At 37.4% G+C, this 72,089-nt stretch overlaps 2 protein-coding genes across 5 annotated transcripts; one reads left to right on the top strand and one right to left on the bottom strand.

Annotated features, from left to right (window-relative positions):
- The first annotated feature begins 30,927 nt into the window (after positions 1–30,927).
- On the top strand, positions 30,928–39,624 carry LOC131152930 (F-box/kelch-repeat protein At1g57790). 2 transcript variants are annotated; one of them, XM_058104902.1, is made up of 3 exons: positions 30,928–31,133; positions 31,767–32,868; positions 39,053–39,624. In XM_058104902.1, exons 1-2 carry the CDS (start codon positions 31,102–31,104, stop codon positions 32,866–32,868), a joined length of 1,134 nt encoding a protein of 377 aa, XP_057960885.1. In that variant the 5' UTR covers positions 30,928–31,101; the 3' UTR covers positions 39,053–39,624. The 2 variants fall into 2 exon arrangements, with proteins under 2 accessions (XP_057960885.1, XP_057960880.1); XM_058104897.1 differs by having other exon boundaries at positions 39,040–39,624.
- A 2,693-nt stretch (positions 39,625–42,317) lies between these two features.
- LOC131152913 (heterogeneous nuclear ribonucleoprotein Q) lies at positions 42,318–57,281 on the bottom strand. 3 transcript variants are annotated; one of them, XM_058104887.1, is made up of 9 exons: positions 57,066–57,281; positions 55,258–55,744; positions 55,067–55,183; positions 54,674–54,814; positions 54,328–54,501; positions 53,490–53,697; positions 53,221–53,396; positions 44,399–44,484; positions 42,318–42,656 (listed from the first exon to the last, which is right to left on the bottom strand). In XM_058104887.1, exons 2-9 carry the CDS (start codon positions 55,708–55,710, stop codon positions 42,524–42,526), a joined length of 1,488 nt encoding a protein of 495 aa, XP_057960870.1. In that variant the 5' UTR covers positions 55,711–55,744; positions 57,066–57,281; the 3' UTR covers positions 42,318–42,523. The 3 variants fall into 3 exon arrangements, with proteins under 3 accessions (XP_057960870.1, XP_057960862.1, XP_057960853.1); XM_058104879.1 differs by having other exon boundaries at positions 55,258–55,719; positions 57,066–57,210; XM_058104870.1 differs by having other exon boundaries at positions 55,258–56,080; positions 57,066–57,162.
- Between the last annotated feature and the right edge of the window lie 14,808 nt (positions 57,282–72,089).

Below are 72,089 nucleotides of genomic sequence, written 5' to 3'. Positions count from 1 at the left end.
GCTACGCCGACTGGGAGTGTAACGATCTGTGGTAAGATGTTAGGAAACTGTCCAATTGTAATTCAAGAGAGACTGCTACCAGCGAATCTTGTAGTATACGACATGTTTGGTTTTGACGTCATACTGGGATGGATTGACTATTCTCAAATTTTGCGGTGATTGACTGTCGTAGGAAGTTATTAGTGTTCATACCTCCTGGGGAGCAAGAGTATAAGTTCGTGGGATCGTGTGTGCGTGCGACGCCACAGGTTCTATCAGCATTATAGGCGAGGAGGTTACTCTTGGATGGTTGTCAAGGGTATTCAGCTTGCGTGAAGGAACCACCGCGGAAAGAGTTGAGGCTCGAGGATATTCAAGTGGTCAATGAGTTTCCGAATGTGTTTCCTGAAGATTTATCCGGTTTGCCTCCGGATCGCGAGGTGGAGTTTGCGATAGAGTTGTTGCCAAGCAAGGCACCTGTTATAAAAACCCCAAAAAGAGATATAAAATATTAGTGGATTGATTTCAAAAAAATAAAAATAAAAATAAAATAATTAAAAATAATAATATTAATTAATTAATTAAACGAATTTAAAAAAAAAAAGAAAAAGAAAAAAAAAGTAATTAAAATTAATTTTTATTTTTTTTAATAAAATATATTATTATTATTAATATTAATTAAATATATTTATTATTATTATTATTATTATTATTATTATTATTATTATTATTATTATTATTATTATTATATATATATATGTTAACCACCTGAAGCTTCTTGAAGCTTCAGGTGGATTCCTAAAGTTTAATTCACGCGCCCCCAGTATAATTTTCATACTATTCTTCTTCTTCTTCTTCTTCTTTTCTTTTATTTTCTCTTCCCTGCAACTCTCTGTAATCTCTCTCTCTCCTCACGTTCTCTCTTCCTCTCTCCTCGATTTCGTGACGGATTTTCGCCCGATCGAAAATTCAAAGATACCACTGGACTCCATTCGCCGCTACCGTCATTTCTACCGGAGCGGATCGATGGTAGGAGCGGCATAAGAGTATTCCCTGGGGTAAGCCATTTTCTCATTTTTCTTTAATTTCTTGCAAAATATAAGCCCAATTGATGAACGGACGCCACCACGAGAATCTAGGGATGATTCTCTACAAGTCTAGTGGGACGGAATTCTCGTGGGCGTGTCGAGCCAAAACCCCAAATTTGGGGTGCGGCAATTATTAAGGGGCTTATTTTTAATTAATTAGCATTAATTTAGAAATGCTAAAATATTAAGCATCTAGGACTGAAGTAGGATTTCTGAAATTTAGGGCTCAGGTGAGTGCCGCGGGTGTAATTTTGGGACCCGCAGGCAAAATTTGAAAAATTAAGTATGGATATTAAATAATAGTTTAAATATTAATTTGAGGTATATGGAGCCTAAGGAAGGCTAGATGAGTATTATTTTGGAGAAATAGATTAATTAATCTGGGGAAAATGTAAATTGCAGGAATTAGATTTCGGGCGCCAAGGGCGTGAAATTTTGGGTCATAAGGAATTTCTCAATAGTCAGGTAAGGGAATAAACTAAAGCAGTAATTTTTCCATACAAATTATTATTGATTATGAGTAAATTTATTTTCAGAAAAGCATATGTTATATTGTGTATTACAAATGAAATGTACGATTGGGAAAATACTCCTATGATGATTAAAATATATATGTATGTATGAGATGTAAGGAATTCACGATTTTAGAATATGAAGTATGACTTTTAACAGCATATGTGTGGCATGAATATTATTTTATGTGAAATGTATTATGATGTGAAAGATTTTACGAACCAAGCATGATTTCAGGTATTATGAAAATATGAGTTATGTTGTGATGGTTTTGACGATTATGTAATAAATGATGTATTTTCAGTATATATATACCTGAAACGATTTTGGCGCGAGGCCATATATTTATGTTATCGGCACGAGGCCGTATCTATGTTTTTGGCTTGAGGCCATATATTTATATTATCGGCACGAGGCCGTATTTATGTTATTGGCGCGAGGCCATGTATTTATGTTATCGGCACGAGGCCGTATTTATATTATTGGCGCGAGGCCATATTTACTATGATTTTGGCGCGAGGCCATATGTATGATTTCGGCGCGAGGCCGTATCTATGTTTTTGGCACGAGGCCGTAATGATGTTACGTGTGATCATGTATTATATGTTTTCACAACCAGGATGTTAGTTTAGTTCAGACCAGGAGCTCGGTACCGTAGCTATGGGTTCATTTTGGCACGAGGCCTTATTAGTGCTACCATCCCACGAGGGGATGGGAGATGGATAGTCGATGTGGCTTTCAGTAAAGTGTGGACGTCCACCTGGCAGTCCGGACCAGGGTGTGGCGGGCTCATCGTACTTACAGACATATTTGATTCGGCAGTGGTCGGCCAGCCATTGTCGAGTCCCGCCTTCGGGCTGCACAACCCGTCATGGGGGGTAATACATGACACCAGCTAGCTAGTCATCCTGGGTTTGTTTTCAATACTACAGTTATAACAGATGATTTTATGTATGATATGATTTATTAACAGATGTGAAAATATATGTTTACCCAGTACGATATGATTATGTTATAGAGTTATGAAATGTACTGTATATGTACAAATGCATTAAATATTCATGTTGTCACACAACTGTATTTAGTTTATTTTCCCTTACTAAGAAGTGTCTCACCCCCAAACTTAATTAATTTTTCATGAGCTTCTGAGAGACTGGCGGGTCAGGGCCGCCGTTGAGCTAGTGAGATTACCCTGTGAAAAGGGTAAGATTTTGTAATAGCGGCAGAATTATTTTGTGTTTGACCCTAGAGATATTTGGACGTATGTGAGGATGTATAGAATGCTCTGGTATTATGTTTTATGATTGGATGTTTGAGATTTTATGTTTACTGCTGCTAGGTTTTTCGCTGTGTTGGATAGGTGTCCCCGCTACCCACGGGTTCGGGTTGACCATTTTATTTATTATGTGATATTTTATGTTAAGAAATTGAGGGACGTTACACCTGTCACGCCCCGAACCCGGAAATGGGACCCAGGGGTGAATTTAAGTAACCTAACCTATCTCTGTATCAATTAAAACATACATGATACAACATACAAAGAGGGTCCGACCCCGTAGGGTGAATGGATGCCCTACGTACATACATACCAATGTCCATACTCATCAAAATACGCAGCGAAATACGGTCTTTCTTTACATAAACTGTACCATACTAGAGTCTATACCATACAAGGATACACATCCCTACAAATACCATACATACTACGGGCGTCTACAAAATCCATCACGACAACCCATCTACACAAACTCATACCTATCAGGCACTAGTAGTAGCTAAACGATAGCCCTCACTTTCGAACCCTAGGATGCTAGTTTCGGCTACCCGAAGGACCTAAAAAACATTTATATATATTTGGGGTGAGACACCTCTTAGTAAGGGAGAAAACATGTTATATCAGTGTGTGGCATACCAGTGTCATTTTACATACTTCATAACACTATACATACGATACGGTTGAAACAATTCGTACAGTTTCAAAACAGTTCCATACATTTCCATACAGTTCCAATATTTTCACAAAAACCATTCCAGTTCATACGATACCCAATTACATACATACATACATACATACATACATACATACAGTCAGTGTCGTCACACTAGTTCGCAAATACACCAGGTCTGTAACACCCCGACCCCGAGGGGCCTGGGATATTAACTTTTTACTACTAATTTACAGCGGAAGCAAATAAACTCAATTTTATTCAAACCAGAGCGCTAATTATTCATGTTACAATCACTTATTTCAAAAGAAGGAAAATTACACAAACGTAAATATCTGAAATCATACTATATTTCTAATTAATCTTTATTTTTCTAATCCCCACCCGCATGCTTGTTAAGCCTGATTTCCGACATGTCCTTCAGAGTTATCTGAAATAAAATATGATTGGGGTGAGACGACACTCAGTAAGTAAATAAGATTATTATTAGTGTGTGGCTAAAATGAGCTTTTAAAGAATTTCGTAAAACAATATTTAATAATATAGCTTCAAGACTGCTTTTAGAATAAATATAAATTTAAAAATTTCTGCATAAAACTTTTGTCATCAATTTCAACAGTAAATTTTTATAATCATATATTATAACTGCTAAATTAAACTTTTAACTTTAAAACTGTAAAAACATTTAATGATAAACATACATATACTTTTCCTTATACGTTTTCCTTAGATCGTCATTTAAGCACCAGAATGATCCTTTTCACGTAAACTTATACTTTTCCTTCAAATCATCAGTAACTTGTATACGTAATTAAATATGTATAAACATATATTATAAAAACCACCCTTAGGCCTGTTTGCCGTAAGTCATGTTTACCCCCATGACTGGGTTGTGCGGTCCGAAGACTAGACTTAGCTGGCTGGCCGACCAAACTAAATCAACGTACGTAAACTTTAAGTGAGATTTTCCTTGGACTTAAACCAGGTGTGCACTCAGGAGAAATCCACTAACATAAATAACCACTCTGTAAACAGTGTGGGTGCACTCTGATCCGTATAAACTTTAAGCTGCGGTACCGAGCATCTGTAACTTTGAACTTTCGTTGCCATAAGGGGTTTGAAAATCATCTTATTATCATTTATGCAATTTAAAATAATATCGTGAAAATCTCATCTTTACTCATATTTACATAAAAAAAATGTAACGTAAAAATAAACTCATGCCACACAATTTTTGTGTTAAAAATATATATATAATTTTATTTTTGAATAGAAAGAAATGCTGAAAATTTACCCGAGGGGATTGGAACATTTCTTAACCCAAAAATAGATGCAAGTATATTAAAGATAGAACTGGTATAATTAAATATGCGTGAAAATAAACTCATGAAAATTTTGTGGAACTAATTGACATAATTAAAATTTACGTACAAAATAAACTCGGGTATGAATTTAAAATAAAAAGAAACTAACATAATCAAAATTTACTTACAAATAAACTCGGGTATAAATTTTGAATAAAAATACTAACATAATCAAATTTACTTACAAATAAACTCGGGTATAAATTTTGAATAAAAATACTAACATAATCAAATTTACTTACAAATAAACTCGGGTATAAATTTTGAATAAAAATACTAACATAATCAAATTTACTTACCTTCTTCTTTTACCGTGTGCTACGAACACAATAATTATCTTTAAGAAATGAGATCGGAAAAAGTGGGTGATTAAGAATTTATTCAAAAATTCTCTCTCCACCATAAATTCTTTCACTCACTAATCCTTCTCTTCCTTGGAAAATTGTTGTGAAAATGAAGGTTGAGAGCTCCCTATTTATAGGAAAATTTTGGGGAAGAAATAGAATTTATAAAAGTGTGGGGAGATAGGTGAAATTATAATTTTAAAAATTAAAGAATGGGCAAGGTATGGGTTGAGTGGAGGCTATTTGGGAGTGCTTGCCACCATTCCCACTAAATAAATTTTTAATTAATTACTTTCCTAATTAATTAATCCATTACCTAACTAATTATTTTATTATTTTATTATTTTTCTTAATCATTATTATCATTATTATTATCATTGTTATTAATTTTAAACTTGAGTGGAGGCCATTTGGGAGTGCTTGCCACCATTCTCACTAAATAAATTTTTAATTAATTACTTACCTTATTAATTAATCCATTACCTAACTAATTATTTTATTATTTTATTATTTTTCTTAATCATTATTATTATCATTGTTATTAATTTTAAACTATATTTAGTATTTATTTTATTTTATTTTATTTTTGAACAAGAATTAAATTTAAATTTTAAAAACTCATGTGGGCCCCACATGGTCATGTGGGCCCCACATGGTCTTGTGGGCCCCATGTAGTCTTGTGGGCCCCACACAATTTCGAGACCCAAATGGATCGTACGTAATTCCAATAACTCTTATACGATTTTATGCATCCTGCATAGTTTTGAGACTTGTGAAAACCTTCATACGGTTTCGGGACTCATGTGGGCCCCACACAGTCTTGTGGGCCCCGCATAGGATACCTATATTATTATTATTTTATCATATATTTCTTCAAATTATATCAGTTAAAACATTGTTTTATGTACTCATTTACGTATATAAACAGTGTCTTGTGGCTCCGGGACTCATGTGGACCCCACATAGTCTTGTGGGCCCCACATATGATACCTATATTATTATCATCTTATTATGTATTTCTACAAATTATGTCTGTCAAAACACTATTTTATGTATATATACTTGTTTACGTATACAAACAGTATCTATCCTGTTTATCCTATGAAATTCCATTTTGACCAGGCCGACCTCCAGGGAGCGACTGAGCCGCAATGGTCTCTGAGCACTCGCTAAGACAAGGTCTTTCTTAGGCATCAAACATGGAATCAAGGATCCTACAGAAAAACACTTCTGTATTGATATTAACTTAATGACTATTTTTATTATTTTATTATTATTGTACTTTAATCATATATATATATATATATATATATTTTTGGGTCATCACAATCTCCCTTCCTTATAAAAATTTCGTCCTCGAAATTTGCTAATTTAAAATGAGTACTGTATAATTGGTTTGCGCTATTAGAAAGAGTAAATTGATTAACGATTTAACTAAATCTTAGAATAGATTGAGGGTCAATTTAATGAAGTATTTTATTTTGAGAATTGAAATGTGAATCGTTGGTCTAATAGAGGTTGAAATGGAAAAGAAATTCAGAAGATGTGGAAAAAGATAATTATATATATGTATATATATCATACATGTCCTATAAATAAATAAAAAAATAATAATATACGAGATCTGGCCTTTAGAGCCTTAGATCAACGTCAACATCTATCGCAGTACTAGTGGTGTCACTGCTAACCGCCTGGGTTCTTTCTTGGTAGAATTGACCTCTTATAATGTCGCCGGCTTGGGTCGGAAAAAGGGAGAGGACGCCCATTTGTTCGGCGAAGGAGGAAGAGCTGCTCTCTTCCCGAGTTATTGGTGGCCCGTATATAAGTCTCATTGCGAATCGGATTTCCTTGAAGTGTCGAAGTAGGCCAGCATTATCCGAAACCCTTAGTGTGGTGACTGTGATATTGCCATTGTAAGGGATATGGCTCATTGGTGAGATATTAGTTGTAAGTTTCACAGGCGGAATATTCTCGATAGGGAAGAGGGTTGGAAGAATGGCAGGGGCACTGCTCGGGTCGGTAGTGGCGGAGGAGGTAATATGGAGAATTGATGGGGCAGTTGTTGAGATAGTGGCTTCTCCAACTGATCCCCGCCTACGCCTACGGTTCTCAAACCAAAAGCGTATATTTTTCGGCTCGATTGGACCATACTGTCGGAGTTGTGCTACAAGCAAGATAGTCTGCTCCACTGAAGGGAGTTCCCCTTGACTGCTGTGGAAGGCCTCCTCTAAAATCTCCAGCTGTGCCCTACTGGGTCTCCATCTTTGGTTCGACGATCTAGTGCTGCTCTCAGCAACTTCGGGAGTTGGGTGATTTGGCAACATTTTTGAGTAATGAGACAACCAAGAGAAAAGTTGGGAAGAACTAATCTCTTCAAACCGAAATGTGGTTGCTCAAGATGGTAGAAAACTGTGATGCTTAGAGTTTGAGGAGGGCGTACCCTTTTTATAAGGGAATGGCCGCGTGTTGTGGAAATCGAGAGAGAGTGACGTGTGTCACGGATATCGAGCAACGCATTTTGCACAAATCGAGAGAGAACGATAAGTGTCACGAGAATCAAGAGAGGGCGACGCGTGTCATGGATATCAATCAACGCATTTTGCACAAATCAAGGGATAACGATGTGTGTCGTGAGAACCGAGAGGGGGTGACGCGTGTCACAGATATCGATTAACGCGTTTTGCACAAATCGAGGGATAGCGACATGTGTCGCGGAAATTGAGCGAGTGACACGTATTGCAAAATTTGCAAACTCTTGGTTCTTTTTATGTTTTTACATCTTTATTAATGCTTTAACTATAATTAATTTCATCCTTAGATCACCACTTGGGTAGGTGGCCTAGTGGTAAGGAACCGGCCGTGCATCCATGTGATCGCGGGTTCGAGTCCCCACTACGCCCAAGTGGTCTCATGCCCTGACCTTGCTTCGGGGGTAAGTGAGCTATAGCCGATGATTTCCACCCATGAGGCCCCTTTTTTTTTTTTTTTTTTATAACTACAAGAGTACCCCTTTTATATATATATTCCATTAACATTAGTATTATTATTATTATTATTATTATTATTATTATTATTATTATTATTAGATCAAATATATGTTGGGCATGTTTTGCCAATTGATGATTTGACATTGGTTAGTTATTTGAAAGAAATTAGTAAATTTTTATATTGCTTTCATTAAAAAATATACATGTATATTTTTTTTTATATAGAAAATTTTAAGTTGTATTAACTTTTATAAATTTATACAAAATTAAAGGTTTCATCAAAATTTGTACTCCTAAATTAAACTTGGATACTTGATGGAAATTGAATATGTAATGAAAAAAAAAAAATAGATATATTTAACTTACACATGCTAAGGGATTATATATATATATTGAATTTAACTATATATAATATTTAAATTATATTTAATTCATTATAAATTAATACAAAATTAAAATTAAAGATTTTGCCAAAATATATTTTCCTAAATTAAGTTTGAATGTACTGTTGATAACTAAATATGTGATGAAAAAAAAAATACATATTCATATCCAACTTATACATGCAAAGAAATTTTGGGTAAATTCAGATTTCATAATAGACCGTTTGTTTATATCTATTTGTATGTGTAGCACTTCTAAATTCAGTAGGGTCTAATGGGTTATTTCTTATATATTTAGTGAAAATAACAACAGTGAAAATAATTAAATCTCACATATTATTATTATATTTATATATATAAAAATTTAAATTATTAATGCATTTGACAATTAATTATAAATCATTAATATGGGTACATATTTCTACAAACATAAATAATATATTTAAATTAATTAACGTGTCTTCAATAATACTACTATTTTTCTTAGAGAATTTATAATTATTACCTGTCCTTGGGAGCCTTCACGTAAATCTCATTTCCTCCAATGCTACTATCTTTAGGATCTATTCTTAAATAATGATCAAATGTTATTTTAAAATCATAAATCTATTATTAACGTATAATAATATAACAAACTACAATAAATATTCTAAAATACCCAATCCTACCCAAATCATATTTTATACCTATGCTCTGATAAAATTTATATATTAGATTATACAGAACCTATATCCTATGCTCTGGTAAAATTATTTCTTTAAAGTCTACAGAACCAATAACCTATTGCTCTGATACCAAATGTAACACCCCGACCCCGAGGGGCCTGGGATATTAACTTTTTACTACTAATTTACAGCGGAAGCAAATAAACTCAATTTTATTCAAACCAGAGCGCTAATTATTCATGTTACAATCACTTATTTCAAAAGAAGGAAAATTACACAAACGTAAATATCTGAAATCATACTATATTTCTAATTAATCTTTATTTTTCTAATCCCCACCCGCATGCTTGCTAACCCTGATTTCCGACATGTCCTTCAGAGTTATCTGAAATAAAATATGATTGGGGTGAGACGACGCTCAGTAAGTAAATAAGATTATTATTAGTGTGTGGCTAAAATGAGCTTTTAAAGAATTTCGTAAAACAATATTTAATAATATAGCTTCAAGACTGCTTTTAGAATAAATATAAATTTAAAAATTTCTGCATAAAACTTTTGTCATCAATTTCAACAGTAAATTTTTATAATCATATATTATAACTGCTAAATTAAACTTTTAACTTTAAAACTGTAAAAACATTTAATGATAAACATACATATACTTTTCCTTATACGTTTTCCTTAGATCGTCATTTAAGCACCAGAATGATCCTTTTCACGTAAACTTATACTTTTCCTTCAAATCATCAGTAACTTGTATACGTAATTAAATATGTATAAACATATATTATAAAAACCACCCTTAGGCCTGTTTGCCGTAAGTCATGTTTACCCCCATGACTGGGTTGTGCGGTCCGAAGACTAGACTTAGCTGGCTGGCCGACCAAACTAAATCAACGTACGTAAACTTTAAGTGAGATTTTCCTTGGACTTAAACCAGGTGTGCACTCAGGAGAAATCCACTAACATAAATAACCACTCTGTAAACAGTGTGGGTGCACTCTGATCCGTATAAACTTTAAGCTGCGGTACCGAGCATCTGTAACTTTGAACTTTCGTTGCCATAAGGGGTTTGAAAATCATCTTATTATCATTTATGCAATTTAAAATAATATCGTGAAAATCTCATCTTTACTCATATTTACATAAAAAAATGTAACGTAAAAATAAACTCATGCCACACAATTTTTGTGTTAAAAATATATATATAATTTTATTTTTGAATAGAAAGAAATGCTGAAAATTTACCCGAGGGGATTGGAACATTTCTTAACCCAAAAATAGATGCAAGTATATTAAAGATAGAACTGGTATAATTAAATATGCGTGAAAATAAACTCATGAAAATTTTGTGGAACTAATTGACATAATTAAAATTTACGTACAAAATAAACTCGGGTATGAATTTAAAATAAAAAGAAACTAACATAATCAAAATTTACTTACAAATAAACTCGGGTATAAATTTTGAATAAAAATACTAACATAATCAAATTTACTTACAAATAAACTCGGGTATAAATTTTGAATAAAAATACTAACATAATCAAATTTACTTACAAATAAACTCGGGTATAAATTTTGAATAAAATACTAACATAATCAAATTTACTTACAAATAAACTCGGGTATAAATTTTAAATAAAAATACTAACATAATCAAATTTACTTACCTTCTTCTTTTACCGTGTGCTACGAACACAATAATTATCTTTAAGAAATGAGATCGGAAAAAGTGGGTGATTAAGAATTTATTCAAAAATTCTCTCTCCACCACAAATTCTTTCACTCACTAATCCTTCTCTTCCTTGGAAAATTGTTGTGAAAAATGAAGGTTGAGAGCTCCCTATTTATAGGAAAATTTTGGGGAAGAAATAGAATTTATAAAAGTGTGGGGAGATAGGTGAAATTATAATTTTAAAAATTAAAGAATGACAAGGATGGGCAAGGTATGGGTTGAGTGGAGGCTATTTGGGAGTGCTTGCCACCATTCCCACTAAATAAATTTTTAATTAATTACTTTCCTAATTAATTAATCCATTACCTAACTAATTATTTTATTATTTTATTATTTTTCTTAATCATTATTATCATTATTATTATCATTGTTATTAATTTTAAACTTGAGTGGAGGCCATTTGGGAGTGCTTGCCACCATTCTCACTAAATAAATTTTTAATTAATTACTTACCTTATTAATTAATCCATTACCTAACTAATTATTTTATTATTTTATTATTTTTCTTAATCATTATTATTATCATTGTTATTAATTTTAAACTATATTTAGTATTTATTTTATTTTATTTTATTTTTGAACAAGAATTAAATTTAAATTTTAAAAACTCATGGGGCCCACAAGACCATGTGGGGCCCACATGGTCTTGTGGGCCCCATGTAGTCTTGTGGGCCCCACACAATTTCGAGACCCAAATGGATCGTACGTAATTCCAATAACTCTTATACGATTTTATGCATCCTGCATAGTTTTGAGACTTGTGAAAACCTTCATACGGTTTCGGGACTCATGTGGGCCCCACACAGTCTTGTGGGCCCCGCATAGGATACCTATATTATTATTATTTTATCATATATTTCTTCAAATTATATCAGTTAAAACATTGTTTTATGTACTCATTTACGTATATAAACAGTGTCTTGTGGCTCCGGGACTCATGTGGACCCCACATAGTCTTGTGGGCCCCACATATGATACCTATATTATTATCATCTTATTATGTATTTCTACAAATTATGTCTGTCAAAACACTATTTTATGTATATATACTTGTTTACGTATACAAACAGTATCTATCCTGTTTATCCTATGAAATTCCATTTTGACCAGGCCGACCTCCAGGGAGCGACTGAGCCGCAATGGTCTCTGAGCACTCGCTAAGACAAGGTCTTTCTTAGGCATCAAACATGGAATCAAGGATCCTACAGAAAAACACTTCTGTATTGATATTAACTTAATGACTATTTTTATTATTTTATTATTATTGTACTTTAATCATATATATATATATATATATATATATTTTTGGGTCATCACAAGGTCACCTCGTCTCACAGCGATTACATTGCTACATACGCAACTACGCTGCGACGATCAAGGCCCAATGGTGAATCCATTGCTACATACGCAACTACACAAGGCCACCTAGTCTCACAGCGGTTATGTTTCTACACATGCAACTATGAAGATCTACGACTCAGGCCCAATAGTGAATCCATTGCTACATACGCAACTACACAAGGTCACCTAGTCTCACCCCAATTACATTGCCATGTGACAACTATGCTGCGACAACCTAGGCCCACTGTGAATCCATTGCTACAAATGGTGTAGATCACACCTTCGGTGACCAGCCGAACCATACTGGTGATATTTCACACCCTGGATATAGAGCCAGCCACTCTCGCCATACGCTAATTAGCCACCACTAACCGATTTCACAAAACCTAGAATCATTTTGGGAACTCATGTCCCTATACATTTCAGCGTACAGTAATAAACCACCACATAGCTGTTTCACAAATATCTGGAACAAATACATACATTCATATGTACCACACTTATTTGGTTTACGGAAAATCATATCATTTACAATTCCAAGTATACATTTTATGTAAATATGGATTACGGTCACCTCAATAATACAGTTTAAACAAGACAAATGGTTTTTCAAACAAAGTAGAGATGATACTCAAAATCCTCGATTTTTCAGAAAAACTATAACCCGAAAATCCCGCATTTTTACCTGATAGATTTCCCTAAATAAGTAGTCAAAACATACATACGATCGTAGCCTACAAGCTTATCGATCCTGATTTCAAAAATGGATTGATATACACAGAATCCCCGTACCTTAACCCGAAATCCAACTACGAACTCTACGGTTCTCAAAACTACGAACCAAGACTCCGAAATCTGCAAACCACAGTACAAAACATAGTTACAATCTGTACTCCTACACATATACTGAATCAGAAATGAAAACCGAGCCTTACCTCGATTTTGGCCCGAAACCCGAAATCCTTCGAAATGAGATTCCGATCCAGTAGAAACGTAGAGAATCCTTCACTGATCCTCGTAGTAATTGTGGATTTGTGAATCCGGTGACAAACGGTGAAGGAATCGAAGAGAGAGAGCTTTGAAATCTAGAGAGAGAGAAATCCAAAACTTAGCAATGAAACAAGCCCAAAATATCCTTAGAAAGACCTTTGACCCGAGAGGCTTCGTCGACGAAGTGGTACCTTCGTCGACGAAAAGTCAGGGATTTTGTTGAGGAATCAGAGATTTCGTCGACGAAGCCTGATATTTCCAATTTCCTGAATCCCCTCGGCTTTTTCTCGTTGACGAACCTCTGAATTTCGTCGACGAAAAGTCTTTTGCCTTCATCGACGAATTATGGCCTCGTTGACGAAGTCTGCAGAATTCCATTTCCATCCCTCTTTTACATAATTAACCCGTTATCACGATTCGAGTTCTTACAATCTCCCCTCCTTACAAAAATTTCATCCTCAAAATTTACAATCTCTCTTTACAAACACATTCGTACCACTACATACATACTTACTCTGAGGTGAAACGATGACTATCTATATGCAGTCCCTCTACGATACATATATACACACCCTAGAGAAGACGGCAGCCATTTATACGCAATCCCGTTACAATACATACATGCATACTCTAGAGAATACGGCGGCCAATTATACGCAGCCCCGTTACAATACATACATACATTCTCTAGAGAATACGGCGGCCATTTATACGCAGCCCCGTTACAATACATACATATATGCCCTCACTTATGGCGGAGGAATACCATGGTCACATACATACACGGTCTGAGGAGCTCACAATACTACAGGATTCTCCCTAAAACTAACCACTAGATACAATAGGATAACAGAGGTTTACATACATACTCATACCACCTTGCTATCTGAATACTACTCAAACAACTGTGGATACTTCCGGCGTATTTCCGCCTCTAGTTCCCGAGAAGCTTCCTCAACCTCATGGCTCCGCCACAATACCTTCACTAACGGTATCTCTTTGGTACGAAGCTTCTGAACTTTATGGTCCAGAACCTAAATAGGTATCTCCTCATATGCTAAAGTATCCACAAGTCCCAAAGACTCGTAATTGATAACATGTGACAGATCCAACACGTACCTCCTCAACATGGATACGCGAAATACATCGTGGACCCTTGAGAGTGCTAGGGGTAGTGCAACTCTGTAGGCTACTGGACCCACTCGCTCAAGTACCTCGAATGGTTCGATATACCTTGGGCTCAACTTGCCCTTCCTTCCGAATCTCATCACTCCTTTCATCGGAGCGATTCTAAGGAATACTTTACCCCCTACCTCGAATTCCAACTCACAGCGGCGAACATCCGCGTAACTCTTCTACCGACTCTGAGCCGATCTAATCCTCTCCCGGATTAATCCTATCTTCTCAGACGCCAGCTATACAAGTTCAAATCCTAAAACCTGACGTTCACCGACCTTATCCCAATACAAAGGAGATCAACACCTCCGACCATACAAAGCCTCGAACGGTGCCATCCCTATACTAGCCTGGAAGCTGTTGTTATAGGCAAACTCCACTAGTGGCAGAAACTAAATCCAACTACCACCGAAGTCCAATACACAAGCCCATAACATATCTTCTAATATATGTATCGTCCTCTCCGACTGTCCATCAATCTGAGGGTGGAACGTTGTACTAAAAGTAAGCTTCGTCCCCAACGCTTCCTGTAAGCTCTTCCAAAATCGAGAAGTAAACCTCGGATCTCGATCTGAAATAATGGACACCGATACTCCGTGCATTCTTACAATCTCATACACGTACATAACAGCTAGCCTACTCAAAGGATAGCTAACCTTCATCAGTACAAAGTGAGCAGATTTCATCAACCTGTCCACAATTACCCAAATAGTATTCTGCCCGTGAAGTGCTTGCGGCAATTCGATAACAAAGTCAATGGAAATATGCTCCCACTTCAACACCAGAATAGGCAAAGGCTGCAACGGCCCTGCCGGCCTCTGATGTTCAAGTTTTACCTGCTGACACGTCAGACACTGCTCTACAAACCGAGCAATATCCCTCTTTATACCACTCCACTAGAAGGACTCGCGCAAATCCCGATACATCTTTGTACTACCCGGATGTGCCGTATACAAAGAACTATGCGCTTCCTCCAGAATCATCCTTCTGATCTCATCGTCATTTGGAACACACTGTCTGGTCCCAAACTTCAACACACCTCTGTCAAAAATGTTAAAATCCGCAGTCGAACCCTGCTGCACTTTCTCCACAATCTCTGCTAACTCTGCATCACTAGCCTGCGCAATTTCAATACGCTCAAACAAGGTCGGTTGGATTACCAAGCTAGCAATGAAAACCTGATGATCACCAGACACCAATTCTACCCCAAAGCTTTCCAGATCTCGTCTAACATGATGCTGAGCTACAACTACAGTTATTACTGCATGTTCTAACTTTCGACTCAACGCATCTGCTATCACATTAGCCTTTCCTGGGTGATAGCTGATCGTACAATCATAGTCCTTAATCAATTCTAACCACCGCCTCTGTCTCATATTCAACTCCTTCTGCGTGAAAAAGTACCTGAGGCTTTTGTGGTCAGTGAAAATCTCACACTAAACACCGTACAAGTAGTGTCGCCAGATCTTTAAGGCATAAACAACAGCAGCTAACTCTAAGTCATGCGTAGGGTAATTCTTCCCATATTCCTTAAGTTGTCGAGAAGCATAAGCTACCACCTTACCCTGTTGCATAAGCACACATCCCAAACCCTTCAGGGACGCGTCGCTATAAATCACAAAACTTCCACTCCCCGAAGGAATGGTCAACACTGGAGTAGTAACCAGCTGGTGCTTCAACTCGAGAAAACACTACTCACAATCACTAGTCCAGTCAAACTTCACTTCCTTCTTAGTCAATCGTGTCAGAGGTCCAGACAATTTAGAAAATCCCTCTACGAACCGACGATAGTAACCTGCCAGTCCCAGAAAACTTTGAACCTCCTGCACACTCTTCGGTCTAGCCCAGTCGACCACAGCTTCGATCTTGCTAGGATCAACAGAGATACCGCCCTCAGACACCACATGGCCTAAGAATGCAACCTGATTCAACCAGAAAAAACACTTCTTTAGCTTAGCATACAGCTTCTTCTTTCACAGAATTTACAACACTAACCTCAAATGCTCCACATGCTCTTCCGTACTTCTCAAGTATACTAGAATGCCGTCAATGAATACCACTACAAATCGATCTAGGTACTCATGGAAAACCCTATTCATCAGATCCATGAACACCGCTGGAGCATTGGTTAACCCAAATGGTATAACCAAAAATTCATAATGGCCATATCTAGTTCGGAAAGTAGTCTTCGCTACATCCTCTGCTCTAACCCTCACCTGATGATATCCTGACCTCAAGTCAATCTTTGAAAAGACCTGCGTCCCCTGCAACTGGTAAAAAAGATCATCTATACGAGGCAAAGGGTAACGGTTCTTCATCGTCACTTTGTTGATCTCACGGTAATCAATGCACATACGCATCGACCCGTCCTTCTTCTTCACAAATAATACTAGAGCTCCCCAAGGCGAAATACTAGGTCGAATGAATCCCCTGTCCAGTAATTCTTGCAACTGCTCCTTCAACTCCCGAAATTCTGCTGGAGCCATCCAGTACGGAGCTTTAGAGATTGGTGCCTTACCAGGCAGCAACTCAATCGTAAACTCCACCTCACGATCCGGAGGTAAACCGGGTAAGTCATTTGGAAACACATCCGAAAACTCGTTGACCACCCGAATGTCCTTGAGTCTCAACTCATCCCTCGGCGGTTCCTTCACACAAGCTAGGTACCCCTGACAACCATCCAAGAGTAACCTCCTCGCCTGTAAAGCTAACAAAATATGTGGCGTAGAACGCACACACGATCCGGCGAACTCAAAACCCTGTTTCCCAGGAGGTCTGAACACTACCACCTTCTTCCGACAATCAATCACCGCATAGCTAGAAAACAACCAATCCATTCCCAATATGACATCAAAACCTGACATGTCGTATACTACAAGATTTGTTGGTAACAGTCTCTCCTGAATCACAACTGGGCAGTTTCCTAACATCTTACTACAAATCGTTATACTCCCAGTCGGCGTAGTTACAGCCAAACATTCTTCCAAAAGTTGGGTTTCAACCCCACACAATTTCACAAATCTAGCAGATATGAACGAATGGGTTGCCCCCGAATCAAATAACATAATAGCTTTATTTGAAAGCAATAACTTGGTACATGTCACCACGTTCCCAGTGTGTTCCGCATCTGCTGGAGTAAGTGAATATACCCTCGCTGGAGCCGTGGTTGTCTGAAAATTCACCTGAGGCACCTGAATACTTCCACTATTCTGACTTTGTGCAGGCATAAGCCTCCTCGGTTCCTGACAGCTCTTCACCATATGGCCTGTCTCGCCACAGTTATAGCATACACCCCAAAATGGTCGACACTCGCCATCGTGCCATTTATGGAACTTAGCACATGGTGCGGAGGATGGATCCCCCTGAGCATTCGGCTGCTCAGTGTTCTACCGATAACCAGAGCTGTAGTTCTTCTTCTTCTTCCACTATCTCTACTGAGAACCACTCTGAGGACCAGAAGATACTGGCCTCTTCCCCTGAACCTGTACTACCTCATCTCCCCGAAGGTCGGTCTCAACTATGGTGGCTTTATCCACCATGATAGAGAACTCACGGATCTGCAGCATCCCCACCAGACGGCGGATGTCTTTCCTCATACCCCTCTCGAACTTCCAAGCCTTCTTATGCTTATTCGGAACCAAGTATGGCGCAAATTGAGACAACTCGATAAATCTGGCAGCATACTTCTGCACCATCAAAGTACTGTGTACCAGGCCTGAAAACTCATCAGCCTTCGCATCTCAAGTGGAGGCCGAAAAGTATCTCTCAAAAAATACCTCCTTGCAAAGGCCCCACGTTATACTAGATGGACCAGCTCTCTGCCTCTCCAGCATGCTCACTTCCGTCCACCATCACCCTACCTCCCCAGTCAACTAGAAGGTAGCATACAAGACCTTCTACTTCTCAGTGCAGTGGAGGACTTCCAAAATCCTCTCGGTCTTCTCGACCCAGTCCTCTGCCACTATCGGATCAGGTCCTCTTGTAAATATCAGAGAGTTCATGCGTGTGAACCTCTCAATGGTACACCCCACATCAGTAGGAGAACTCTCATGTCTCCTAACACTCCGCCCAATCTCACGGATCACCGATAGCCAAACCACGAGACACAGAAGGAGACTCATCACTCGCCGTCTCCTCGGAGCCACTCTCCAAGTTATTATCCTTGGGCTCCATACTGAAAACAAAATAGGAATCGATTAGAATTCCTATATTGTACATAGTTAACACAATCTTAGGCCTAATCATGTCAACTATTACTCTTACAGGTTTAAGCCTATCCCGTCACACCGACATGAAAGTCGTCAATAGTCTGCCCTGCCTTTACTGGAATCGTCATCCCAAGAAAAACACGGATTACCGCCGACAAATCTAGGTCTAGCAACAGAACAACCCTCAACCAATACTACCCATTTCCTAAACCCTATACTCTGGTATGTACATATCAATACTCCTAACCAAGTTTACAAGACCTAACAACTTGGTTAGCTCTGATACCAAGCTGTCATGCCCCAAACCCGAAAATGAGACCCAGGGGTGAATTTAAGTAACCTAACCTGTCTCTATATCAATTAAAACATACATGATACAACATACAAAGAGGGTCCGACCTCATAGGGTGAACGGATGCCCTACGTACATACATACCAATGTCCATACTCATCAAAATACGCAGCGAAATACGGTCTTTCTTTACATAAACTGTACCATACCAGAGTCTATTCCATACAAGATATACATCCCTACAAATACCATACATACTACGGGCGTCTACAAAATCCATCACAACAACCTGGCTACACAAACTCATACCTATCAAGCACTAACAGTAGCTAAACGACACCCCTTGCTTCCGGATGCTAGGATGCTAGTTTTGGCTACCCAAAGGACTTGAAAAACATTTATATATATTTGGGGTGAGACACCTCTCAATAAGGGAGAAAACAGGTTATATCAGTGTGTGGCATACCAGTGTCATTTTACATACTTCATAATACTATACATACGATATAGTTGAAGCAATTCGTACAGTTTCAAAACAGTTCCATACATTTCCACACAGTTCCAGTATTTTCATAAAAACCATTCCAGTTCATATGATACCCAAATACATACATACATACATACGGTCAGTGTCATCACACTAGTTCGCAACTACACCAGGTCACCTCGTCTCACAGCGATTACATTGCTACATACGCAACTATGTTGCGACGATCAAGGCCCAATGGTGAATCCATTGCTACATACGCAACTACACAAGGTCACCTAGTCTCACAGCGGTTACGTTTCTACACATGCAACTACGAAGATCTACGACTCAGGCCCAATAGTGAATCCATTGCTACACACGCAAATACACAAGGTCACCTAGTCTCACCCCGATTACATTGCCATGTGACAACTATGCTGCGACGACCTAGGCCCACTATGAATCCATTGCTACAAACGGTGTAGATCACACCTTCGGTGATTAGCCGAACCATACTGGTGATATTTCACACCCTGGATATAGAGCCAGCCACTCTCGCCGTATGGTAATTAGTCACCACTAGTCGATTTCACAAAACCTGGAATCATTTTGGAAACTCACATCCCTATACATTTCAGCGTACAGTAATAAACCGCCACATTGCTGTTTCACAAATATCTGGAACAAATACATACATTCATGCGTACTACACTTATTTGGTTTACGGAAAATCATATCATTTACAATTCCAAGTATACAATTTATGCAAATATGGATAACGGTCACCTCAATAATACAGTTTAAACAAGACAAACAATTTTCCAAACAAAGTAGAGATGATACCAGAAATCCCCAATTTTCCCAAAAAATTGTAACCCGAAAATCCCGCATTTTTACCTGATAGATTTCCCCAAATAAGTAGTCAAAACATACATACGATCGTAGCCTACAGGCTTACCGATCCTGATTTCAAAAATGGATTGATATAAACAGAATCCCCTTACCTTAACCCGAAATCGAACTACGAACTCTACGGTCGTCAAAACTACGAACCAAGACTCCGAAATCTACAAACCACAGTACAAAACATACTTACAATCCGTACTCTTACACATATACTAAATCGAAAATAAAAATCGAGCCTTACCTCGATTTTGGCCCGAAACCCAAAATCCTTCAAAACGAGATTTTGATCCGGTAGAAACGTCGAGAATCCTTCACTGATCCTCACAGTAACTGTGGATTTGTGAATCCGACGACAAACGGTGAAGGAATCGGAGAGAGAGAGAGAGAAAGCTTCGAAATCTAAAGAGAGAGAGAGAGAGAAATCCAAAAATTAGCAATGAAGCAAGCCCAAAATATCCTTATAAAGACCTTTGACCCGAGAGGCTTCATCGACGAAGTGGTGCCTTCGTCGATGAAAAGTCAGGGATTTCATCGAGCAATCGGAGATTTCGTCGACGAAGCCTGATATTTCCAATTTCCTCAATCCCCTCGGCTTTTCCTCGTCGACGAACCTCTGAATTTCGTCGACGAAAAGTCTTCTGCCTTCGTCAACGAATTATGGCCTCATAGAAAAAGTCTGCAGAATTCTATTTCCATCCCTCTTTTACATAATTAACACGTTATCACGGTTCGGGTTCTTACAGCACCGATCTCTAAAGCTCTGTACCGGATGGCTCCAGCAGAACTTCGAGAGTTGAATAAGCAATTGTAGGAACCACTAGACCAGGGTTTTATTCGACCGAGTGTTTTGCCTTGGGGAGCTCCGATTTTGTTTGTGAAGAAGAAGGACGGGTTGATGCGTATGTGCATTGATTACTATGAGATCAATAAGGTAACTGTGAAGAACAGTTACCCATTACCTCGTATTGATGATCTCTTTGATCAGCTACAGGGAACACAGGTCTTTTTGAAGATCAATTTACGGTCAGAGTATCATCAAGTGAGGGTTAGATCTAAGGATGTAGCAAAGACTGCTTTCCGAACCAGATATGGTCACTATGAGTTCTTGGTTATGCTGTTTGGTTTGACCAATGCTCCAGCAGTGTTCATGGATCTTATGAATAAGGTTTTCCATGAGTACCTGGACCAATTCGTGGTGGTGTTTATAGATGACATTTCGGTATACTCGAGGAGTCCGGAAAAGCATGAAAACCATTTGAAGTTGGTACTACAGATTCTGCGAGAGAGGAAGTTGGATGTCAAGCTGAAGAAGTGTGAGTTCTGGTTGAATCAGGTTGCACTCTTAGGCCATATGGTGTCTAAGGGCGGTATCTCAGTTGATCCTAGTAAGATTGAAGTTGTGGTTGACTGGACAAGACCGAAGAGTGTGCAGGAGGTTCGAAGTTTTCTAGGACTGGCGGGTTACTATCGTCAGTTCGTAGAGGGTTTCTCTAAATTGTCTGGGCCTCTGACACGATTGACCAGGAAGGGGGTGAAGTTTGACTGAACCAGTGATTCCGAGCAGTGCTTTCAGGAGTTGAAGATCTAGCGACACTACCTGTACGGTGTTTAGTGTGAGATTTTCACTGACCCCAAAAGCCTCAGGTACTTTTTCTCACTGAAGGAGCTGAATATGAGCCAGAGGCGGTGGCTAGAGTTGATCAAGGACTACGACTGCACAATCAGTTATCACACAAGAAAGGCTAATGTGGTAGCAGATGCGTTGAGTCGGAAGTCAGAGCATGCAGCAATATCTATAGTTGTAGCTTAACATTATATCAGACGGGATCTAGAAAGCCTTGGTGTAGAGTTGATGTCTGGTGATCATCAGGCTTTCATTGCTAGCTTGGCGATCCAGCCGACTTTGTTTAAGCGTATTAAAGTCGCGCAGGCTAATGATGCGAAGTTAGCTAGGATTGTGGAGAAAGTGCAGAAGGGATCGGTTGCGTATTTTAACATCTCTGAGAGAGGTGTGTTGAGGTTTGGGACCAGGTTGTGTGTTCCAAACGACGACGAGATCAGAAAGACGATTCTGGAGGAAGTGCATCGTTCTTTGTATACGGTACATCCGGGTAGTACGAAGATGTATCAGGATTTGCGTGAGTCCTTTTGGTGGAGTGGTATGAAGAGGGATATTGCCCGGTTCGTGGAGCAGTGTCTGACATGTCAGCAAGTGAAAGCTAAGCATCAGATGTCGGCGAGGCCATTGCAGCCTTTACCTATTCCGGTGTGGAAATGGGAGCACATTTCCATGGACTTTGTTACCGGATTGCTGCCAGCGCTTCATGGGCAGAATGTTATTTGGGTAATCGTGGATAAGTTGAAAAAATTTACTCACTTTGTACCGATGAAGGTTGGCTACCCTTTGAGTAGGCTAGCGGACCTGTACGTGCAGGAAATAGTCAGAAGGCACGGAGTACCTGTGTCTATCATTTCAGATCGGGATCCGAGGTTTACTTCTTGATTCTGGAAGAGCTTGCAGGAAGCCCTGGGAATGAAGCTTACTTTCAGTACAGCGTTCCCCCCCCCCCCCCAGACTAATGGGCAATCGGAGAGGACAATACAGATCTTGGAGGATATGTTACGGGCTTGTGTATTAGACTTCGGTGGTAGTTGGATCCAATTTTCTACCACTAGTGGAGTTTGCCTATAGCAATAGCTTCCAGGCTAGTATTGGGATGACACCGTTTGAGGCTTTGTATGGTCGGAGGTGTCGATCTCCTCTGTTTTGGGATGAGGTTGGTGAACATCAAGTGTTAGGACCTGAACTCGTACATCAGGCATTTGAGAAGGTGGGTTTGATTCGTGATAAGATTAAATCAGCTCAAAGTAGGCAGAAGAGTTATGCGGATGTTCACCGTCGCGAGTTAGAGTTCGAAGTGGGGGGTAAGATATTTCTGAGAGTCGCTCTAATGAAAGGAGTGATGAGATTTGGGAATAAGGGCAAGCTAAGCCCGAGGTATATCGGACCATTCGAGATTCTAGAACGAATCGGTCCAGTGGCTTACCGGATTGCATTACCCCCTGTGCTCTCGAGGATCCATGATATATTTCACGTATCCATGTTGAGGAGGTACATGTTGGATCCATCGCATGTTATTAGTTACGAGTACTTGGAACTTGGGGATGCTTTGGCATATGAGGAAGTACCAGTTCAGATTCTGTACCGAAAAGTTCAGAATTTGTGTACCAAGGAGATACCATTAGTGAAGGTTTTGTGGCGGAATCACGTGGTTGAGGAAGCTTCTTGGGAATTAGAAACGGAAATATACCAAAAGTATCCACAGTTGTTTTGAGTAGTTGTTAGATAGCAGGGTCGGTATGGGTATGTATGTATGTATGTTGTACTCTGTTATCATAGTAGTATTGGGTGGTTAGTCTCTGGGAGAGTCCCGTATTATTGTAAGCTTCCAAGACCATTTATGTATGTAACCACGGTATTCCTCCGCCATAAGTGAGGGTATGTATGTATGTATGTATGCATGTATTGTAACGGGGCTACGTATAAATGGCCGCTGGTTCTTCTTAGAGTATGTATGTATTTGGTAGTATAATTGAGTTTGTAATGAGAGATTGCGAATTTCGAGGACGAAATTTTGTAAGGAGGGGAGGTTGTAAGAACCCAAACCGTGATATATGGATTAATTATGTAAAAGAAGGGTAAAATGGTAAATTGAACAGACTTCATCGACAAGGCCAGTGTTTGTCGACAAAGTCTCTTCTGTTCTCGTCGATGAAATTCAAAGGTTCGTCGACGAGGAGAAGCTGAGAGATTTCGAGAAACCGAGAATCTCAAGCTCGTCGATGAGGTCGCCGTCTCGTCGACGAGGAGTCTTCAATAGCTCGTCGATAAGGGCGCCATTTCGTCGACGAGGGTGGCTGAGTCAAAGGCCTATAAATATCAGTTCCATTACTTCCAAGTAAAGTAATCTCAAGAATATCCTCTCCCTCTCTCTCTAGAACTTGAAGAACTCTCTCTCTATAGATTTCTTTTCCGCTCGTCGCTTGATTCATAAATCGGATGCTACTACGAGGATCAAGGAAGGATTCTCTATGTTTCTAACGGATCAGAATCTCATTTCGAGTAGTTTCGGGTTTCGGGTGAAAATCGAGGTAAGACTTGATTTTCTTTTCTAATTCGAAATATGTGTAGTAGTATGAGTTGTAAGCATGTATTGTACTGTAGTTTATAGGTTTTGGAGTCTCGGTTCGTAGTTTTGGGGACCGTAGAGTTCATAGTTGGAACTCAAGTTAAGGTAAGGGGATTCAGTTTATATCAGTTTATTTTCAAAATCGGGATCGGAAAGCTTGTAGGCTACGATCTTATGTATGTTTTGGTATCTTATTTGGAAAAATCTATCGCGTAAAATACGAGATTTTCGGGTTATAGTTTTTGGGAAAATTTGGGGATTTTGGGTATCATCTCTGCGTTGTTTGGAAAACCATTTGCTTTGTTTAAAATGTATTATTGAGATGGCTGTTATCCTTATTTGTATAAAACTGTATACTTGAATTGAAAAAATCATATGATTTGCTGTAAACCAAATAAGTGTAGAATGTATGGTTGTATGTAATTATTCCAAGTATTTTGTAAAATAGCTATGTGACAGCTAATTACCGTACGCTGATGAGTATAGAAACATGAGTTTCAAAATGTTTCCAGGTTTTGTGAAATCGGCTAGGGGAGTCTAATTACCGTACACTGAAATAGCTATGTGGCGGCTAATTACCGTACGTTGCGCCATGTACCGGTGGCAAAACCGTGGGCGAGAGTGTCCGGCTCTATATCCGAGGGTGTGAAATATCTCCACATATCCCGGGTGGTCATCGAGGGGTGTGAGCTACACTGTATTGGCAATGTAATCACTGTGAAGCTTTGGGTTTCATGGGGTAGTTGCGCATTAGTGTGAGCCACATCGTATTGGCAATGTAATCGCTGTGAAGTTTCGGGTTTCATAGCGTAGTTGGGTATTAGTGTGACGACACTAACCGTATGTTTTGGGTATCATATGTACTGGAACGGATTTGTGAAAATATTGGAACTGTATGAAATGTTTTGAACTGTATCGTATTGTATGGTGTTATGTTTTACGTAAAATAACACTGGTATGCCACACACTGATATAACCTGCTTTCTTCCTTACTGAGAGGTGTCTCACCCCGATTGTACGTACAAATGTTTTTCAAGTCCATCAGGTAATCGTAATTAGCATCCTAGCATTTGGAAGCGGGGGTGTCGTTAGCTACTGCTAGTGCTTGTTAGGTACGAGTTTTTGTATTTGGGTTGTTAGGATGGTTTTTGTAGACGACCGGAGTATGTTTTGTAATTATGGGAATGTATATCCTAGTGTTGTATAGACTCTGGTATGGTACTGTACATGTATAGAAAGACTGTATTTCGCTGTGTATCTGATGAGTATGGATGTGTATGTTTATGTTTTAAGGGCATCCGTGTACCCTACGGGGCCGGACCCTCATTTGGTATTGTATCATGTATGTTTTAATTGATACAGAGACTGGTTAGGTATTAAATTCACACCTGGGTCCCATCTGCGGGTTCGAGGCGTGACAATTTTATTAGAGTCGCGGGGAAGAAGAAAAAAGGGGGGCAACGCCAAAACAACATTGTTTTCCCTTTATTTTTTTAAAAAAACAGAACCACGAAACGGTGTTGTTTAACTAAAGCACCAGGCACATGCATGCATACACCTGTGCATGGTTCCCACGCAATTTTTTTCATTTTTAGGGAAAACCAAAACAGCATTGTTTTGTGGGCCATGTACAGGTGGTCTTCTCCGCGCCAACCCTTGGTTTTCTTTGAATTTTCATCTTTTTCTCTTTTTTGAAATTATTTTAATTTTTTTGAAATATTATAATATTATACTAATATTTTTTTGAAATTTTTTTATTTTATTAAATAAAGAAAAGTTATGTGGGGTTTACCAAAAATGGCCAAAATTTTCATGAGTATCCAAAAGTGCCAAAAAAATATAGAAAAATCAGAATTTCACCTCGATTTTAGTGTAAGATGCCAAAAATACATTTTGACCCCTCCCTAATATTTTGGACTGCTCCAAATTTCCTGATATAGTCAAATTAGAGAAAATGAGAGCCAAAAAGCCAAAAATGACCAAACTTTTGCCTCAATTTCTATATAGGAGGGAAAATTTACTATTGGACACTCTCCTGCTATTTTAGACTACTATATATCTCCTGGTGTAGCCAAAATTGGTAGAAAAAAAATCATAAAAACCCAAAATGATAGGATTTTGCCTCAATATTTGTGTCCAAAATTAAAATCATTGTCACACCTCTTTTATCATTTTAGGTTGTTCTGGATCGTTCAATACAATAATATTTGACAAAAGTTAGCAGGAAAGTCAAAAAAGAAAGACCGGAGGGCAAATGAGCATCAATAAATGGGAACACCATCCTTTTGATATGTCGCTTCACAAAAAAAAAAAAAAAGTAGAATTATACTCTTTGGTGTTGAAGCTAGTATTTATACTCGAAGAAAGGAGAGAGAACACAACAAAACAGAGTAACAAACAAATGCATATAGGTCTTATTTATAGATGCATCAAAGAAGTTAAGAAATGAAGGTTTGGACCTTGAGTTATGGTCATGCGGGTGATCATAGCGATCCTAGAGTTTTGTGTGTGTGTGTGTGTGTGTGTGTGTGTAGGGGGTGGGGGGGGGGAATTCCTTAGAACATGTCCTAGTCTATCCTTGGTGATGAAAGTAGTAGCTCAAAGCTATCTTTGCTTACATAGATGACTCTTATCCCACATTTACCAAAAAATGCATGTGTATGTCTACATAAATAAATACATTTATATGCATTTAAGATCTTTTACTAAAAAATAAGAATACTTTCACTTTTTTTTTAGTAAATAAAAAACAACTAGCTAAAACTCCACATTGATAATGTTAAAGACATGATAAATTATTGGACATTGGAATGTCCATGATGGGAGCATGTCAAATGATTGGGTTAAAGGAGACACCTCTACTTCACACGTCAAAGCAAACTTGTTTGCATAATTTTAACCTCTACAAACAACTTTAGCCAATTATTAGTTGATAGTTTATGCCACGTTAAAAAATATTACTTCCCTAAACTTGGCAAGAATAATATTTGTATATATTTTCCTTCTAAATAAAGAAACAGATAGTTTAGATTAAATTCAATAGTAAGTCACTGCGCATGCAAACCTCCCAACTTACGAGGAGGAGAATATAACTTTTGACATGTCCCACTCACTCTATTTGTTCCTAATCCCAATAATTTTACGCGTTTTTGCTTCAAACAATTTAACAACTCAAGATAATATCATACCATCAACGTGTGCGAAACATCAATTTTAATAATGTAATGTAACTATAATAATGTGATAGCTTATGAATATTAGATTATTAATGGTGGGCCCATGTCAAGCTATTAGGTGCAAAGAAGAGGACCTTTTCGGATTTACCCCTATATTTATCTATTATTAAAATTTTTAACTCAGCCAACAACTTTTATAGGTTATTAGTTGTTAAAATATTAATATCAATATTTTTTAACTTTCTACTATTGACATCCATATGTAAACAAAAAAAGAAAATTGTTATGTTTGATAGAATATGGTGAGCTTTTTTCTTTTCCTATTCCATGAAGAATAAGAAACAACTTAGGTAAATAACAATGTGAATGATTAATTGCAAAACCACTTAGAAAAATACTTTGATTCATGTCTCCTCTCTACATGCCTCCTCATTCTAGTTGTTTGACACATATACCAATAATTTCTAGCAATGTATGAGATGATATATTATAGGACATTATTCCTCTAAAGACACCCCAACCATCATAATTGGCTTGAGACTTTCATGCTAAAGGTTTCAAATTTGAATCACATGAGAGGTCGGAAAAGAATATAAGATGAAAGATGGGTCATCTCCTTTGTATATCTCATGCCTAATGGACCTTAAATGGAATCAATAATAAAATAAAATAAAAATATGGGACATTACATTCTTTATGGTAGACATATGTCAAATGCCTAGGAACTAAAAACACCCTTCTATCCCTACATTGGTACTCTTCTTCTATTTATAGAATCTTAAGACACAAACAACTTTTAGAATGTTATTAATTATTATATATCTTGTTGAAATCACTTAACCTACCAAGAACGACCAAGAAAATATTATAGGACATTAAATTCTCTATGATAGACACATCAAATGACTGAGAATGAAAAGAATACCTTTCCTTTTCTATGTTAAATGGTGTACCATGTTGTTTACATAATCTCTACAAATGCAAATAGCTTTAGAAATGTAATTCATTATTTATGCACGTGACTCAAACTGCCATTTCACTAAACTTACCAAGAACAGCCAAAAAAATATTATGGGACATTACATTCTCTATGATAGACACACAAAATGCTTGGGAACGAAAAGGTGTTTTCGTCCATATATTGGAAGAAGAAGAAGAAGAAGCTTGCTAAGACCGACTGAAGTGGGGGGGAAAAATCTTGCAAAACCTTGATTTTGATTGTGAAATTTGTTTTATGCTAAATTTAATAAGAATTGTCTATATGGGAGCTTGTACCTTTCGGGTCTCGTGAGAAGGCGGCCAATTTTTAAACGGGTCAACACGAACCCAACCTGTTTAATAAACAGGTTGGGCGGGTTTGGGTTAGGTACCCATCGGGTGGCCCATTTATATTTTCTTTTTTTATTTTTTATTTTTTTTGCTTTTGGCCCTTTGGCCTTTGGGTCATCCACTTTTAAGTTGTTATATATATATATATATATATATATATATATATATAAACAAAATTACTATTTTTTTAATTGAAAAAATTAAGTCAATTTTGACCAAATATTAAAGAAAAAATTAAAATAAATAAATAATATTTTTTAAAATGTGCTTAACGGGTACCCGTTTATTAAATGAGCGGGTTTTGGTTATAGATTAGTCACTCGTTAATAAACGGGTCAACCCAAACCTGAACTCGTTTAACCTCCACCAGTTTGTGACCCACCCAAACCCAATTCGTTAACCCATTTTGTCACCCATATCTAATCATTTGACATAATTTAATGTACATAATTTAACGACCTATATTATTATCACATCATTAATGCATACATGTCAAAAGCTCTATGATAGACATACGTCAAATAACTGGTAACAAAAAATACCTTTTCGTTCTTCCGTTAGTAATATCTCGTTAACAAAATCTTTAGGCATGCAATTAGTTTTTGGAATGTCATCAATTATTACACGCCTGATCGTTCTCTATGATAGACACACGTCAAATGACTAGGAATGAAAAACCTTTAAGTCCTTCTTAGGTATATGCTATGTCGTTTACCGAACATTTAGATGTACAAGTAGCTTTTGAAATGTTCTCAATTATTACATACCTTATTGAAAACACTATTTTACTAACTCACCCATAATGACGTTAATAAAAACCAAAAAATTTAAATTAAAAAAAAAGTAACAATTTTATTGAAGGAGAATAAGAAGAAGAAATTAAGACCAACTTGCTCAATTGAAAGAGAAAAAATTTACCTTACAAAAACTTGGATCAATTATAATTGTGAAATATGCTCTGTTAAATTTGATAAGAATTAATTATACAAAATCTCAATTATAATTATAAAATATGTTCTACTAATTTAATAAGAATTACATTTAAAGAGATGAATATTCGATGTTAGACACATGAGTTAGGTTGCACCTTTTGGATCCTCAGGAGTCCTTTCGCTCTTGAGAATTTACCCTTTCTAATCGTCCGATACGAATTTAATGCACATAATATAACAACTTATATTAGATTCATATTATTTATACATACACGACACTTTTGATACATCAACATTTTGTCAATGCAAAAGACAAGAAGATAATGAATTGTCCACAACAAAGACACGTTAATTGTATTCCGTTACTGAAATAAATTACAAGATATTAATGAATTATCCATGACAGACACAGGTCAAATGAATCACAGACAAATAGACGACTCACTACTTTTACATAGGAACGGCTATTCGCCGAATTATTAAAATACTTTTTAAGTTATTTTTATCAATAAAAATAATATTTAGGCAAACTTATTAGTATGCCAATTTCTTTTAATTTTTTAAAAAACCTATAGATTTAATTTTAAATTTATTTTTTAAAATATTAATAATAAATGCTCTTAAAGAGAGGAAAGTAGAAGCCCCTTGGATTAGTGGAACACTGTTCAGCATCAAACCTTGACTTGCGTAAGCTACATGAGTGCGCATCAGGTGCTACCAGCCACCGTATTTCCATGCCGAATGGACAAACAGACTGTTGCCACATAAGCTAACCGCCAAAAACAAATGCAACCAGAAAATAGGTGGCTCCTTAGAGGCTTACGTGGCGCACAATTATTGGCCAGTTGGTGAAGCGATGGTAACACCTTCCGTAGTAGAGTGCGCACTCTAAAAGACACGTGGTGTGGTTACAAAGTGAGGAGCTCTCGCGCACAGCCTGTAAGGCGTTTTGTTGCTTCCACACCGTTTCTACAAATATCGTCTTCCTCTCTCTCTCTCTGTCTTTCCGCTCAGGTCTCTCTCTGTACTCTCTCTCTCTCTCGCTCTGGCTCTGGAGGAAGTTTCTGTGGTGCTTGGTTCTCGCCATGGCTGGAAAGAGGAGGAGGAAGCTGAAATCGTATGTAAAGTTGCATTGTTTTGTGCATGTTTGTTCTTTGTAGCTAGGGTTTTCAAGAGGAATGATTATAGGGTTTTACTGAGTAGAATGAATTTAGGGTTTTTAGAGGGCTTCTAGAATGTTTATGTTTCGTGTTGAGCTTGAATTCATGAAATTTTATCTGAATTGCGCAATTTGATTAACTTTTTTGAGGGGAAGTGTGGATGGGTTTTATTTTTTGGTCATATGTTCAGATCATGTGTTTTCTTGGGTTGTTAGCCAGTTACCATGTTTCGGGCTTTGAATTGTCGCAATGGGTTAGATTCAAGTAAGTTGCTGGTGTTTTTGCTGTCCATTTTTTCCGGGCATATTAGGGGTTTGTGACAGATAATTGCCTTTTAAGCCCAATTTATATGTTGATTTTTTAGCATGCTAGATTTTTTATGAAGGCTTCGTCTTGGACTTTTAATCTGGCATTTTAGGATTTTGTAGTTGGTTACTGGATTTTATTGCATTTTGAACTCCTTAAATTTTTTTGTTGGACTACTTTAGACTAGTCTTTAAGTTAGTTTGGTTAACATTTTTGGGATTCCTTTGATTGTATGACATTGAGTTTTATTTGAGTGTAACTTATGAGGACTTTATGCTTCATAGGCTGGCAGAAACGATGACGGACAGTAAAGGAGTTGTGACTGGGGAGAAGGAGACGTTGCAGCTACAGTCATGGTCTGACCTTCCAATGGATCTTTTGGAAATGATTGTGTTACGTCTGACTCTAAAGGAGAATATTCGTACTTCTGTTGTTTGCAAGAGATGGCACTCGGTTGCTGTCTCTGTGCGAGTGTTAATTCCGTCCCCTTTTATTATGTACTTTCCCAAATTTGGTGACATGTATGAATTGTATGACCCATCACGGCGCAAGACCTATTCCCTTGAGTTGCCAGAACTGTGTGGTGCTAGGGTCTGTTATACCAAAGATGGTTGGTTATTGCTATACAGACCCAGAACTCACCGTGTGTTCTTCTTTCATCCTTTCACCAGGGAGTTAATCAAACTTCCAAGATTTGAGATGACTTTTCAGATAGTTGCCTTCTCGTCTGCCCCAACATCACCAAGCTGTGTTGTCTTTACAGTTAAGCACATCAGTCCGACAATTGTTGCTATTAGCACTTGTCATCCGGGGGCGACAGAGTGGACGACTGTTAATTACCAAAATCGCTTGCCCTTTGTTTGTAGCATTTGGAATAAGATTGTTTTCTGCAATGAACTCTTCTATTGTCTTAGTCTCACTGGTTGGCTAGGGGTTTTTGACCCTCGACAACGCACTTGGACTGTTCTAGTTGTGCCTCCACCCAAATGCCCTGATAATTTTTTTGCAAAAAATTGGTGGAAGGGAAAATTTTTGGTGGAGCATGAAGGAGAAATTCTGGTCATATACACATGTTGTAATGAAAACCCTTTGATTTTTAAGCTGGATCAGACGAACATGGTCTGGGACGAGATGAAAACCCTTGATGGTGTGACACTGTTTGCAAGTTTCTTGTCATCTCATTCAAGAATCAACCTCCCTGGAATAAAGAGAAATAGTGTCTATTTCCCTAAAGTTCGTTTTTATGGAAAGCGTTGCATATCATACTCTCTTGATGACTGTAGATACTATCCATGTAAGCAGTGTCATGACTGGGGAGAACTAGAACCTTTTGACACCATTTGGATTGAACCGCCCAAAGATCTCTCAGGCATGCTATTGACATAGGTGAGAATTTTTAAATAGTACATTGTATGACTTTCTAATATCTGTGTTATCTCTATTTTGTAACATTTTATTGTATTTGCACTCTGTGAAATGCTGTTGATGCTTTATGTTTAAGTTGTCTCCATGGGTTGCCTGCCTTTTTTGTTTGTTGTGTTCTTTTCATCTTTCATTTATCATAGCCATATGTCTGGTGTAAAAATCTGTGGAAACTAGTCTGCATTAATTCTTTGATGTATTCCTTTTTTCTGTTGTGAACTTGTATCCATAGACTGCAGGAATGTATAAATTCTTCTTATTTTTCAAATTTGATTCACCTTCCTGGTTTATAACCCATGTAATCTTGTAGATGCATAGAATCTTTCACTGACTATTTATGATTTATATCAAACTAGGATTGATAAATGTAAATATGTATGATCATGAATCTCACAATAGCTATAAATGAGTAATTTCTTCAAATTGCTTTTCTTGCTATATTAGATAGCATCTCTCTTAGAAATAAAATAGGTAGCAGAGAGAGGAGTGATAAAAAAATTTGGACCGTTTTTATTGAACTCCAAAGAGAGGCTACATTTATGAGATCCTAGATGGCTCTCTACAGGACAAGAAGTTTTGGTTATATATCCATAGTGTGTATATACCTAGAGAACTCAAATTTTTTGCAACCATTGTACCTAAAAAATGCAATGCCACTGTGACTTTAGAGCTGGGTTGCTTTTAAATACTGGTAATATTAATGAATGAAAATTGAAATGGCTGTTTTATATTTTGTTATATGATTACATAAAATGGGTTCCATTGCAAGTTTGGGGGTCATGTCTTCCCCCCAATCCCCAACAGAAAAGGTGCACACATAAGACGGAAAAAAAAAATGGTTGTCTTTGTAGAATTGCTTCTATCTTTTATGTTTGCAATCTTAGCTTCCTACAGTTGCCATTTTAAAAATCTTCTCGGTTTTGAATCTTATACTGTCTCACTGCCTTTGATCCCATCAACACCCGTGCAGCTTGCAAGAGAAAAATGGGGAGAGACTCTCTCTCTTTCTCTCTCTCTCTCTCTCTCTCTCATGTTTCCTCTTCCACCTTGTTATCTTTTGCAAAGTCTTGAAACAATGTCCATTATTCCTGTTCAAAAATGTTGTGCAAAAGTGGGGTTCCTTTCTTGTAATTCCATATTTGTTCTCCCCCTCCACAATTATCCTTTTTTTTGCAACTCTGTTTTTCTGTTATCTATGTTCGACTTAGAGGCTAGAGCTTTCTCTTTCAATGAGGTGATCATAAGTGCTGCTGCTAGTCACTCCATAGGCATAATTTGTTTCTCCATGTGTTTCAAAGATCTGCATCAAGAACCTTCACTGCCAGCATGAAACACTTAGTATACCAATTAAACTAGGGCCTCTCTTGATTGAAGAGATGTCTACCTGCGAAAAATATTATTTCATTGAACTAGTTTCTGCAAAAACTTCGGTATAATTGAAAACTTCTAGAATTGATTGACAGATGTTCATCTGCCCCTTTGTTGGAGCTGAACCAATTGAAAAACGGAATGAGAATGTGGAAGTGTGTTCAATATTCTTGCCAGCATAGTGACCTTGTAAGTTTTCCAACTTTGGTTTGTTGTTTGGAGGCAATAGATGCCGGTATGAGAAGTTACGTGATAGATATCGATGATAGCAATCACACTGTTCTTGTAGAGAAAGCTAAAGCCTATGTGTTCAATACTGGTTCTAATAAGAATGCTTAAAAGGGCCACCCCGGGGGGAGGGGGGGAGGGAGCAAAACTGAAGGATTATATTTTTTATATATATATATAGTGGGGGAGGGAGCAAAACTGAAGGATTATATATATATATCTGTTTCCATTATTAACTTAACAAAGCACTTGGTGGTGGAACATTTAGATTTTATTTGGAATTGAATTTCAATATTTATGAGAAAGAAAGAGGCCCAACCCTGCCAACAGTGGCCACTATGCACGTGCCCTGGGGGATAGGGGAAGATTAGGGAAGAGGATAGAAGTAGATTGGATACAGGCTTGTACCAAGTTATGCATTTTCTACCTGTGGCACAACTAAAGTTGGATTCTTTTCCCTGTGCATTGTTTAATATTTTTGTCCTTAAGGTGGAGATTGCTGATCCACTAAATGGTCCTCTTGTATTGTGTAGTGTGTGCCTAGTTACATCTGTATCTTAAGTTGCAGGATAATAAAGGTGAAACAAATATATTTGCTAGAATTTAGACCAAAAAAATTCTTGTGGATGAGAATAATCATGGAGATGGTTTGGTCTTGTGTGACAAAGGTTGGCGGCTGCACCACAATGAAAAATTAGTCTTAATGCTGATGCTTAAGAGTAAGACTGAATTTCTATAGGACATGGCTAGACTCTGTAAACAAAAATGTTCATTGAGAGCCTCAACTTGGAGAAGCGACTGATGCATCAGCGTCATGGATGCTGTTTGGAGGTTTGGCCTGCTATGGAAGGACAAAGTTGATGGGCTTGTCAAGAAAGAAGGAGAAGTGAGGAGTTTGTGAATACTGAAACACCTTATGATGATTAACAAAGCTCCTAAATTGATGAATAGTGGAAGTAGGTGAATGTAATTCCATGCTAGTAAAAGATGGAAATTGACAATAGTATGTAGGTTAATTGTTGAACAAGTTGAAGTAAGCTTAAACTTTTAGCTTGGTTTTTAAGCACTTACAAGTAGGTAAGCTATGGCATATTCAACATTTTCTCAAGGACAAGATGTTACATTTGGTATTAGAGTCAAATCTCTTCTAAGATTGTGGCCAGAGGTGAATCTAAATATTGCCTGGGGGACAATTCACTTACTAGAATTCTGAAATTTTCCTCTGTATGTATTGTTGTGTATAGATGTTATATAGGAAAATTTTATAAATTAAGGTTTGCCCTCAATGAAATTAAAAGTACAGGAGCCAAACTTTAATGCATGATAATGAATGTTTTTAAAAATTTGAGGACAAGATACTGATTCCCCTACCCTCCCCCCAACAACCCCCACCCCCACCCCCACCCAAAAAAAAAAAAAAATCCACAGACCTCCTTTAACATTTTTTTAGGGACTATAGATATACCAATTCCCCCTTCTTCCCCCAACATCCCCCCTCCCCCTGAAAGAAAAAATAAAAATAAAGTCCACAGACTTCCTTTGACATTTTATTTTAGGGACTTGCACCCCCTCTGTTAGGTTTCCTTCAAGTAGTCAAATGGCAGAAAACACCGGCCTTCCCTCAAGTTCACGAAAAAAGATGCAAACCTCCTTTTAACATTTGGAAACTTTCACAAACCTCCTTCAACATTTGATTTTAGGGGCATTGATGGAGGACCACCAAAGGAGAACTGTAGATGCTCATATTGTAGTTGTGGCTTTAGATCTTAATATTTTTATATTAGTTTAGAAAATTTTGGTTAGTTTAGAAGTTTAGTTAATTTAGGGTTATTTGTTTCACTTATAATTTTGGGTGTATTAAGTACTTTTTTCTCTTGTATTAGACAGTAGTAAATTTGAACTTAGATTTCAGATTCGTCTCTTTCTCTCTCTCTCTGCCGTCACCTTCTTCTTTCTCCTTACCAGCCCTCCTCCATCTGGGTGGTACCCCTTCTGCTGCTTCTGCATCACCTTACTGCTGTTTCTTCATCTTCCTGCTCTCTTCTTCATTTGCCCTACTCTCTCTCTCTCTCTCTCTTTTTCATTCTGTTAATTTCCTAGATCAGGCACTTACACCATCAAAACAAAATTTGAATTATGCTTCAAGAAGAGAAAAATTGGACAGGTTTGCCCTTTTGTACCCTGACAGAGTTATGGTTCAAGAGGAGGCAAACATGATTAGACTTTCTTTGGGATTGTTATGATTCTCACTCCCTCACTCTCTTTACCAGTTTACCTCAAAATATGTTCATAACCTGTGCATATATGCAAATTAATTCCACATGCTAAAATACACGTATTAGTATTGAGTTGCTTCTAATGTAATGTTAGTACCATAGCATGACATGGTATCATGCTTGCTTGTGGACATGCTTTCCAGTGGAGCTCTACACTGGTGGTCACTCAAAAAGGTCAATTTGAAATACTTTTGAACAGGTAAAATGCTTCTTGGCAGTGTATTTTAGCATATTGGAATGTTATGTGAATATGTTTGCAGGTTATGGACTGATATTTTATTCCATTCAGAATGATAGTTATGTATTATGGGATGTGGTTTGAAATAGCATATTATAATCCTTCATTTTTATTCTGTTCAAAATGAAAAAAAATTGGGCTGTGCAGCATAATTTGCTTGAATAGGTTATTGACAATTTATGTAATTTGCAGTGAAAACAGACTTGACAATTATTGTTCAAGAACATGTTATGAATAAGACAGACCAGAAGCCTATTGTTGGCCCACCAAATGGCATAAATATTAGTCTCTTGCGATTCATAACATCCATGTGGTATATGTTACCCAGCACTAGTGGTGGTTTTTTAAGATAGTTCCTTGAATATTGCATTCCCTTTGAAATTCGAACATCATGTTGGACACTGTTGTTTTAGGTATTCGACATATATATTTTGGGTCAAGGAATATTTTTCTTTCTTGAGGTAGAGAGGGAGGGAAGGAAATCTATGCTCCAAGAAAGCCTAGTTAGATGCTTTTTCTTTAATTATATCTATGGAAAGGCATAGAATGGCAAAATAGTTTTTTTCTTATGTATAATTCAAATTTCAATTAGAGTTGTCACCATGTGACCTTGGTTATTGGTTCAAGGCATGGGAACAACCTATGCAAAAATACAAGGTAAGGTGGCGTACTATAGAGCCATCGTAGTCCGCCCTTCCCCAGACCCTGCATATGGGGGGCTTTGTGCACCAGGCTGCTCTTTTTACTTGTCTGTGAATGTGGAGAGGGTAGTGTGTCCCTAAATATCAAATATCTATTGAGGTTTGGAACTTTTGAATCATTAGGGATGTCTGTCTCTTTTTGGCAAAATTCAGGGGAGGTAAATCTTTTGTTGTTTGGGATGGTGATCTAACTGATGGGAGTATAAGTGCCCTAAAATATAATGTCAAAGGTCTGGAATTTTTGAAATGCCATGGAAGGTCTGCATCCTTTTAGCACCTCATGGGAGGTAATTTGTCTTTTGTCTAAAATTTAAGAGGTTAAAGTAATTTTTATTTTAAGTACAGGTGATTGCATCCACTGAAAACAAGTCTTGGCTCCATTAGAGACTGGCTCGGGGATGAGCCAGTGAGAAACTTGTGGGCCAGTGAGACCCTAAAACTGAAGAAGTGTAGATGTGCTAGCATTATGGACACCAGGCAGAAGTGGACCTGCTGACGGTTGTGTAAGGAGTTGGGATGATCAACTTGTAATGAGCATCTAGGTGAGGAGCTTAACAGTACAGTACCTTCGATCAGGACTTTGTCAAAATGGGGAAGAAGTCGGTGGATCCATAATGAAAGAAGAGTTAAAAAAAAAATAAACAAACAAATTTGAGCGCAAGGTGCTTTTGAATAGTTTAGTTCCTCTATTGATAAAATAGTGGAAGCTAGTGAATTCCATAGGTTTGAGATTTGACGTGGGTATGTATGTCGTTTATAAATAAATTGGAGTAATTTTAAGTTTTTAGCTCAATTTTAAAGGCTTTTTCAACACATCTACAGAAACATCAAGTTGCTATAGTATTGGTTTGTGATTTAACCCTAGATTTGGCCTTGTATAGACCATGAATAGTAGACAAGTATTCACACGGCAAATCCCAAGAAGCTTGCAAGCCATCATTGAGTTGAAGTTACCATCAAAGGTCATTCACACAGACATTACCTGATTGTAGTTGCTATGGGCTTGGGCAGAGCGGTAGTTAGCTTTTAGAAAATAACTAGAATGGATCAAACTAGCTTCAGCTCCAAGTACCATTGGATATTGCGTCCATTCAATGCTTACATGCCAGACTTGTCAGTCTCTTTGAATATTGGTGTCATTTCCCCATACGTAAGAGTAGTCGTGTTGATGAGAACATGGGTGTTTCTTATCTTATACTTTATATTCCTCTATCATATGCTTGCTTGCTTCGTATTCCTTTACAATGTGCTTCGACTCTTACATGCTCTTTAAGATGCTTTGTCTCCTAACCATTTAGTTTTTGCTTTCAATTTCTTTGTTAAGTGATTTTTTACAGGTTGAATACTTTGATGGTCGTGTTGAAAAATCCTCCGTGTTCCCCACATTATCAGGAGCCCTTAAATCAGATTAAGGCTTTTTTGAAGCTTGGATGAGGCAACTACAGTGCTGCGTGCACTGCACTTCTGCAGAAAGTAAGCTTGGTCAAAAGTAAGCATGGCCCTTTTTGCTTGAATGCACCTGTGAAAGAACAAAGGAACTTCGCAACACCTTTTGCTGGTGCAGCATCCATATTTATTAGAATTTAGGTTCCCTGGCAATCCCATTTTGCTACTGGGCATGAGCTTAGCATGCCGGTGATTAGTTGTAAAAGTTGCCAATGTGTCTCAGGATCGACATCTGTTTAGCTATTTTCGTTCTGGTATTCCCCATCTGTTAAAAGTGTTGAATGAAATGTGGTTATGGCGCATGGACAAGAAGAGATGCATGCATTACTTTTAGGTTCATTAGGAGTTAAAATTTATTTAAAATAACAGTGTACTTGTGTATCGCATCTTATTGTGCTGTTGACTTGAATCCTCTCAAGACATTTTTATGGTGGATAAACAAGAAAATAATTCCATTGTCATATATAAGCCAAGAATTTACAGAGTAACTTGGCGGCAAAGATGATGGGTGAGATTGCTTCTGTGGTTTCAGGATATGAGATGATGAATTCGGGTTGTGTTATAATTCAGCCATTTGGAAGGGAAGAGCATGCACAGCCTAGGGCTTGGAACTTGGCCTCCACTACTTGGCGCTTCCTGGCAGTGCTCGGCAGGAATATAGGGGCAGGGCTTGCTCTAATGGTCGTGTTATCACGCCCTCCTTCTTTGCCGAAATTTTAATTTCTTTTTCTTCTTAATTTCCCTTCATTTTCTATTTTGCAAATTGGGCAGGACATTATTCTTTTCTTTCTCTAGAAAGGCTGGGAAGAAAGTGTCCCAAAATTATAAATTAAGATGGTGTAGTGCAATGTTTTAGAAGGCAAAGGCAGAAGGTTGGTGATTGGCGAGGGGTGAGTTTTGGGATACAAGTATTTTGAGAATTTTATTTTTAGATAAAAATATGGAATGAATTATATATATATATATATATATATATAAATGAATTTAAAAAATAAAATAAGAAAATCATAAGTGTAATGTAACAAAATCTAATGTAATTTTCAAATTAGTTGTTAGCTATTCAGAAATCCCTAGCTTAAATCTTTTTATAAAAATATGGAGTTGACATTCTTCCAGTCTTGTGTTTTGTTATAGTGAAGAACCAGATGGTGACAAATGTGTATTTGTTTTTCAAAAAATACAGTGATTATGATGGTTAAAAATATTTATGATTGATTTTTTGTCATAATATATTTAAACTTTGTATATTTTATATTTTATTATTTTAATCATAATTTTTATTTTTAGAGCACACATTCGATTCAGTTTCCAACTAGGTTATTTATCAAATCGAAGTTTCTTATTCATATGCTTATAGTTTTCATTTCTGTAACAAGGGAAGGAATTCATAAAAACTTGGTACCTGATACAATGATAAAAAATTACTCCCATGGTTAGACCATGTCTGAGATTTTACCAAAAGATGGTGCAAACTGAAAGGTCATTAACAACACGAAGGAATGAAAGACTAACCGAAAAAGGGCACGCTAGAGGCATGTTTAGTTTGCAAAATAACATGGGATATAGTGACATTTTGAAAAATATAAGTAATAATTATTCCTCACATATATTCATATATTTATTATTACTTCATTTAACATATAACAAGAAAAGAATTGATATTTAAATGATACAACAACAACAATAAAACCAAGCCTTAGTCCCACTAAGTGGGGTCGGCTATATCATTGATATTTAAATGATAAATTTTTAAAATAAGTTTTTTCTTGTCGATTTCTTGTTTTACTTTTATGGCATCGATATAAATTTTTGCATTACTTTTTGTAACTAACCTATTATAAATAACTTATTATTAAGAATAGATATTTTGCAAATCAAATATAAAATTAATAAATTACATCTTGCAATATTTTTGAAGATATGACCAAAAAACATCACATTTTATATTTGTTTTTTTCGGACTAGACAACTTCCACTATTTTTCCTAATTTCACATTGTCCCATAATATAATTTAGGGTAAAGACACTCACCTCTACTTAGCAAAGAGACTAAGATCTTCCCTAAAGTTTCAAAAACTTCTACGACCTCCGTTGAAATTTGTCAAAAATAATACTGCAGTTTCAAAAATATCACAAATCTCCATTGACTTACCCTAACCTCCCCTAAAAACACAATTAATTTTTTAAAAAATTACAAGATGTTAAGCCACTTTTTGACGAACCTCTTGAAATTTTTAAAACCCAAGGAAAGGTTCAAAAAATTTTTGAAACCTCATAGGAGGTCATTGTCTTTTTTTATCAAATCTAATGAGGTTAGTGACTTTTGCCCAATAATTTTATTACATTCTATAATTAAATATAATAATAAACCTTTCTAACAACAAAAAGACAAGAAGAAAAAATTAACATAATATTATTATGTTCCAATATTATATATATGACAATCATATTGCTCTCCATTTTTTCCATATGGAACACACATTAAGGGTATAATAATAATCTTCAAAAATATATCTATCAAAATTCGCCACAGCTTTCAACCATCTTTTTAAAAATAGTAATTTCCATCATGATTCAACATTCCTGTGATTCTAACCAAACAAAAATATTCTCAAGACGCCCAATTCCCAGAAAATTTTCAAATTTATCATTCCATTAGAATATTTTAAATTAATATTAGGGTTATTTTGCAAACAAAGATATCACGGACACGAGTTTGCAGCATTCAATGAAACAGGCAAAATCCTGAGTAAAATGCTTGCGTGCTGTAAACATGGGCATTCACCTATTGAGACCGGAACAAAGGTCTGTTAAAAGCGTCAAATGGATTGCCCTGTTTCTCCTTCAGGAACATAACAGCTTGATTGCCTTTGGCTCTCAACAAGCCTACGCTCATTAGAGGATAGAGGGGCAACAGTTCCCAAACCCCATCCAGAAGAGTCAAAAATCTGATATCACCAGGCATATCCACACATTTCTTCAAGAAGGTGAAAAAATATAACCAAGCTCGAGTCCCAGAATGCATTTTCAAGGCAGTAAAAATTTCCTAATGCTTAAATAAAATCACCAATACTCGGGCCTGAGATTGTGGGAATCCCTGTAAAGAAACAATGGTTTTGACTAGAGAGAGAGAGAGAGAGAGACAGCTGTTCCAGGTTTTGGGGGGTCAAAATGAAAGACTTTTTAACAGTTAAAACTAACCAACACAGCCATGAAGGCGTATGTTTCATCAACAATTTTCCAATATATAAGCCGTTGCTGCATGTGTGCAGAACAGTATACATCACCATTGTAGCAAGGAGTTAATGAAGGAAAATTCCCTTGTTTGCAGTCATCACATTCCAGAGCAAATATTAAAAAAATTAATAGGGATTGTACCGGCTGTTCCCCCGGCTGCCATCACTACCACGCCTTCCCCTGCTTAAGCCACCTCCACCACCACTCCTATCACCTCTGTGCTGTGGAGGGGTGTGGGACTGCGCTCCAGGTTGTTGCCTACAAGTGAACAGCAATGTCAGTCATTGGCAGCAACTTCAAAGCCCATGAGACTAGAAAATAAAATTAATTTTATTTTTGTTTTTTTGGTGGTTCACATGCCAAATATTTATTGGGTTTGACTAATTGTATAGTCCAACAGTGCTTGTTAAGGTGAATAAATAGTCTTTGTATTATATACAGTAGTTTACCTTGAATATGACAATCCTCAATTCCCCACTGCATCTAATTAAGAGCACTTCTTAAAATATTGGCACTTGTGGGCAACATCCATATTTTATGTAGAGAAAGGATTGATTAATAAAATAAAGAGAAATATTTTTAAAACTTCAGTCCACTTGACTCCTTGAAGTTTAATGCAAATTTGCAATCCTGCAGAATTTACGTAACAATTAGGGGTGAGCATAATAAGGGGAAACTGGAGATGGGGATGTGGGTAACGAAGAGCAAGGGATGTGGGTGGCCATGAGAGGATCGGATTGAAATTCAAAACTGGAGATGGGGCTCATTTAAAAGTTCGAAACTGGAAGTGAACACTGCAGAGAGACAGAGCAGTGCAAGCTGGAGTGGACTGGACACTCGTGGGGTTCCAATTCTAATGTAAAACATACATGAGATATGAATAAATTAGTGAAGCTATCTTATACAATACAGAAATGGTAAAAATCTTGTGAAAATACCTTCTGGTAAAACAATGATAACTTTTCTTTTTCTTCTTTTTTTTTAAAAGTTGATTGTCCCCTCTTCCCCCAGCTTCCCAATTAACTATTCCAAATATCAATTGGACAGTGAGGAATGGCAGGTCTGTTAAAATTCTCTTTGACAATTGGCACTCCAGTAGTCCAATAATCAAACATTATGGACATCAAATTCAGCAAGAGCTAGGTGTTTCAATATATGAGCCACTGTTCTATCATACAAGATAGTAATTGGTCTTGACCAAGAAAATGTTTGTGGTAATAACTAATAACAATCTAAAATACCAAATTACTTTCATGCCCAGTTCTGATAGAGGGTAAGCTGATATGGGAGCAAAATCCACATGGGAAATTCACGGTCTCTTCTGCTTGGGATGTAATTAGATAAAAGTACCCAGTGGTTTGTTGCTCCAAATTTTATGGTTTAAGAATCACACTCCTAAACAGTCTTTTTTCTATCTGCCTACTGGATGGCATTGAAGAGAATTACTACATTGGGCAGACTTTTGGTTTGAGGGAAAATAAATTATGCAACATGTAAGATGTGCAAAATTGGGATGGAAGCAAGTAATCATTTGTTCTCTGTGCGCACAATTACTCGACAAATATACACAAGCTAAAGCTGACTTGGGGGTTCTAAAATAGAGAATACTAGTTCCATTGCTGTAGCTAAACTCTGCTGGGTTACTACTGTATATTACTCTTAGAAGCTGAGAAATGAAGTGACCTTTGCTGAGAAAATTTCAAACATGGATCATGTACACCAGGTTGTTCTAGATGGTATATGCTCTAAGTGCTAAAGCAGTTGGTATATGTTTTTTCATTTCTGATGTATTGTTTTACACCACTTGTGATGTTTCCCTTGATTGCTGTTAATTGAAGTTTATCATCGACCCAACAATATATATATAACGCAAGTTGGTTGCTTAATTCAACATGTCAACCATCAAAAAATCTTCTCGTGAGCCAGCAAAATACACAAGGTAACATTCCATATGACCAAGCAGCCAAAAACAAGAATATTGCTATATTACATATACTTACAGGACATATCCGATTCTTCCATCAGGCAAAAGCATAGGCATCATTGCCATGCCAGCAGGAGTGGCCCCTCTACCATATATCATAGACTGAAAAATTTAATAAACCAGATTAATATGAGAGCCTGAACAAACCCACACGCAGTAATGTGCAAGACTACAGTTATCAGTGAGTGAATGCATCAATTCCTTTTTCATCGAAGTACAAGACCACAGTTATCAGTGAGTGAATGCATCAATTCTTTTTCCATCGCAGCACTTTCAACTGAAAAGCTAGTAATTTGGGTGCTTATTTTAATCAGGGAACACATTACCAGAGGCCAACCTGTTAAACAATTGGGTCAAAATTAAAACCATAAAGCATCTCTCAACTTCCTTTCCCAGTCTTAAAAAGCAATGTTTAACCATGAACAAGGACTCTTTTCATTGGACTGCCTCCTTTTCTTCTCTGCATTTCTAGTTTGAGCTTTTTACAGAACATGCTTAGACATTATATCATGGTTTCAGAATCCAGAGAGGACCAAACTTGCTTATTCAACCAGGCCCAGTCACCAAGGCCCGGCCAACCCTGCTTGAACAGGCCTGGACCAACATAAACCGAGGTAACGAGTGGATCAACCATCCTATTCCAAAAAGCATTAAAAACTATAAATAAATAAATAAAGATTAAATCATTCAAATCAAAGACTAAAAGAACTCCCTCTTCCATTCTTTTTTACAAAGATTGGAACAGCCTCCCACTCCCCCTCGCCCTCCACAACCCCCCAATCAGTGCAAACACAGGAATCATATAACCTCAATACTCTTCCTTGCTCCCGCTCTGCAACTCCAGCAGCAGCCCTATGGCATCAGCGACTAGCTCCTCCCTTTGTCAGTTTCTTTTTCCCTATTGGTCAATTTCCCAAACTTGTTCTCCTCTTTTCTCTCCTACAGCATAACAGCACTCTGGGGTGCAATAATACTAGAAAAAATCCCTGTGATTCTAATAAGGGCGCCATGGGTTAACAAGATTGGGTGGCCTCACTGTACCTTGTGTAAGGTCACGGGGGAGTGCAAGTCAGTAACAGTGCAAATGGTGCTGATGCTGCAAGGTCCAAGGATTGTCATCACTAGAGTGGCACAGAAAGTGCTTTAGTTTATCAATCCAAAAAAAAAAAAAATGCTTTGGTTTATGGTTGACCAAGACTTGGGATGATGCTTATTTTTTTAATTATCTATTAATTCTCTTGACTCTTTTTTTTACATAAATATTATTGTGTTTTGTTGACTTTTTGAGTCCGATCCCTATTTTAATGCTGACAAAATACAAATATCTGTGAATTCAGTGCTTGAATAGGTCTACAATTTAGCACGCACATGTGATAAGGGATAAATGGATTCCAAAAAGACTAAAAGCTCATATAATATGGCGTACTTCATAGAAGACAGAAGAGCAAAGAAGAATGAAGACATTTATTTGGTTTTAATTTGTAAATGCATTGGTCTGTAATAATGCATGTCATGCATGATGTGAATGAAAAGCTCAAACTGACCATAGACAGAACATAGATGACCCAACATTTTCAGGAAAAACCTTTTCTAAAATGCTAAAATCATACATAGTTTTTTATAATGAATTTTGGGTCAAAAACTGGGTCAAACCTAGGTTTTATACAGACCTTGATTGACCGGCCACCTTAGGCTGAAAACACCTCGGTCATCCGACCTCAGCTGACCGGTCCTTTTAGTTCAACATGCGCTCAGCCGACCGGACCTCAAGCTCGGCAGACTGGCCCTGGCGCACAACCGACCAAACCTACAAAGGTTCGGAATCACCTTTTGGCCAGCCAACCGACACCACCCTAGGTCGACCGAACCCCATTTGAAATTCAAATTTTCTATGAGTGGTCAACCAACCAAAGAAACCCTGAGTCGACCGAAACTCTCGGGTTGCGATAATTTTAAGCGCTAAACAAGTTTAATTTTTTAATTAAACATATTTAAAAATACCAAGCGTGTCCCTGACGATCATATTTTTCCCAAAGTCTATAAATACCCCCTTCACAAACATAATTCGTAAGATGATTAGCCCAAAAATCCTCTAAAAATATTTTTGCTATTTTTCATCTTCAAAGCCTTGACTTATACTCTCTTACTCCCATTTATTTAAAAATCATTTTTTAAGAGAGCATTTCATTTTGGGCAATCATTCTTCCCTTTCAAATTCATTTACTCTCATTTATTCTTTTCTTTCAAAATCATTTTCTTGAGAGTAAAAGGTTGTGGTTCTCCACATATCCTTTATTGATAAATATTTTTGGATAAACTTTTATAGGTTGTGAATCTTTGCATATTCATAAGCTCATATTCTTTATTTTCAAAAATCCTTTTTGAGCACAAGCCCTTGCTTCCCTTAAGCTTCACTTTGAAAAATCATTTTTGGGAAAATTCATGGATTATTGAAAAGAGCCTTGAGCATATGTTTAAACTATAAAATCTTTGCTTGAAAGGTCTCCTACTCTTTGGTATTGATAAAATTATTTTTCTCTCTCAATGGAAAATCTTTTTGAGTGAAAAATACACACTCACATTGAGCTTAATTTCATATCATGCGTGAGTGCACCTTGTGCTTCATTGTTGTACACATCTGCTTTTAAGAAGCATTTACTTGTACGCAAAATTTTATTATTGTTGTAATCCCGACGTGTGGTTAGAAGAGGATTGCACTGGCCTGTAACATGCACCGGATTGGCTCAGACTCGGTTGGGAGAGTCATGGATAGACTTAAACTCGGTTAAGACAGTCCCGGACTGATTTAGACCCAATTAGGAAAATTAGGAGCACCGTCTTGTAAGGTGTAGTTGTATTGGTTGGGCTCGGCCCTGTAATTTGAGTTGGGGATATTCCTCGCCCCGTAAGGAGAGGTGGTAAAGGTTAGGGTCAGCCCTGTAATGTGACCTGGGGTATTCCTCGCCCTGTAAGGAGAGAAAGTTGTAACGGTGACGCTCCAACCATTAAGTGGGCATTAGTGGAATCCTCTTACTCGTAAGCTTGAGGCAAGAACGTAGGCAGTATTAGCCGAACCCCGATATCACATCGTGTTGTGCTTTTTCTTCCCTAGACTATTTAAATTACCACACTTAATGGTTATATCTTAAGTATTGTGAATGATTTGGAAGTACTAAGCATGCTTGATCTGTTTTATTTATCTGCTTAATTTTATATTGTTGGGTAATTAGTATTTTCTTAGACAGACCCTAGATTGCGAAAAGCTGATTGTGGATTTGAACCTAACCTAGGAGAAAATTTTTTAAATACCCAATCCACCCCCCCTCTTGGGAATACATCAATTCCATCATGTTTGATTCCCAATAGTTGGACACGTGACTCAGGATTAGTGGTTGATCTCCACAAACTTGGAACAGCTTCATTTTGAATTGAATTGCATTTTTTCTTGTCACTTTGGACAGGGCTGGACAACAAGGGCTAGGCCTTCCCCCCACATTAAGTGCTAGGATATATTCCTCAATGGGACAATTGAATTGCATTTGAAATGAATTTACTCACTTCCACTGGTGCAGATGATCATAAATGATGGAAATTATAGATTAATCATTTCATAGATTTGTCATTCATAGTTCGTAATATGTATAACATCACCAAACCAACAACCAAGTTGACCCACCAAATTGACCAACCTAGTGGCTCCACTAGGTTGGTCACAACTCACCAGTCCTTGTTTTAAAAACATGCATTATATCATCAACCAATTTGACAGATTTTGGAAAGCAACTTCAATAAAAGGAGTAAAGGGGCTACCAAAATTGTCAGTGGCTCAATTGATACAGGGAAAACATTCAAGTACCCCAACTACAATTAACATAGGAAAATTTGCTATGCCCAATTTATGTTCAAAACTGGATTGTTTTTTTGGTCAAAGCAGACTCACACAAGCAAGTTGCTGCATATGTTAAATCTTAATAATAATATCAATAAGTTTGACAACTCACGTTTGAAAGAATTAATGATTTGATTTTACCTTGCAACATGTGATGCATTTGAACTTGTGCTTGGACTTAAACTAACAAAACACTTTGAGGTTCTTTGGGTCCTTATTTAGTGATTAATTTCGTGTGCAATTACCGATCTATAATTCGCAGATGCTTTTCCCTAAGATTTGACCCTCACAACCAATATAAACTCATTTCTACTACAGTTTAAACCAACCATGGCCCAGAAAATGCATACCAATGATACAGAACCACGTACCAAGAAAAAAAAAAACAAAAACATATACATCTTATTCAAGCATATTTCAAGTTAACAAAAGCAAAGAGTATGAGTTTAGAAAAATAAAAAATAAAAAAACCTATTCACTAGGTGGTGTTTGACAACAAAAGGTATAAGAAAAATTTGTTAGCAGGACCAAAAATTTTCCTGTGTGCTTAACAAGGAAGTTTTAGGTTGGTGATCCTGTTTCCCTAAATATTGCATAAACATAATGCATGGGTTATTCTCTTTATATAGACGCGCACCCACACGCACGCAAATCAGTGACAGCAAATTATTATGTAACAGAATACCCATTTCTTTTTTATTTTGGATGGGAAAAAAAGAAATTTATCAAGAATATACAAAAAGGAGAATAAGACATCTCTCTAGAAAAAAAGGAGGATAAAACATCCCCCTGAAAAAGATATGGAACAAACCAGATAGGTAATACAAAAAAACACAAGAAAGAAAGAAAAAGAGATGAACAAAACACTCATAATCAAGCCAGCAAATAACCCCAATAACCTTGAATATCTGTGAAGTCACTCCTTTAAAGTACCCATAGCCAACACACCAAAGCAATGCCAAGTAATGAATCCACTTGTGAACCAGCAAAAATTTCAACTTCTTCCCTTAAAAAGTAAATGCATTATGTTCCAACCATAACCCCCACAGCACTGCAAAATAAGTGCATATCCATAGTGCTGCCCTATCCTTTCTCCTTGCAAAACCAACAAATGGAACTGCCAAAAATCCCTCCTCCATCTCTGGGCAAACCCAATTCTCTCCTAATAAACCAAATAACTTATTCCGCACTGTCCAGGCAAAATCACAATAAAATAAATGGGATGTTTCTTAACTATTACAACAAAGAACACAAATCTAGAGAAAGCGCCTTCATTGGTCTCCTACTCTGCAACAAGTTATTGGTACTGATTTTATTAAGCACAACCAACCAAATTAAAGCGTTCATCTTTTGGGACAACTTTGACACCTTCCAAATAGTATTATAAGGAGGAAAAGAAGAATCTGAGCAGGTCAACAATTCACAAAAGGATTTACATGATACACCCCCAAAGGATCCAAAGAACACAAACGACTACCCACTCCCAAAGAAATACGCCAGTAGTCAACATAATCAACAAAGGCAGGCTCAACCATCTCTCTATCATTCAAAGATCTCCAAAAAATGAAAATCCTAAGGCGGCAAAGGAGCAACTCAATAAATAACAAAAGAAGATATAAAACTACTTCGCCCTGAGCTCAAATGGTACAGGCAGGAAGAAGGTGGACAAAACAACATTCCACAACTAAGGGTCTTTCCAAAAGTGAATATGAGAACCCCTTCCTAACACACATTTAGCATGGGGAAAGAAGCGGGCATAAATCTGGGAGATATTTCTCTACAGGCTTTCCAAAGAACATCTAGATCCCACATTGGTACCCATTCTCAGACATGCCAAACTTCTTGTTAATGACTCTATGCCAAAGAGAAGAAAGGAATCCTCGAGGGGACATTGACAAAGCCAACTAGCCAAGGGGGCAGTGTTCATAAAGACCAAATTTCCAAGACCCAATCCACCCTCCAATTTCGACCTATGCACGACCCCCAACTCATCAAATGGTCACTGTTACTCCCAACCCAAGACCACAGAAAGTCACATAATTTTCTCAAACTTACTAGTAATCCCCATTAAAATCTTAAAAGTAGACAAATAATACAACAGGATACAAAGTAATTCTGCCCCAAGAGTAAAAAGAGATCCCTCTAACAATCAAGAGGCTTGGCCACCCTCTCCACAATCAGATCCAAAAATTCACAAACCTAGGATCCCACTCCCCCAAACAAATGAGAAGTGGAATCCTAGATAGGACGAGGTCCAATCCAACAAATCAGACCCACAACAAAAGACGACTCCCTAGCTATCTAAACATTAATAGCAGCAGGACTACTTTTCCCCATGTTAATCTTATGCTCAAAACCCTCTCAAAAATCTGGAGAAGACCCAAAAAATTCATAGGAGAACTATAGTCCATAGTTGTTAAATCGAGATATGAATTGTGAATCAAATTCCGATTTTGGGAATTGGGAATCGAGAAATGAATCGAATTGTAAGAATCAATACAAATAATACTAATATCCGAACAAGAAGAACATTAGTAAAATACATTTAAATTTTGACAATAAAAAAATCATACTTTATATGTATGCTTTCCTTGACCAAATGAAAAGTAAGAGAATGAGGTGAAAATGTTAATAAAAAAATGTAACCTTATGCTATTAAAAAATAAAATTTATTTTTTGGTGTTTATCAACAATTTAAAAAAATAATATTTCACAAATATTATTTCTTGAAGTAAAAAAATAATAATTAACTTAAAAAATGATAATAATTGAACAAACAACTAAAACACCCAACTTTTAAATCTAAACAACATAGCTAACCATGCGTACCACCTTCGCCTACGAGTGTTCTGCCCATTCTTCTCTATTGCAGAACACCATACTCCCTCCAAAAGTGAAGAATGGTTTTGTAATGGCAACATAAGGCCTAAAGTTCTATTTTCTCTTTTTTAGCACAAAATTGACATAGACAAGGAATGGAAGGTAATTGTGTAGAAATAAAAGCAATAAAAAAAAATGTTGTTTTGAGGGTTTTAAACCAATGAGATATATCAGGATATGAATCATGTGAACCAATTGATTTAGATCGAATCATTAGACTTACTGAGTGAATGACAGATTCGGAAAAAATTCAATTGATTTAGATTTATTAGTAAGATCCGAATCAATTTGGTGTGGAATTGATACAAATGGTATAAATCAAATCGCAAATCGTAAGATTCTAACTACGCTATGGACATCTAAAAAGAAAATGGTGTCATAAGCAAACTGAAAGTGAGAAACCACCACTCCCTCCCTCCCCACTTCTAGACCTTCACCAAATCCTTGCCCCCACCCTATTAACCAGCCTACTCAAAATATTAACCACTAAAAGAAACAAAAAAGGGGATAGGGCCATACCTTGTCTAATACCCCTTTAAGGCACTAAGCAAAGATTAAGGTTCTCCATTCACAATAACTTAAAAGAATGCCTTAGACATGCAACACCTCATCCAACAACACCAAATCTCTCCAAAGTCCAAACCCTTCCTCACAAAAATTTTATCCAAGAAAGTCCAGATAACTCTGTCATAGGCTTTCTCAAAATCAATTTAAAAATAACTCCCTTCTTTCTCCTACAAATATCCTCTAAACTTGTCAGCAATCAAAAAGGCATCTACCAACTGCCTATCCCACACAAACGCATTTGGAGCCTTAGAATGGTCTTATTAAGGACCACTCAACTTATTATCTAGTACTTGATAATCTCATATGCAGTAGAAACTAGACTGTAGGACTGTAGCTTGCAATCTTGATAGAGATCTACTCTCTTTAGTCTTTAGCACTAACGTAATGGAAGTGGAACTAATACTCTTACCCAGAATCTTGTTCCAATAAAATTCATTGAAGACATTAAACAAGTCACCCTTAATCACTTCCCAACAATCTTGACAAATTGATTCAACTGAAACCAACTAAATTTTCTTCTCTGGTGGGTCCACATGTTGTCCAAAAGCCAACTGTTTATGATCCTTCATATTAGGATTACTCAAATTCAGCCCAATTGAACAAGTCCAACTTGAAGATTTTGAGCACCACCCACAAGAAGATGACTCATATTCAAATTATATATTCTTCTCAAGTATTTCGCCAAATAAAATATTTTTATTCAGCAGTAATTCACTATTATCAAAAATAAAACACAGCCATGGCCTAATTCAAATTTTGCACAATCATTAGGCTAAGAATGGAAATTTAAAATACAAAGATTTAAGAATCAAATAAGAAAGATTCAATTGGGGCCCAAACTATACCAACCTGCCCACAGTTTCCCTTTTACAAATAGGATTAATAATACGAAAAATTTAACAGAGAAAAGGAAGAAGCAGCAAACTCTTGTGTGAAGTGAACACAACTACCAAATAGATGCCAAATGGTTACCATAATAATATTTTATAAATAAAAAATAAATAACTAGTAAGTTTGTAAACTAATAAAAGGAAAACGGACAAAAAAGGAGGGACAAGCTTTAGAAGTGCTATGTTAGGATTTGTGAAAACCAGCCATTCAACAAAAGAACCAGTTGGAACCTTACATTTCCAACTCAGTTTGTAGTTCAAGGTTCAACCATCTCCCATGTCTTAGGGAAAATCCCAAGTCCCAACCCATTTGAACCTTAATTTTTAATCTCGTGAATCATGATAACAAAGAAGTAGAGTTTCTACATTAGTAATTCCTCTTCATTGAAGTTGCACAAAAAAGCAGGAACAGGGGGGAAGGGGATAAGAAAGAGATTCCCTTTTTGTCATAGCAAATATTCACTTAAATTATTTTACAGAGTTATTCCCAGCAAACAAATATAAACAGACTCCCTCCCTTCACTCAAAAAACAGAAAAATATATAGACAACATCAAAACAACAAAGAAATAAAAAGTAAAAAAATCAAAACACAAAAAGAATAGCATCTGACCTGTCCGGCGCCTGAAGCACTATATCCTGCACCAAGAACACCATAGGCACCACCAACCATTCCATAACCAGCACGAGGTGGGTAGCTTGGGAGTAACGCCGACTTCTGCGAGTTTGGTCCTCCAGAAGATTTCTGATCTGCTTGTGGCTTTGCAAGAGAGCACTCTAAAGCTTGACCTGTCAATCCTCATACAAAAGTAGTTGGCTATAGTGAGAATGAATTATCAAGAATATTAGAGCGCACAAACAGGATTTAACAGCCACAATTACCATCAATTTCATATTTTTCAGTGTTTTTAAGAGCCTTCATGGCACTAGACCGTTCTGCAAAGTGAACAAACCCAAATCTGCTGTTTTCCTGCCCCGCTTTTGCAGGTGGGAGAACTACCTTTGTGATCTTCCCATGATGTTCAAACAACTTCCTTAACTGGTCTTGAGTAATATCTTTTGGTAAATTCTTTACATACACAGCCTTAACCTGTGTGAGACAGCCTGAGGTCAGGACTCAACTCTCAAACACAACCAGTTAAATTGTCAAAATTTATTGAGAGTATTCTGCAAATACAACTTTAAATGTGGAAGATGTTATGGGTGACTAAAAAATTCAATACTCAACTCATCAAACCCCTCATCCCGATAAATAGGGGTCAGGTTAGGTGCTTGTTTTTCACAATTCAATTGTTTCTACAGTCGCATCAAATATCAAAAGATAAAAAATAAATAAATATTTGAAACATTAAAAGAAAAAAAAATTAAAAATATCAACCCTGTTCTGAAAAATGTAAAAGCTTCAGTGGTAAAAAAGCAACAACCAACTAATATTTCTTAATATGAATAAAGGAAGGGAGGTAAAAACAGAAACTCTCTTTTTCTCGCACGCACATGGAAGCTAGTAATCTCTGGAGCATACAAAAATAAAATTAAAAAGCCCAACACACCAGAGAGAGAGAGAGGGGCACACTAATGTAAAAGTGTCTGCAAGACCAAGTTGGTGTGTTCTCAATGATGTCATTAGAAATGCTTTTACAAGTTGTAATAGTAATATAATTATGCTCCAATCATTCTACCAAACAGGGTAAAAACGAAAACAATGTGCAGAACATTAGACCTGAGAAGCAGCTGATGACTCCGGATTTTTTGGGTCAGCCCAGCTCACAGTTGGTGCATTATTGTCGAGCTTAAATTTTGGGGTTGACATCTTTTGTCTTGAATATTCTGCACAAGCATGATTATAATACTCGATGAAAGCAAATCCACGATTACGACTGGAGTTCTGTGGATCCTGCCATAGTGAAGAAGATGAAAATGCAAGTCAGTACATCAAAGAACAGGAACCACATTAATTTCAAAGCAGACCCAGCAACTAAAAAGAAATATGTGTCACATCATGAAAAAATAGCATAACAACGATAACTGAAGTAAAATAACTAAATAAGTGATGAGAACACAAAAACCTTCAACAATTCCACAGCATTAACTCCGGGACCAATCTCGGTTACAATCTTCTTCATATCTTCCTCTCCCCAATTTCTAGGAACATTACCAATGAACAATCGATGCTTTGCTTGAGATGTTGAACACTTTATCTTTTTGCCCTGCAAAAGACGAGGTGGAAGCAAGAGGGAAGGAACGAGAAAGGAGTTGATAGAAACAAATATGTCAACTTGATAGCTACAACATTATGCCCATTTCAATTGGATATATAAATAGAAATAAAAATCAAAACACACGGGCATGCTTATAACAGTGGCAGCATAATCATGAATTAAAAATATACATATGGTTGAGATTATTTACAGATAAAGAGGAAAAGCAAATGGCATTAAACAACTGCATGCTAGCATTACCTTCAGTTCAGCATTATTCAACTTTTCCATAGCCTTAGAGGCCAATTCCTTTGTTTTGAAGGTTACAAAAGCATAACCCTTATTCTCACTTGAATCTTTTCCCTTCATGATCCTGATCTGTTGCAATAAATAGATTTAATTAGTCCAGGGCAAAACACAACAAAGGAAATTTTAATGGGAATATAACTGACCTCAGTAACTTCTCCAACAGATTCACAAAATCCCCTCAAATCATCTTCAGAAGTATCATAAGGAATACCACCAAGATATACCTCTGATCCATGAGGGGGAAGTGCAAGAAGCTCCGCATGCTTCTTAATCTCATCCTCGTCGGCATTGACTGCTTTCATCTCCTCATCACTATCTCCGCCTCTCTCTGCATCAGCTTCATCTTCTTCTTCCTCTTCATCTTCCTCCACCTCCTCTTCTACCTCTTCCTCCTCCTCTTCCTCTTCCTCGACCTCTTCCACTTCCTCTTCCTCCTCTACCTCTTCATACTCAACCTCTTCCTCCATCTCCTCAGTATTGTTATCTCCATCAGTTTCCACTTGCTCCTCAGATTCAACAGGCTTTTCTGGTTCAGCATGCTTCTCAGGAACATCTGGCTTGCGAGCAGCTGCAGATCTTGCCCTTGTCCTTGGCATCTTATGTATCTAAAAAGAAAGGCTTGCAAGGCAACTGTGAAGGAAGCACAGAAGCCAGAATTTGCAAGAGAAAGAAGACAAATACGGAAAGGCGGAAACAAAATGAAAGGCCACAAGGAGTTGCAGAGTAAGAATCTCAATTGAATCTGTGCCATGAGATGGCTCCAAGGACTTTTAATGTGAATGAAGTTCAATAAAGGGATCATAACATAGTAGCAGTACTAATAGAGACAAGCAAGAGAGAATTTCGAATGACTATCAGCTCGATGATGATGCTCAATAGGTGCAAAAACAATGAAAGCAATGAACCTTTCGAAATTCAGATACCGAAATTCAGCCAAATAATAATGGCCAGTTTTAAAGTGCTTAACTAAATGTCCGGAACAATGCAAACACAAAAAAGGGAAAGAGAAACAAAGAAAGAAAAGCACCAAGTATGAGAAATTGAACAACAGTAAACAAAAAATAAATTTTTTATGCACAATAGGCTAGTGACAAGCAAATAAGCAACAACAGTATAATACATATAAAAAAATCTAGACTGCATTTTTGCTTTAGAAATTCAGAACCAGTCAGATACAACAGGATAGCAGGAGGGCAGCAACATAAAAAGTTAGGCTTGTCATCTACAGATGATCCTTTCCACCCCAGTCAAAATATCTTTGGTCCCAAAATACAACCTCCAACCGTTAACCTCTCTATAATGAATTGACGAAGCAGAGCTCGGGATGTAACGAGACATCCCCTAATCCAAGAAAGCATTTTACATAACCTAAATCTTATAAGCTCAAAACAGCTAACTCATCCCACCCCCAAACGATCTGAACACAAATTAGAAGTGAATGCAAGATCAATAAACAACTCAGCTCCAAATTCCATGTAAAGTGGACATACTCTAAGCTCTTCCCTCGTTATCACCAAATTCTAAACAGACTTCAAGGTAATCAACTATTTTCAGTGGGTATTTAACTCTGAAGCCTGGGTCAACCTACCGTGCCACAAATAACTAACTTTAAGGAAAATACACTCTCACACTGCACGAAGCTCAATTGCTTTTTCCCAGCGAAAGAAAACATTCAAAGCTTCCGAGAAAACTATGCTCAGGCGGCTGCACTTTCTAGTGTGCCAAACAGCACCTGAGCTAGTTTTTCTCCTTAAGTTACGTTACCTGTGAAATAAAAGGGTAAGCAACTGAGATGGTTATAGTTTTTCCTCACAGTGCTCACCAGAACGAATAAAATGGGAACCGAGAACGAAAGGGTGAAGTTTATAACAAGAATCCAAACCAGATTCAGCAATGGAGTTCTAGAAATAGAAACTGCGCAAATAACGATTGGAGAACATGAAGAAATTACCAGCGAACTACTCTCCTTCTCTGCTGGGAACCAAGCGAAACTCTCCTTTCGGCTTCCGAAGGATACAAAGGAACAATCTTATCGTCTATAAAACCCTAGGGGAGAAAGTCTTCGCCGATCGGGGATGCTTTACTTGGACCATTTTACCTAATTACCCTCGACTGTCCGCTCCACGCCCGCTGCTTTTCGCATTTTATGCATGGGTAAATTTGTAAAATTAATTGACAGGCTCCTCTCCGCCAGATGAGAATGAGAACTGTTGCGAATTGTCAGTTTTGCTCCTCTTTTTCGCACGAAATTGTCCTTCAGAACTAAAAATAAAAATAAAAATAAATTGTTCGTTAAATTTTTCTGAAGTTGCAATTTTTTATTAATTATTGACAATAAAATTTTGAGTTTTTTCTAATTTTAATTTTATTTTTTAATACATTAAATAATAGTTTATGATCATATTTATTAAGGTAATATGAAACGTCTTTAATATTAAGTATAATAATATTATTATAATTTATAATAACAATATCTCGGAATATGAGAAGTCTATAATTATGATAAATTATGTATATTAATTAATCACTTGATGAAAGTGATGAATATATAAAGGAGGTTTGGAGCTGGTCCTATCTCAATCTAGAAAGTTTGTGTTAAGATTTCCATCAAATTAAGACAGAGCATAAGGAAGTATAAGGTTGTGAGATAGAAAATATGTTTGAAGACTATGGATCAAGGTATGATCTTCTTTTAACGTTTGTTGTGTAAAATTATGAGTTTCGAAGGTCCTTAAAATTAAAACGTATAAATCATGTTATTAAGACGTATAAAATAAACGTGTGTGTCTAAACTTACATGTGGTATTATAGTCAAAGTTGTAAAAACTCATGATTTTTTATTATGATTAAAGGTTCATGTTCCGTTAATTTTAGTTCATGAATCAAGACACAGTAACCTTATGTTTTTCTAAGGTATAACGATGTAAGTGTGGTACGCCTTGGTTAATAAAGTTTGATGGTGCAGAACGTTTGTTGTGATAGTAAATATATATAAATATATATTAATGTTATTAGGTGATTGAGTGGCTGGAATGATTTTATAATTATATAAGTAAAAGAAATGTTATATCTATAGGTATAAATTTATTCCTTTTGTGATGCATAAGACGAATGGGCTACGAAAGTTATATAACTTTCATGACTTGATCTGTGAAAATTAACAGGATATATAATGTTAATACATGCTAACATGAATCTGCTAGCATTTTGTCAACATGTTTATGTTACTCACAATATTTTAACATTGTGATGTTATAAAGTGTTTTAATTTCAATCACTAAAGTGATTAAATCATTAAGTAAAGTTTTCATATGTTTGATGCTATAATGATATTAAAAATTATTATAAGACATCAAAAATCACCCAAAGATCGATTAATTGTTCTTATATTGTAAGAATAATGATTTGGTAATATTATTATGCATTATTCTTTTGTCTATTTATCCAAAGATAATACATACTTATAATGAGTGCATATGATGTTACCAAAGTATTTAATTAGCATCATTTTAAAGTTCTTTGTATTAGTGTTTCTCCAAAAGGAAAACATTAATATATTTATGTTTGTAATCTTATAAATGTTTCATTCCAAGCATTAAGTGTGTTTAATTCTTGCAGTATATGTGCCTGGATCATTACACTTGCATGTTTCATCTGTTCCAATGTTTAATGGGTTAAACTTTGCTGATTAGAGTGAACAAGTTCAATTTCACCTCAGTGTATTGAATCTTGATTTGATATTCTTAAATGATCAGTCTGCTACTATTACTAATTCTAGCAATGCTGAAGTAAATAACCTATTATAACAATTAGGAAATATCAAATAGATTAAGTTTTTTGTTTATGCGAACGAGTGTTGCAAATAACATCAAGGCAGCTATTCCCAAAACTAAAAGTGTCAAAGAGTTTTTAAAGTTTGTGGGAGAGCGTTTCCAAACAGCAGATAAGTCTCTTACTGGAACATTAATGGGTATGTTAACCACCAAAGTTTGATGGTTCACGTACTATGCATAAGCATGTTATTGAAATGACAAATATTACAGCAAAACTTAAGACTTTGGGAATTGATGTGAATGAAAATTTCCTTATTCGGTTCATTTCAAACTCATTACCGATGAAGTATGGAGCTTTTCAAATGAACTATAACACCATGAAAGATAAATGGAATGTGCATGAGTTGCACAGTATGCTAGTTTAAGAGGAAACACGATTGAACAATAAAGGAATTCACTCTATTCATTATGTGAACAACCAAGGAGCTGAAAAGAAAGTAAAGAAGCATGGAAAGGGGAAAGGATCTTTAAAGGATAATGAATTCTCTTCCCATATCCAGAGGAAGGTATCAAGTAAGGACAAGTGTCGTTTCTGTGGGAAATATGGACATTACCAGAAGTACTACTTGAAACGAAAAGCTTGGTTCGAAAAGAAGGGTAAGCCTAGTGCTTATGTATGTTTCGAATCAAATTTAGCTAAAGTTTCTTATAATACTTGGTGGATTGATTCTGGATATACAACTCATGTTTCTAATATGATACAAGGATTTATTACAATCTGGAACATAATGAGAAGTTTATCTTCATAGGGAACAGAATAAAAGTGTCAATTGAAGCTGTCCGGACTTATCGTTTAATCCTTGACACTAGTTATTGTTTGGATTTATATAAGACTTTTTAAGTTTCTAGTATTTCTAGGAATTTAGTTTCATTATCTAAATTGGATGTTTTTTGATACACTTTTAATTTTAATAAAGGATGTTTCGGTTTATTTAAGGATACTAGTGTGGTTGGTTGTGGTATGCTTTGTGATGGTTTATATAAGTTAAAACTTGATAATCATTATGCTGAAACACTTTTAACCTCACATCGCAGTATTGGCACTAAATGAAGTTTAGTGAATAAACGATATGCTTACTCGTGGCATAAACGGTTAGGTCATATTTCCAAAGAAAAACTGGAAAGATTAGCAAAGAATGAAATACATCAGATTTGGATTTCATTGACCTTGACATTTGTGTAGATTGTATTAAAGGAAAGCAGACAAGACACACAAAGAAAGGAGCCATTAGGAGCACTCGGCTTCTAGAAATTATACACACTGATATATGTGGACCTTTTGATGTAAATACCTTCAGTAATGATAGATATTTCATCACCTTTATCGATGATTTTTCACGTTATGGATATGTCTACTTACTACATGATAAATCTCAAACAGTAAATGTTTTGGAGATTTATGTAAATGAAGTTTAAAGGCAATTAGACAGAAAGGTGAAAATTGTTAGATCTCATAGAGGAAGTGAATATTATGGAAGGTATAACGAAACTGGACAACTTTTTGGTCCATTTGCTAAATTCCTTGAAAAACGTGGTATTTGTGCTCAATACACAATGTCGGGTACACCAAAACAAAATGGTGTATCAGAAAGGCATAATAGGACTCTGATGGATATGGTTAGAAGCATGATAAGGGCTTGAAAAGGGAGACTTGTCTTGGTAAAAGTCCCAGAATGGGTTTGACCCGGTTAGGAAAGTTAAGTGCACCATCCTGGTAAAGTGTTGTAATTGGTGCCACTTGTAGATACCCAAAGAATTATGGTAATTAAATAATAAAAGAAAGGAGAGAAAAAAGAATTTTAAGAAAGGGATTCAACAGGGTCTAGTCGACGAGTGTAGAGTGCTCGTCGACGAATAGGCTTCTTGGGCTCGTCGACGTGGACACGTGTCTCGTTGACGAGAACTTACCAAGAGGATTGTTTCCTAGGTCTGAAATCTATCGACGAGGGTCAAGTGCTCATCGACGAACCTCCTTCATGAACTCGTCGACGAGGTTTCGTGACTCATCGATGAGGCCACGTGGACAACCACTCTATATAAGGCCAAAAATCACTTTTCTGCGAGGGAATTTCATGCAGAACCGCTCTCTCTCTCTCTCTCTCTCTCTAACTTCGTCTCCCTCTCCTTCTCTCTAGAATTCTGGCTTCGTTATTCACTGGATCGACGATCTGAAGCTGCCATGTTACTCTTAGGAAGATTCTCTTCAAATCTACTGGAGTAAATCGTTGGTTAGACCAACTTGGGCACCATCCCAAAATCTAAGTAAGTTGATTATTTTAATATTTTATAAGGTATTTGATATTTTTGGACAAAGGAAAGTGTAGTAGATGGAATATACTAAAGTTTTGTTTGGGGAAATGTAAATTTCAGGGTGTTGAGTTGGGAACACCACAAGTGTAGTTTTGGGGTATTTTGTGGGCTTCTTAGTAAGTTAGGTAAGGGGATAAATTAAGTCAATATTTTCATGAAATTATTTATTATTATACAACATTTATTTTCAAGAAAATATGTATGATTTAGAACTATATTTGGGGAATACTGTTGTTGAATACGGAAATTATTTAAGCATGTTTTATATGGAAATATGATTTCAGAATTAATTATAAGTTTATATGGTTATGTATATCTGTGTGGTATGAGTACAGTATTTTCACGAAAATTATGCTATGTTGGAATATTATGATTTCTCCAAGATAAGCATGTTATAACAGTTTTCAAGAAAACCATAAAAACAGTACAGGAACTATGGTTTTTACGAATATTATGTTGAACAATGCAAGATTTTCATGTACAAGTATGTTATGATAAGCCGACATAATTGTCATGATTTACAAGTTACGATATGTAATAATTTCATGTACAAGAATGTTATGATAAGTCAGTGTAAATGTCGTGATTTCATGTTATGATATGATGGCGCAAATGTCGTGATTATGCAAGTTATGTCAAGATTCAAGAAAATATTATCATGTCATGTTTTACCCTAAAATATGAAACTGTTATGTTCAATATCATGAAATGTATTATATGTTATCAGAACCCAGATAGCGTGGTTTCGTTTAACGAAGCATGGTACCGTAGCTATATATTTATGATTATGAATATATTAGTGCTACCACACATCTTATGTAGAGTGTGGGAGATGACAGTCAATGTGGCTTTATGGGAGTGTCGTAGTTCTCCTGGTAGTCTGGCACAGGTGGAATAGGTCCATTGTACTTGCACATACCTATGTTTGACTTAGCATGGTCAGCCAGCTATTGCTAGGTCCCACATTCGGGCCGCACAACCCTGTCATGTGGGGGGTAAGACATGACAATAACTAACTATCTATCTATCCTAGGTAATAATTCAAGTATGATATGATTATATAAGATGATTTCTCAGTACAGAAATTTAGTACGATACACTATGTTATGATAAACCATGATATATTCAAATATGATTCAATTGTTATACTAGTTACGAATTATGTACTGTTTATATGTATATTAGAAAAAATGCTCATGTTGCCACACACTGATATTAATTTGTCTCCCTTACTGAAAGGTGTCTTAACCCAGCATTACAAACATTTCAAGAAATCGAGGTAGGAGGGCAGATAGAGCCCCGCAGCAGTAGAAGAGGACTGGACTACCCTATCTATAAGGTAAGTGAATGAGCTAGGGTTAGATGGATTTTTGGGATGAGACCCTAGGAGCACTTTCTGGTACAGTGTTTGGTATTTTATGACATGTATGTAATTTTATGTTTTCCGCTTCTTAGATATCAGAGTTGTATTACAGGTGTATCACTGGTACCCATGGGTCTAGGTTGACCATGACTATGACAGTTTAGCTGAATTATTATGTATGTTATTATGTGGGAAATAAAAAAATATATATATATGGAAAATAGGCTGGTTGTTACATCGCTCCACCCGTTAAGTGAGTCGTAGTGGAAACCCTCTTACTTGTGAGCTCGAGGCGGGGACGTAGGCAGTATCTGTAACAACCTGCTTAATTAAATGGGTTTTTTTTTTTTTCATACTATAATATTTTACATGCTCTGATACCATATTGAGGAAAAACTCAATCATAAACCTAAGCAGCGAAAAGCATAAACTGAATAAACATGTCCATATCATACAATATCAATACCAGAGTGCTACCATGTTTTTCCCAAAATATACACATGTATCTGTTTTCCCAAAATTCCCTCAACTATACTGCGATGTACAAAAACACTCCCAAAAACATACCCACTCTCTGGCAAGGCACTACTGAAACCCCTTCTATTTGCGAGCCTGGTCAGCCCACCTACCTGGATCATCTGAAAAAATATATCAACACTGGGATGAGCCAACGCTCAGTAAGGAGAAATATGCTATTACTAGTGTGTGGCGAATAAGCTAACAATATTATGCTAAATCTGATTTCATATAAGCATGTATAACTGGATATGTTAAGTACAGTATAAGTAAGAAAATGCATCCCCTTTCCATGTTGCTTAACATAATAGTATTGTAAGTTATAACTCAAAATACTTCTAGTGTACATAAGTAGGGTCCCTAAACCAGTAAATCCATACGTATGTAATAATAACTGAAACTGTTCCCTGTGGCTATTTGTGCCATGACATGCCCCCTCATGACGAGGTTGTGCGGCCCGTAGGCTGAATTTACCCTGGCTGGCCAACCAAGAATAAATCACTGAACTCCGTCAGTCGACCTGCCCACCTCAACCCATATCTGGATGGGGAGCCTAACCTCTTCAAGGGCCTAGGAGGTCGACTTTACCATGTATTATCTGAATAGGTGGTTGCACTCATAAAATAACATAGTATCTGTAGCAACGGTACCATGCTCTGTAGCTACAAGTCCAACAGGGCCTGATATCATATAATATATTTCTATACATATTTATTTGATTTACCATGATTCTGAATTAATCATAATAACCATGATGCTGCAAAACGTACTCAAATCTGAATAATCATAACATGGAACTGCATATTCGTAATACTGGAATTCGTATAATCATGGTACTGAGATTCGTATAATCATGGTACTAAAATCCGTAAAATCATGGTACTGAAGATCACATAATCATAGTACTTAAATCCGTAAAATCATGGTACTGAAATTCATAAAAATCATGAAACTACAATTCGTAAAACATATCCCCGTACTACATACATATTCACAAGCCACACCATACTTTAATACATAATTTTCGTAAATAAATATACTGTATAATATTTAGAATTTTCCTAGCATAGCATATTTCCCTTACCTGACTACTGGAAAGCCCTTAGGGAAAACAAGCCTAACACCCGCAGGGCCTCCTACAAAACACCCTGAAACCAACATATGCCAAAACATAATATCAGTATTTTTTTCTGCCTACATTATTTCCTATAACTGCCAGGAAGTCAAAAACTGGATAAAAGACCTTACCCTGAATTTCAGATGAAATCCAACTTTGTTTCTCTGACGATCTGCTCCGGCAGACTTGTGGAAAACTCCGCCAGGAGCGTCGTGGTAACCTCAGATTATCGATCTGGCGATTGGTGGGGACGGAATGGAAAAGAGAAGGGAGAGAGTGGCGTAGAGAGAGAGAGAGGCGCAGTGAAAAATGAGAAAATATCCCAGTTTTCCTCCTTATATACTGCCAGATTCGTCGACGAATCCTTTAGTAAATTCGTCGACGAAATTCAGACCGCCCCAGAACCTCTCTCAATATTTTCTCGTCAACGAAGCCCTGTGTTCGTTGACGAAATTCTTAAGGCCTTCATCGACGAAACCTTGTAATTTTCTGAAATTTTGATTATTTAATATTATCTCCAAAATGCAATGTCGTCAACAAAGTCTATGGCCTCCTTCTGTTTTTGGTTCTATTTCTCTCCCTCTTATTATTACTAAAATGCTATTATTCTTCGAGTCACTACATTCTCCCCTCCTAATAAAATTTCGTCCTCGAAATTTACTATCTAAATCTCTATCTATACTTCCATCATTCTGTAAAGAAAAGGGTCTACTTATTTTATTACTAGCCCTCACTTATGGCAGAGGAATATCGTGGTTACATGAGTGGTTCTGGGAGATTACATATATATATAAACTAAACTATCTACTAACTAAAATTAATACATGTACCTGCAAGAAAACTTATCTAACTATTATACTTTACCTGGGTACCTCTATACCCCTTGGAATAACTACAGGTATATCTGTCTAATATGCTTCTCGATTTCCCATAAAGCTTCCTCTATGGCGTGATTCTTCCACAAAACTTTAACTAATTGTATTTCTTTCGTGCGTAAAGTCTGAACCTTTCTGTCCAAAATCTGAACTAGTATTTCTTCATACGTTAAAGCCTCACTGACTTCCAGTTCTGCATGGCTGATGATATGGAAAGGATCTGGAACGTATTTCCTCAACATAAAAACATGAAATATGTCATGAACTCGGAATAAGGATGGCGGTAAAGCCAGTCGATAGGCTACTAACCCAATCTTCTCAAGTATCTCAAAAGGGCCAATAAACTTAGGGCTCAACTTACCATTCTTCCCAAATTTCAAAATTCCCTTTAGTGGTGCTATCTTTAGAAAGACATGATCACCTACTCCAAATTCTAGTTCTCGGCAGCGAGTATCTGCATAGCTTTTCTGCCGACTCTGCGCTGCACTAATCCTATCACGAATAAGTCGGACTTTATCACATGCTTGCTGAATTATCTTGGGACCCAAAACTCACCTTTCGCTAACTTCATCCCAGAAAGGAGGAGATCTACATCTCCTACCATATAATGCCTCGTAAGGCGTCATGACGATGCTAGTCTGATAACTATTATTATAAGCAAATTCAACTAGCGGCAAAAACTGAATCCAACTACCTCCAAAGCCTAGCACACAAGCACGAAGCATATCTTCCAATACCTGGATGGTTCTCTCAATCTGACCATCAGTCTTAGGGTGAAAAGCTGTGCTGAATGCTAATTGAGTCCCTAGTGCCTCCTGCAAACTCCTCCAAAATCATGATGTAAAACTTGGATCACGATCCGAGACTATAGATATCAGCACTCCATGGAATCGAACAATCTCTTGTATGTAAATCTCTGCTAACCTGTTCATAGGGTAGCTGACCTTAATAGGTAGAAAATGCACTGTCTTCGTCAATCTATCAACTATCACCCAGATGACATTTTGACCATGCGCCGCTGGCGATAGCCCAGTAACAAAATCAATGGATACATGGTCCCACTTCCACTCGGGAATAAAAAGTGGCTTCAACCGACCAGCCGGCCTCTAGTGCTCAGCCTTAATCTGCTGGCACATCAAACACTGCCACACAAACTCTGCTATTTCCCTCTTCATGCCACTCCACCAGAAGGAATCTCGCAGATCCCTATACATTTTCGTATTGCTAGGATGAACAGTGTATAGAGATCTGTGTGCCTCCTCTAAAATCGTCCTCCTGATGCTATCATTTGTGGACACACACAATCTGGTGCGAAATCTCAGAGTTCCATCATCAAAAATACTGAACTCCTCCCCCTGACCATCCTGAACTCTAGCTATCACCTCTACTAACTCTGGATCATCTCTCTGAGTAGCTTTAATCTTCTCATATAATGTGGGATGTGGGATGTACAACCAAACTGGCTATAAGCGCCTGTGGATCATCCTCCACCAATTCCACACCAAGTCTCTCTAAGTCCATCTGAATCGGATGCTGAACTATCTCTGCTAACTGCACCGTGTCTCCTAATTTACGGCTCAGAGCATCAGCCACCACATTTGCTTTACCTGAGTGGTAACTAATGGTACAGTCGTAATCCTTGATAAGTTCCAACCACCTCCTCTGCCGCATATTCAACTATTTCTGTGTAAAAATGTATTTCAGGCTTTTATGATCAGAGAATATCTCACACCTCTCACCGTAAAGGTAATGCCTCCAGATCTTCAGTGCATGTACTACCGCAGCCAACTCTAGATTGTGAGTAGGTTAGTTTTTCTCATATTCTTTCAACTGCCTAGATACATATGCCACCACCCTACCATGCTGCATCAGCACATAACCGAACCCTTTCAAGGATGCGTCACTGTAGATAACATAACCATCGCCTCCCGATGGAATCGTAAGAACTGGTGCAGTGACGAGCCGCTACTTTAATTCTTGGAAGCTCTGCTCGCACTCTTCATCCCACACAAATCTGGCATTTTTCCAAGTCAACCGCGTGAGAGGACCTAACAAGGCTGAAAACCCCTCCACAAAACGACGGTAGTAACCTGCCAGTCCTAAGAAACTCCTGACTTCCTGCACATTTCTCTGCCTAGCCCAATCTACTACTGCGTCAATCTTGCTGGGATCCACTAAAATGCCATTCCTTGAGATCACGTGGCCTAAAAATGCCACCTTCTCAAGCCAGAACTCACACTTGCTAAACTTAGCATAAAGCTTTTCCTCCCTGAGAGTCTGCAATACCTGCCTCAAATGCACCTCATGCTCCTCAAAACTCCTCGAGTACACCAGTATATCATCAATGAAAACTACTACAAATCGATCTAGATACTGGTGAAAAACTTTGTTCATCAAGTCCATGAACATAGCCGGGACATTCGTCAAACCAAAAGGCATAACGAGAAATTCATAGTGCCCGTACCTGGTCCTGAAGGCTGTCTTCGCGACGTCTTTCGCTTTTACTCTCACTTGATGATACCTGGATCTGAGGTTAATCTTGGAATATACCCGCGTACCCTGGAATTGATCAAACAAATCGTCTATACAGGGTAGAGGATACTTATTCTTGATAGTAACTTTGTTTATCTCCCTGTAATCAATGCACATCCTCATGGACCCGTCTTTCTTCTTTACAAACAACACTAGAGCTCCCCATGGCAATACACTGGGTCGTATAAACCCCTTGTTCAACAAATCCTGTAACTGCTCCTTCATTTCTCCCAATTTAGCTGGAGCCATACGATACGGGACCTTAGAGATCGGCACAGTCCTTGGAGGTAAATCTATAGGAAAATCTACCTCGCGCACAGGAGGCAACCCTGGTAGCTCCTCTGGAAAAACATCTAGAAATTCTCGTACTACAGGAGTACTGTCAATCTTCAATTCATTTTCAGATGCTTCTTTTACAAATGCTATAAATCCCTGACCTCCATCCAGGAGTAATCTGCTCACCTGCACGGCGGACACTAGTTGTGTTGGAGCACATACCCGTGAACCAACGAATCTGAATTCCTGCTCTCTAGGAGGTCTGAAAATTACTTCTTTCTGGAAGCAATCAATGCTAGCATGATTGGCAGCCAACCAGTCCATACCAAGTATTATATCGAACCCGCACATATCAAACACAACAAGATCTGCTAGTAATACTTTTCCCTGAATTTCTATCGGATAGCCTCTAAGTACCCTTTGACATCTGATAACTGACCCTGATGGTGTAGCTACCGACAGTGCTATATCTAATGACTGGGTCCCACTCTCAGATAATTTAACATAAGATGAAGAAATAAAAGAATGAGTAGCACCCGAGTCAAAGAGAACAATAACTGGATATGATGAAACTGTAAATGTACCTGTCACCACATCCGTAGCAGTCTCTGCATCACCTGGCGTCAAGGCATAAACTAGCGCTGGAGCTATATTCCTCTGCTGACCACCCCAGGGAGCCTGGTGTCCTCCCTGAGCTGCCTGATGTCCTCTTTGATAAGGCCTAGGTGCTGGAACCTGGTCCTGCTGACCTAGGCAATCACGCATCACGTGAACTGGTCTCCTACAACGATAACATACTTGTCCGGCACTCTCCCAAATGATGTCTCCCACACGTCTGACACACTGGGTATGTCTGCGCACCCTGGTTCCCACGAGGTCCTACCATCTGCCTCTGATCACCCTTATCGCGACCTCCTCTCCATGGGCCCCTACTGGAGCCAGCCTGAAAACCATGAGGTGCAGGCCTCTTCCTCTGACTCTGAGCTGCCACACCTCTCTGAATGCCACTCTCAATAATCGCAGCTCTGTCTACAACCTCTTTAAATGTCTGAGCCCTAAAACCAATCACCTGCTCAAACAGATTCTGCCTCAACCCTTCTTCAAACTTCCTCGCCTTCTTCTCTTCATCAGGTGCTAAATGTGGAGCAAAACGTGACAACTCGATAAATCGAGCCGCGTACTGGGATACAGTCCTCTGCCCCTGTACCAAATGCAGGAACTTTGCTGCCTTCACACTCCGAATGATAGCAGGGAAATACCGCTCGAAGAACATATCCTTAAATCGATCCCACGTCATTGGAACTAGAACCGGACTCTGCTCCTCTATCAGACGCGCTGCTCTCCACCAGCGCTTTGCCTCCCCTATCAGTTTAAAAGTGGTAAATGCTACCTTCTACTCATCCGTACATGGAAGCACCGCCAACATCTCCTTGATATCCTGGACCCAATTCTCAGCTACAGTCGGGTCATCTCCTCCAACAAAGGATGGGGGCTTCATACGCGTAAACTGCTCAATCGAACAGCCACGCTCCCCAGAATTCCTGGCCATCTCAGCCATCACCTACTGAGTGACACTGCGCAGCACAACATTAGTATCTCCTCCACCTATGCTGGAAGGTCCTGGCCTATCCTCCCCAGCATTCGTGCCGCTGCTTCCTGGATCCATCCTGAAAACAAGAAACACACTTAAACACTTTATCTCCTATACGGACCTATCATGTGCCAACTCAAAATTAACTACCTTCCCTGACCTTAACTCAATATCTAGTTTTGTCACCTAGACACACGACCCGACAATAGTTTACTATGGTTTTCCTGAAATCATCACCCTAGGAAAAACACAGAAACCACTACGGAAATCCTATACCCAGACACAGAACAAACCTCGAATCCTTTTCCTATACTCTAGTATTGCTTCTACTGCACTCTAAAGTCTACAAAACCTAGCAAACCTAGGCTCTGATACCAAACTGTAACGACCTGCTTAATTAAATGGGGTTTTTTTTTTTTCCGTACTATAATATTTTACATGCTCTGATACCATATTGAGGAAAAATCCAATGATAAACCTAAGCAGCGAAAAGCATAAACTGAATAAACATGTCCATATCATATAATATCAATACCAGAGTGCTACCATGTTTTTCCCAAAATATACACATGTATCTGTTTTCCCAAAATTCCCTCAACTATACTGCGATGTACAAAAACACTCCCAAATACATACCCACTCTCTGGCAGGGCACTACTGAAACCCCCTCTATTTGCGAGCCTGTCAGCCCACCTACCTGGATCACTTGAAAAAATATATCAACACTGGGATGAGCCAACGCTCAGTAAGGAGAAATATGCTATTACTAGTGTGTGGCGAATGAGCTAACAATATTATGCTAAATCTGATTTCATATAAGCATGTATAACTGGATATGTTAAGTACAGTATAAGTAAGAAAATGTATCCCCTTTCCATGTTGTTTAACATAATAGTATTGTAAGTTATAACTCAAAATACTTCTAGTGTACATAAGTAGGGTCCCCAAACTAGTAAATCCATACGTATGTAATAATAACTGAAACTGTTCCCTGTGGCTATTTGTGTCATGACATGCCCCCTCATGACGAGGTTGTGCGGCCCGTAGGTTGGATCTACCCTGGCTGGCCAACCAAGTATAAATCATTGAACTCTGTCAGTTGACCTGCCCACCTCAACCCATATCTGGATGGGGAGCCTAACCTTTTCAAGGGCCTAGGTGATCGACTTTACCACGTATTATCTGAATAGGTGGTTGCACTCATAAAGTAACATAGTATCTGTAGCAACGGTACCATGCTCTGTAGCTACAAGTCCAACAGGGTCTGATATCATATAATATATTCCTATACATATTTATCTGATTTACCATGATTCTGAAGTAATCATAATAACCATGATGCTGCAAAACGTACTGAACTCTGAATAATCATAACATGGAACTGCATATTCGTAATACTGGAATTCGTATAATTATGGTACTGAGATTCGTATAATCATGGTACTAAAATTCGTAAAATCATGGTACTGAAGTTCACATAATCATAGTACTTAAATCCGTAAAATCATGGTACTGAAATTCATAAAAATTATGAAACTACAATTCGTAAAACATATCCCCGTACTACATACATATTTACAAGCCACATCATACTTTAATACATAATTTTCGTAAATAAATATACTGTATAATATTTAGAATTTTCATACCATAGCATATTTCCCTTACCTGACTACTGGAAAGCCCTTAGGGAAAACAAGTCTAACACCTGCAGGGCCTCCTACAAAATACCCTGAAACCAACATATGCCAGAACATAATATCAGTATTTTTCCGCCTACATTATTTCCTATAACTGCCAGGAAGTCAAAAACTGGATAAAAGACCTTACCCTGAATTTGGGATGAAATCCAACTTCGTTTCTTTGACGATCCGCTAAGGCAAACTTGTGGAGAACTTCGCCAGGAACGTCGTGGTAACCTCGGATCGTCAATCCGGCGATGGGTGGGGCCGAAATAGAAGAGAGAAGGGAGAGAGTGGCGTAGAGAGAGAGAGAGGAGAGAGAGAGGCGTAGTGAAAAATGAGAAAATATTCCAGTTTTCCTCCTTATATACTGCTAGATTCGTCGACGAGACACGTCACCTCGTCTACGAATCCTTTAGTAAATTCATCGACGAAACCCTGTATTCGTCGACGAAATTCAGACCGCCCCAGAACCTCTCTCGATATTTTCTCGTTGACGAAGCCTTGTGTTCGTCGACGAAATTCTTAAGGCCTTCATCGACGAAACCCTACATTCGTCGACGAAGCTTGGCAATTTTCTGAAATTTTGATTATTTAATATTATCTCCAAAATGCAATGTCGTCGACGAAGTCTACGTCGTCCTTCTGTTTTTGGTTCTATTTCTCTCCCTCTTATTATTACTAAAATGCTATTATTCTTTGGGTTACTACAGTATTGATCGAATCCCGATAACATATCGCGTGTGCACTTTACATTTCAGTACTTTATATTTACTGCACATGTATGTTATTCTCAATTGTTTGTGAATGTTGTGCATGATTTAATTGACGCACATTATATTTATTTGCGCATTTAGAATTGCATAGACCCTTAGTTGTG

The sequence above is a fragment of the Malania oleifera genome, chromosome 1 (assembly GCF_029873635.1).
Source record: "Malania oleifera isolate guangnan ecotype guangnan chromosome 1, ASM2987363v1, whole genome shotgun sequence".
Lineage (NCBI taxonomy): Eukaryota > Viridiplantae > Streptophyta > Magnoliopsida > Santalales > Ximeniaceae > Malania > Malania oleifera.
Note: the sequence above shows the minus strand (reverse complement) of the source record. Positions and strands in the feature narration are given on the sequence as shown.

Excerpts from the sequence above, each read along its gene's own strand:
- LOC131152930 (XM_058104902.1), top strand. The coding sequence starts at position 31,102 with ATGGCTGGAAAGAGGAGGAGGAAGCTGAAATC. Across the intron at positions 31,134-31,766 it reads AGGAGGAGGAAGCTGAAATC|GCTGGCAGAAACGATGACGG; the intron begins GTATGTAAAGTT and ends TATGCTTCATAG.
- LOC131152913 (XM_058104887.1), bottom strand. The coding sequence starts at position 55,710 with ATGCCAAGGACAAGGGCAAGATCTGCAGCTGCTCGCAAGCCAGATGTT. Across the intron at positions 54,815-55,066 it reads TGAATAATGCTGAACTGAAG|GGCAAAAAGATAAAGTGTTC; the intron begins GTAATGCTAGCA and ends CGTCTTTTGCAG. Across the intron at positions 53,397-53,489 it reads TGAAAAATATGAAATTGATG|GTCAAGCTTTAGAGTGCTCT; the intron begins GTAATTGTGGCT and ends GAGGATTGACAG.